General features: G+C 32.1%; 3 protein-coding genes, 1 long non-coding RNA gene and 1 other non-coding gene across 5 annotated transcripts; 1 reads left to right on the top strand and 4 right to left on the bottom strand.

The window, feature by feature from the left end:
- Window positions 1–19564: 19564 nt before the first annotated feature.
- Window positions 19565–24138, bottom strand: LOC107861839 (probable inactive nicotinamidase At3g16190). Its single transcript, XM_016707212.2, has 5 exons — window positions 23970–24138; window positions 23752–23865; window positions 22757–22991; window positions 22538–22654; window positions 19565–19791 (listed from the first exon to the last, which is right to left on the bottom strand). The coding sequence occupies exons 1-5, from the start codon at window positions 24027–24029 to the stop codon at window positions 19724–19726; spliced, it is 594 nt and encodes a 197-aa protein (XP_016562698.1). The 5' UTR covers window positions 24030–24138; the 3' UTR covers window positions 19565–19723.
- A 4083-nt stretch (window positions 24139–28221) lies between these two features.
- LOC107861840 (transcription factor bHLH68) lies at window positions 28222–33246 on the bottom strand. Its single transcript, XM_016707213.2, has 7 exons — window positions 32776–33246; window positions 31769–32153; window positions 31277–31351; window positions 30937–31002; window positions 30131–30196; window positions 29538–29600; window positions 28222–28603 (listed from the first exon to the last, which is right to left on the bottom strand). The coding sequence occupies exons 1-7, from the start codon at window positions 32988–32990 to the stop codon at window positions 28484–28486; spliced, it is 990 nt and encodes a 329-aa protein (XP_016562699.2). The 5' UTR covers window positions 32991–33246; the 3' UTR covers window positions 28222–28483.
- Window positions 33247–36440: 3194 nt separating this feature from the next.
- LOC107865817 lies at window positions 36441–45064 on the bottom strand. The gene is made up of 6 exons (XR_007053990.1): window positions 44788–45064; window positions 43685–43790; window positions 42599–42735; window positions 42073–42173; window positions 40230–40395; window positions 36441–39453 (listed from the first exon to the last, which is right to left on the bottom strand). It is a non-coding gene; the product is annotated as an uncharacterized LOC107865817 (long non-coding RNA).
- Window positions 45065–50658: 5594 nt separating this feature from the next.
- On the top strand, window positions 50659–51581 carry LOC107865818 (protein THYLAKOID ASSEMBLY 8, chloroplastic). Its single transcript, XM_016712011.2, has one exon. The coding sequence runs from the start codon at window positions 50784–50786 to the stop codon at window positions 51462–51464; it is 681 nt and encodes a 226-aa protein (XP_016567497.2). The 5' UTR covers window positions 50659–50783; the 3' UTR covers window positions 51465–51581.
- Window positions 51582–51908: 327 nt separating this feature from the next.
- On the bottom strand, window positions 51909–51990 carry TRNAS-CGA. Its single transcript has one exon. It is a non-coding gene; the product is annotated as a tRNA-Ser (tRNA).
- Between the last annotated feature and the right edge of the window lie 5872 nt (window positions 51991–57862).

Raw genomic sequence — 57862 nt, 5'->3', positions numbered from 1 at the left:
TCAAAATCATAACCAAACCAACTTAGTCGGTTTTTAAATTTCTAAAACTGTAACGCCCCGAGTCTGTACCACGGTGCTCATAATCCCACGGGACCATAAGCTAATGCGTGACTGGTACCTGTTGCAATAACTAAATAATAATATTGTAATTATGCGAAAACTAGGCGGAAACTTGCCATAAGGTTCTAACTGAAAGTAAATACTGAAAACTGAATACTGATACGTCTGTCTGAAATACTATAGTCTGAAAAATCTCTACTGTCTGAACAAGGAGTTGATGGGACAAGTCCCCATCTAACTCTTATTGCTGAAATAAACTGAGTACTGAAATACTGAAATAATAAGTCTATCCTCGAACTATGAGGATTCACCACTAAGTATTCTGCTGATAGATCGGGCTGCTAAGTATGATCGGAAGCTCGTGCGTCTGAACCTATGATATAACACATCATAGCGTAAAAGAAAGGTATGCATCAGTACGTTGAATGTACCAGTATGCTAAGTGAGGTAGGCCGAGAAGCATGGGTTCAACTGAATGACATGAGGATAACTGAATGAGAGTACATGCATGAATACGTAAATTGTAACTGAGATCATGATAACACTGGATACTGAGTTCTGAATTACTAATTTACTGGTATTTGAGTTTACTGATACTGTGTATCTGATAACTGAGTAACTGTATCTGACAGTCCTGATTCTGAAGAGCTGGTCTGAGTTCTATACAGAGCTGAGTGACTGTATCTGACAGTCCTGAATTTGTAGAACTAAATTGAGTTCTATACTGAGATTGAATCTGAAACTAAGATTGTGGGAGGTAATCATCTAACTGATATGCCCCTTTCTGAACTGATCGGGTCCAACCTGTAAACCCAGCTAAAAGGGTGTCAGAACCGTGCTACGGGTAAAGACAAGATGAGTCACCCTCATCTGGCAGGTGCTCTGAATGAGAACAGTGGTACCCTCAACTGGCAGGTTAAAACACCCCATCAACCTTCAACTGGCAGGTCAATGTCTCAACCTACACTGGCTACGTAGTTCTAGAACGCAAGGACTGTTTCCAAGAATCACACCCTCTACTGGAAGGTGAGTCCCCATCCTTGAGTTCACTCGATGCTGAATCCTACTCCCAACTGAATTGACACTTGACTGATTACTAAACTATTCTAGGCTGGACTGAACTGTGACTGATCATGTTAACTGGCTGAATTGAACTGAGTTCACTGGATTCTGAACTGATAACTAATTGAGTTCTAAACTGATTACTGACTGAGTCCTGAACTGATTCATGAACTAATGATCATGATACTACCGAGTCAATTCTATAACTACTATACCTCTAGGCAAATAACTGGATTGTTGGGTATTAAATACCCTGGGACTCGATAGCATAGATTATAAGATATAGTACGATCTTGAAAACATGATAACTAATTACATGGTCCTCAATCATTCATTTGGCATTTTGACAAACACTTAGATGGCATAAACTTGTATACATACTAATATGATATGGTTTCACTATTCAACTCACATGAACAATTCATCAAACACTTGGAGGGCATAGTATATGCACATAATACTAAACAACATGTGAGCATCACAATTTCAACTATCAATTCACAATTTAAAGGTTTTAGCATGAATTCACATGATACTACTCACATAATAAATAATCTCACATGAATTTTGCAACTAATCATAGATTAGGAACCCCATTAACATGATAATCATGAATACATTCAAATCAAATCATGAAATTCATCAAATCCATTTAACTTGTAGTTTCAAAAGGTTTCTTGAACTCCAAGGGTGGAAGGAAACCCTTAGATGAACACTTAACATAGCTTAACAATTAAATTCTGAAAGATTGATGGTAAGTTCTTAAGCCTTGAGTTAAATTTAAAATCTCCTAGGGTTTGTTCTTGAGAGCAACTTGTGAAGAATGAATAGTGTTTGCTCTTAGAAGGGTTTAACTTTGTGTTTTGGGGCTGATAGATGTAGAAAAAAGACCTAAATACCCCTAAGAATGCGACTTTTAAATGACTGAAAACTGACCTAGCAACGTGCAAACCAACGCGTTGCGTCGTTGGCATTGACGCGATGGCCAACACGCCGCGTCGAGTCCGCATCAGTTCACTAGAATTTGCACTGGGAGCTGGAAAAATATAATCATCGACGCGAAGGACGACGTGGCGCATTGAGATCATGTCGATCCACTGGTTTGAGCTTTCAAATGTGTTTCAAACAAAGTCCGAAAAATTCAAAACTTGTCTGGGAATATCCACTGACATTCCTAATTACAATTCAACCTAAAAATCATTACTTTAAGGTCAGAAGGGTCGTGAAATGGAGTTGCCAACCTACGAAGGCTAAAATAACACTAAGTCTGAATACTTAGCTAAAATTTTCTAAATCTGGGACCCCTTAACAAGCTTTAAAGGACTAAGTTATGTCACACCCCTATTTTTTACCACATAGGATCCCGCTAGAGAGTTGGTTTTAGAGAAAAATAAATTTTTCCAATTAAAATGACGTTTTGAAAAGGAATTATTTATTTTACAGAGTCGCCACTTGGAATTGAGTTTGGGTGTTCCAAGTCACCTTATTGAATCTCTGTTCAAAAGAAAATAACTCTATGTTGTTGGTCTGCAAACTAGAAGTCCGGATAAGAAATTCTGTTGACCGAGGTGAAGGTGTGAGACACCCCTCGAGTCCCGTGGTTCTAGTACGGTCGCTTTAATGACTTACGTCTGGCTTAAATTAATCTAAAATATTTGTTAGCCTAAAAGTTACTTACATCCTGCTTTTAATTTATTTTAAATTATTTGATATATTGTCTTGTTATATTAATGTATGGCTTGCAGGTAGCAGTACTTTCCTGCCTCACCACGAGTTTTGGTATATTTCTCATGCCTTTGTGGCATTTATGAATCGTTCCCATTTTTCTCAAGTCTAAGCAAGATTTTAACATGTAAAAAAAAATTATCCATCCCGATTAGATCGGATTTAAAATGATATGTTAATTTTATTATAATGATGGTTGGTAGCAGGGCTTTCCCAACTTTATCGTTAATTTTCACCTAGTATTAAAATTCTACCCTCATCTCGGTTACGAACCTAAACTTATTCTTTTACCAATTATTCTCTCACAAATGATTTCCCCCCTCTTTTCTTTATATCAATAGCAACAAAGTTTGAATATATTCACAACTCGTCTCTTTCTTCCCACATCAGTAAATTTATTAAGTTTTAAGAATATTGGTGTAGATCCAAAATAATACCTAGGAACCAAAATATATAACAAATTATGCGTGATTAACCCATAAATATAAATTTTAAAATATTGTCAATTGAAAAATGATAATAAATCCATGGTTTTTTATTTTCTCTAAGTTCCTTATCCAGATTATCTAATTTACTTTCCTTCACTATTAATACTTGCTTCACACCACACCAGCCAACCTATTTTCCTTAACAACAAGTTCCTTGTTCGCCACTTCCAAGTAGTTTTTTTTTTTCTCCTTTTCTTTGGCATGCATGAATGCATATGAGTCTAAGATTCTAGTTTACAACATAATTATACTAATCGCATGTCAAGCTAATATTACATTCTTTATACTAATTACTTTAAACTATCTCATTTAACGTTTGAAACTAGTCTAGTTAACCTTACTTCGGAATGACAAACTAGTTATAAATAAAGACATAAAGTAAAATAACAAATTACTCATAATAAACAAGATAAAAATCATGAAAAGAACTTTATTCATGCTTCAATTTACAACAAAACTTATCAAAATAAATAATACGGAATCGAATAAAACCTGTATGATGAACTAATTGAAAAAGAAGCACGAACGAAGCTATCGAAACTGAAACGGAAACTCGACTCGATCTTTTACTGCTTTTCTTCCTTTTTCTCTTGTTTTCCCTTCAATATTTTTTTCTTTTTTTTAGAAAATTTTTCTCCTTCTGCTTTTTTGTTTTTTCCTTGGTTTCTTGTTCTTCTTTTCTTTTGGTTGTTTCCTTTTTTTTTTTTTTTTTTGTGTTTCCAGTTTTTATTTTCATTGTTGTTATCTCCCCCCGTCTATGTGTGAGTGTGGTTAATATATAATTTTTTTATTTGTACATGTGTGCAGGTGTGTGAGTTGTGTGTGTGTGTGTGAAAAAAAAATAGGATGTGGGGAAGGTTGAGGGAAATATGGGGGAAAGGTAGTTTAGGACTTTTTTTTAAAAAAAATATATTTTAAATAAAATAAAAATGATAAAATCTATTTAAAACTAATAAAATACAAATAAGTTAATAGATAGTCTTAAATATGATTAAGAAATATTAATATCACTAGATTCTTTATTAAAAGTTAAAAGACGAAGACAAATATAATTCAAAAAAAAATATTTTTTTCTTTTTTTAAAATAAATAAATAATAATAAAAATAAAAGCTTATTTAAAATGTGACTCTATTTTTTGTAGTTTTCAAAACTTTTTAACGAACCTTGTAAAATAAAATAAACTTACAATATCTAATTTAGACCTAAAAATAAATAAAATAAATTGAACACTAAATTGACATAAAAATGTTAGGTTTGATAAAAAATTAGGTGTTAACAGAATGCCCCTCTTTGTTTGAAAATATGGAGAATTTTCAAGTAAAGAAGTAAACATGACTAATTTTTTGGCCCAACCGTTTATTCAAATGTAATACGTATATAAGTAGAAAAGAGGTGTGACCAAGCCCTAACTTTGGACATCCTAAATATCTCGGGATATAAGAGAATCAGGTCATGTGTAGTTCAGATGGGTGTAGAAATGAAAGGAATGAGTTAGAGAATCGAGTTGAGGTCCCGTCGAATTTTTCGTCCGCAGTTCCTTTTATTACAAAAGACAATGAAACTAAAAATGAAATTACAGGATCCTATCTATTCTATTTGTCTTGATTCTGTTGCTTCAGATCTTCCTCTTGGATCTTCTGTTATCGCCTCACCTTCTTCTGGTGGGTACCTTGATCTCAAAATTTGATCTTGAAGTTAAGATTTGAGACTTGAACTTGAGACTTGGATTGAGTCGTTGACACTCTACCAAAGAACAGTTCATAGAATACTTTAGATGCTTGTTCTCCCGATCAGAAGCTAAAAAAATGTCTCTTGAGATGTTGAGCTGCTACGAATGCAAAACTGACTCTAACTATCTTCAAATTGATCATTCTTATGCATTCTGACTGAAGACGGGATTATTATTTCGGTATCAAACCTGTGCTTTGTAGAAAACCCTGCAAGCCATCAAAGAAAATGAAACAGAACGAACAAAATTTTTTGCCCTAGTTTGCACTAGGAACATTTTGTGAGTTATTATAAAAATTATAAAATAATTTTAAAATAAATAAATTAAAATGATAGAATTTAGGCTAGTTACGCAATAAAATAAGATTCTTATTCTCAATAATGCAACCAAATGATGATATGTCTTATGAATGCATGAAGAAGAATTAGGATATTTGCTTCTTAAAATGCAACTAGGTTGTCATACCCTATGAAGACATAAAGAAGAAAAATAGGAAGGTTTATTTCCTAAAATGTCAACTAGGGGATGGTGCCCTATAAAGACGAAATAAAATTTCAATTAGGGAATAGCGCCCTATGAAGACGAATAAGACAAATTAGGAAATGGTGTTTCTTATGATGTCAACTAGGGGATGTCGCCTTACAAAGACGAATAAGATGTCAACTAGGGGATGACACCCTATGAAGACGAAATAAGATATCCACCAGGGGATGACGCCCTATGAAGACGAATAAGATGTCAACTAGGGGATGACGCCCTATGAAGACGAATAAGATGTTAACTAGGGGATGGCGCCCTATGAAGATGAGATAAGATGTCAACTAGGGGATGACGCCCTATGAAGATGAATAAGATGTCAAATAGGGGATGACGCCCTATGAAGACGAGATAAGATGTCAACTAGGGGTGACGCCCTATGAAGACGAATAGATGTCAACTAGGGGATGTCGCCCTATAAAGACGAGATAAGATGTCAACTAGGGGATGACGCCTTATGAAAAATGAATAAGATGTCAAGTAGGGGATGACGCCCTATGAAAAATGAATAAGATGTCAACTAGGGGATGACGCCCTATGAAGACGATATAAGATGTCAACTAGGGAATGACGCCCTATGAAGACGAAATAAGATGTCAACTTGGGGATGACGCCCTATGAAGACAAGTAAGATGTCAACTAGGGGATGACACCCTATGAAGACAAATAAGATGCCAACTAGAGGTTGACGCCCTATGAAGACGAGATAAGATGTTAACTAGGAGATGGCGCCCTATGAAGACCAATAAGATGTCAACTAGGGGATAGCGCCCTATGAAGACGAGATAAGATGTCAACTAGGGAATGACGCCCTATGAAGATGAGATAAGATGTCAACTAGGGGATGACGCCCTATGAAGGCTAATAAGATTTCAACTAGGGGATGACGCCCTATGAAGATGAGATAAGATGTCAACTAGGGATGACGCCCTATGAAGACGAATAGATGTCAACTAGGGGATGTCGTCCTATAAAGATGAGATAAGATTTCAACTAGGGGATGACGCCCTTTGAAGAAGAATAAGATGTAAACTAGGGGATGACGCCCTAAAGACGAGATAAGATATCAACTAGGGGATGACACCCTATATAAGATGTCAACAAGGGGATGACGCCATATGAAGACAAATAAGATGTCAACTAGGGGATAACGCCCTATGAAGACGAAATAAGATGTCCACTAGGGGATGGTGCCTATGAGGACAAAAAGATGTCAACCAGGGGATAGTACCCTATGAGGACAAAAAGATGTCAACTAGGGAATGCTACCCTATGAGGACGAAGAGAATTAGGGAGTTTTGTTCCCTAAGGAGTACTCAGCAGATGTTTTTACCTGTTGAGGTAAGTGAGATTTTTTTATTTTTTATTTATTTATTTTTTTTTATAAAAAATATGCCCCAGTTTTGGATGCGAGGAACTTTGAAATTCTTTTTGAATTTTTTTTTATAGAAAAAAAAGCCTCAGTATTATACCTTTTAGGGATGTAAAAAAAAAAAACTATTCAGCGAGACCGAACCCTATTGTAGGATTTCCTACGTATCTTGCGTAGCAAGAATCGGATCTAACGTAGTTCACAATTTTATTTTATTTTTTTAAAAAATATGTGCTTTGTAAAGATTCGGAGAATGAAAAAAATGAAATCAATTTATTTCTTGACTTCAATTGATACCAATAATTAGTATCATAGTCGAATTATCTCTAATTACTTTCGAGCAAAAATTAAGATCAACATTAGAAGTGATTTCTATAGTTTCAAATGGTACCTCGAATATGCTTAAGTTTCGACATGTTCCATTTATCTTGCCTGAATCAAGGATTTACAATTCTTCTTATCCTCATGTTTCAAGTGCTCTTGCCACAACAAAAATCTTAATTCATTCATATTAAAAAAAATTAAGATTTTAGGAGGTTCAAGAATCACTCACACTCAAAAAGATATTCAACGCATGCAATGAGATATCATAAGTTTGACAATCATATAAGTATCCACTAATGTGAGAACACTCAAAATGAAATCATGTAGGACTTGTCATTGGTTGATATTGTAGGCTTAGGGATAGGTAGGATGATATTTGGGAGTCAAGTGACTAATTCCTCAATGAGCACTGCATTATTTTTGGACTTTTGTCATTTTTTGCGGTTTGACGTTCGATCTTCTTTGTTGTGCTTCGTTACCCCTTATCGTGTATTTGCTTCGACTTTGTATGAATCTTATGCAGGAGCTTTTCCCCTTTTCTTTCCGATAAAAGTATTATTTTTTTAATCAAGATTATCCATCTTTGTTGGAGTTTTTTTTTTTTAAAAAAAAAAATTAGGTTCTTGCACCTTCTTCTTTGAAGAAGTTTTTGTTTTTGTTATTCTGGGGCTATGTGTTCTTTTTCTTTGACGTCTTTGATCTTGAATCTTCATTCGCACCTTGTACGTAGTTAGTGTACTCAATGAAGTAGGCCAACAGAGGGATAGTGCATATAAGCACTCGCAAGATATATACTCATATGTGGTTATCCAAGGAAAAGGTTTCAGGCTCAAAGGGGGAAGTGTTAGGAATTAATGTCATTCGGTGGGTTTTAAAATGCACAATCAGATCAAAGAAGGCATACAATCCTTTCCCAAATCAAGTGTATCTCAAAATTTCACCCCAACAAACATTCAAGCCAAGTTCTAGATCAACAGAGCGATGCCTTTGAATTTTCAACCTAAAACTCACTCCACAATGCACATGAAATAATGAGGTAAGATTTAATTTAAACTTGACTCAGAGAAAGAAAACTTTACAACTACTTTAGTACAATAAGAGATACTATAAGAATCTATAGTTCACAACCAAGTTGGTCCACCCTATCATGTCATATAGTTTAACACTTTTTTTTAATTCATATTTTTAAATATGTTGGTATCAATTACTAAGTCAAGATTTTTTTTTTTAGATGAGACCGAACTCAAAAGAAGAGTTGCCTACGTATCTTGTTAAACAAGAAACAGGTCAGATATAGTTCAGGAAACTTAAAATATGCAGCAAATTTTTATTTTTATTTTTAGGGTGGAAAACCTTTTTTTTTTTATTTAATTTTTTATCTTTTCTATTTTGAATACTTTCTTTTCTTTTCTTTTCTTTTTTTTGAATCTAAGAATTTCTTTTGAAGGAGACTAACACCCTTTTTTTTTAAAAAAAATCAATAACAATTATTTTTTTCAAATTGAATGAAGATCACCAAACCTAAGAAAGGTTGCTTACGTATCTCATTGATATGAGAATCAGGTGAGTGTAGTTCGTGAAGCAGGAGACATAAAGAAATCCACTTTTTATTTGAAAAGAAAATGATTTTATTAAATTTATTACTATTTTTTTTTTAATTTTTTAAAAACGAATTGATTGATTTATTTTTTTAAGGATCACCGAACCCGTGGAGGGCTGCCTGCGTATCTCGCTGAGATGAGAATCAGGTGTGTGTAGTTCGTCCAACTGGGGCAAACTCGATAATTTAAAAAATTAAATATTTTTTTACTGTGAAAGCAAATCCCGCACCTTATTTGAGCTTCAAAAAAGAATAGGTTTTAGAGAGCAATTTTCAACCTCTTTTTACGTTAATAGATTCCAAAGCCGGCCAACATTCGAAACAACCAGATAGTTAATGCAACTAGTAGCACAGAAAATGAATAGTCTTAAAAAAGGGTACTTTTAGACATTCAAGCATTTGTCGAGCCTCCACTAAGTAAAATATGCACGTGATACAAATAAAGTGGGACCTAATAAGGATAACCATATCTAAATTTCAATTCAATAGGTTTAACTTAATGGAGAAAGGTGTCTAGACTGGCTATAAAACGAGCGGACAACTCGAGTAGGGTAGGGACAACTTTACTGATAGCAGGGCTTTTCAGCCTCACTATTGGTCCCTTCCCATCCTAAATCACGAGTGACTATAGAATCCTTCCCAGGAGCGTTGCCACATCTCTGGTGTCTCAAGCTAGGGAAAATATACCGCATCTTCGAATATAAGGTATCTCAGAAGACTCAGATAGGTGCGCGAGAGGAGACAGTTTATATTGTAATTTAAATAATATCAAAGCAATTAAGCATGTAGGCAAAGAGCACATTTAGGCCAACAATATATAATATAAAAATTAAATAAAGCCAATCAAGTCAATATAAAAGCTCGAATTCTGATTATTCTCCAGTAGAGTCACCATCTGTCACACCTCTATTTTTTACCGCATCCAACCCCGCTAGGGAGTTGGTTTTAGAGAAAAATGGGTTTTTTCAATTAAAGTGACGTTTTGAAAAGCGATTATTTATTTTACAGAGTCGCCACTTGGAATTGAGTTTGAGTGTTCCAAGTCACCTTATTGAATCCCTGTTCAAAAGGAAATAACTCTATGTTGTTGGTCTGCGAACTAGAAGTCCGGATAAGGAATTCAGTTGAGCGAGGGAAAGGTGTGAGTGAGGCATCCCTCGAGTCCCGTGGTTCTAGCACGGTCGCTTTAATGACTTACGTCTGCCTTAAATTAATCTAAAACATTTGTTAGCCTAAAAGTTACTTACATCCTGCTTTTAATTTATTTAAAATTATTTGACATATTGTCTTGTTATATTAATGTGTGGCTTGCAGGTAGCAGTACTTTCCTGTCTCACCTCGAGTTTTGGTATATTTCTTGCGTCTTTGTGGCATTTATGAATCATTTTCATTTTCCTCAAGTCTAAGCAAGATTTTAACATGTAAAAAAAAAATTATTCATCCCGATTAGATCGGCTTTAAAATGATATGTTAATTTTATTTTAACGATGAAGTTGAAAAGCCTTGCTACCAACCATTGATAGAAAGGTGTGGAGTACGCGGATTAGGGTAGAGGGTTAGTAGGTAGCAGTACGTTTGTGGTGTATTGGGGATATCTATATTTTTCGACTTTATATTATTTAGTATTACCTTGGGCGTGTCTTGTTTCTGTTATTATCCTATTTGTTATTATAGTATTACTTTGTGGTTGCATGATTTTATGTGTTTGTTTGTTATATTGTTATTTGTTCTGAGCCGGAGATCTATCAGAAACAACCTCTCTACTTCATCTGAGGTAGTGAGATGGACGGCGTGCACTTTATCCTCCTCAGACCCTATTTGATGGAAATATACTGATATGTTGTTGTTGTATTTTAATTTTTTTAAATAATATTTTAATTTCAATAATATTTCATGTGACATGTTTAGGATTAAAAAATAATAATAATAATAATAATATAATTTAATTTTAAAACCATAAAATTTTAAAATCTTTTTCAAATTTTTAACATTTGCTTAAACAGAGGAAGTATATTTTACCACACATTCCGAACAAGAAAATATGAAAAGTGGAGCATTGCACATTCACACTCATTTTACGATTTGACAAGTTGGATTAGGGGCTAATTTTTTAGTCAACGGTTAATGAGTGCTCTGTCAATTGTCATTTATAATGGGTGTATATTTAATAAACATCTTTTAAAAATAAATAAAATATTTTTTGTTAGATAAATTTTTAAAATATAATACTAAGAAAGTAAAAAAAATATTGTTTGTGTAATAAATTTAAATTAAATGTTTTTAATGTAACAAAAAAGTAAAAATATTTATGATAAACTCAATTGGATGATCACTAATAAAATATTTTTCAATTTCACCCTCCACACATATTATAATCGTGAGTTAGATAATTATAATTATTTGTCTAGATAAAATAATATATCCAAGAAGTAGTTATGTATTAAATTCGTACGTAATATTTTACTACGAATTAAAATTTATTTTAGCAAATATTAAAAAGAGTCAAGTCTTAAAGGGAAAATCATATTGTGTCTACTTTGCGATTAAATTTTTTAATCACAAAATCAAATATTAAGTATTATCATAATAATATCTTTGCCAATGCAATTAAATTAGATTTTTAATTATTTGATTTGATTTGATATAATTTTACCGAATCTTACAAGTAACTTTGAAATATTATTTAAATAATATATGTGCTTATAATGTAATCATTTTTAATTAATTATAGCCAAATTTTTTTTTAAGTACTGTATTTAAACTTAAGTTTTAACTTGATCAAGTATTTTGGTAATTATTATTGCACTCAAATATCATTTATTAGAACAATACTTTTATGGTCTATTATAAAATTGAATTAATTAATAATTATTGCAAATGTAATTACTGTTAGTTGAACAAAGATTAATACTAATCGAACATAATTATGACAAAAATGTATTTATAAAATAATTTATATCTAAATAAATAGTTGATTTAATTACTTTTAATCAATTGATCATATCAATTTTTTTTAAATAATTTTCCTAAGTATTACGTTATATTTGTTCGATAATAATATATTTATTGCAATGATGTCAATAGAAGTTAAGTATTTTGCAATGAAACTATGTAAAAAATTATTGTCAAATTTTTGATGAAAAAAAATCTCTTTATAAAGAGAAAATGAATAAATTAAATTTCAGTTCTTTGTTTGACTTAATTATCAATTAGAAGATTTAACTCAGGTAAGATATCAATAATAATAGTTGTTTTAATATCTTAACCATACACATATATTCATGATTAAAATTAGTTGATATTCTTGTCTCACATATAGAGTATCTGAAGTGTTATTTAAGTTGTCAACGATTCGATTTAATTTTATAACTTGTAATTTTTAAAAAATAAGCAATTATATAACTTTAATTAACTAATTATATTAAATTTTAACAAAATTTTAATAAGTATCACACGGGCTTACCCTAATCAAGTGTTATGAGAATTATTATTTAACCAAAGATATTTTTATTTGTCGCAAATCAATTTGACAAAATCTCACTTGTAAATTTTAAATAACTTGAATAAATTTTTAGCCAAGTCTGCTGTAACATACTTTTATCTTCTTAGTAACATATTTGATTATGTATATATTTTATGAAGAGATGAAAATAGAGATAAATCTATGAGAATTTAAAAACAATGAAAATATGAGAATTAATTATTTCTGTTTCATATGAAATTTGAGAACTATTATCATATCTGATCAATTATTTTCGAAGTATTGAAAAAATTATTTAAATTTTAAATTAAAGGATAAAAGTGTTAAAAATTAAACTAATTAATAGAATAAAAAGCATTATTATAATTTTTGGGTCATTGTAAAAAAGTTGTGGCCAATTTTTTTTTCAATATAAAAAGTGGAACGTTACACATTCGCACTCATCTTATAATTTGGCAACAATTATGATCAAAAGAATTTTTTCAATATGTATGAAAAGTGGAACATTACGCATTCACACTCATTTTACGATTTAATAAAAATTGTGGTCAAAAAAAAATTTCCCAATACATATGAAAAGTGGAACATTATACATTCACACTCATCTTACAATTTGGTAAAAATTGTGGCCAATTTTTTTTTTTTTTACCAATATAGTATATGAAAAGTGGAATATTACACATTGGCACTCATTTACAATTTGACAAGTTGGCTGGGGGGTTAATTTTTTGGTCAATGATTAATGAGTGCGCTGTCAATTGTCATATATAATGGTCGCCGATTTTTTCTTAAAAAAACCAAACATAAGGGGCCATATAGTACTGGACAAAATAAAATAAAATAATCATACTCCATGGTAATGAAATGATTTTTTCATTTTTCAAATTTTTATAAGGATGAGTTTGCCAGTCATAAAAAGTGGACGTATAGGTAAACGTCGTGTGAACTCTACTCAGTTGTCTAAGTTGAAATATAAGTACTAGGTAAGCAGTTCAACTGTTTAAATAAATAGTTTATGTACATTTAATTGAACGATTTGACGAAGAAAAATAAGCACTGCTTAAGTAGGCGGTTGACAATAAAAATTGATTTTTTTTAAGATCATTTGGTTTGAGGTATAAGTTTTAATAATCGTAAGATAAAATGTAGAATTATTTGATCTCATGTTTGGTTAGAGATATTAGTTAGTCAAGGAATTATTTATCTCACTATTTATGTTTTAGTGATGAGATAAGTTATCCTATATATATAGTGGGATAATTAATTTTAAAATAATTAATTTTAAAATTAATTATCTTGAAATAACTTGTTCCCAATCAAACGACCCTTTAAAGTTTGAGTTGTATTTGATCATGAAAATAATATAAAGTCTTTTGACTTTTTATACGAGAATTTTTGTTATTACAAATATAATTTTAAATTATATTTAAAAATCTTATGGATAAACATTATAATATTTACTGAAGTGAAATAATTTTTTGAAAAGAAATTTCAAACGGACTCTGAGGAAGCAATATTCTCATTTATATGCATTTTATGATTACCGGAGACAGCATAGTAATCTATCAAGTTTATCTGAATCAATATTTTTAACGTAGAGAATATAATATATAATTATAAATATGAAACCATAACTTCACAAAGCATAATTATGCCAAAACACCCAAGAAATGAACTTCTAAGTTTAAATCCAGGATCCTCTATTGTTATCCTCAACACTACTTCAACTTTTAAAATTCAATAATTGAGCAAACACCAATTTTTCTTTTTTAGAAACAAATAACTTTTCCCTTTCCCTACAAAAAGCATTTTTGAAACAAAAGAAAGGGAAGTCCTAAATAATCATAATTTTTTAATTCAAATTTAATCACAATTGTGAAAAAATTTACATAGCTTTGTGTGTCTTTTCTCAAATAAATTTTTACTTTAGAATAAAAATATCAAAAAGTTATCTAATTTATAGTGTGAACCTAACATTTTTTTATAATTGTCGGCCAGAATTTTTTCAAAAAAAAAAAAAAACGAAAGAAAGAAAAGAAAGGTTATTGCACAAACAATGGTCTCATGTCAAATTCCAAGTTTCGAGACCTGAATTATTACACATTCCAATATTGCATAGTTCTACGTGTGAACTGAACAATTGTTACCTCATCCACTCCAAAATAAATATCATATTTTATCATATTTCAAAAGTCAATTAAATTAGTTTTTAAAATTGAATTAAAATAATTTAATATATTAAAATTAAAATTTTAAAATCTTATAATTATATAGAAATATTAAAACTTATATTTTTTTCATAACAATCTAATAAATGGTACGTCTTTAAATATTTATTTTTTGTTGAAAATATTTAGTAAGTTAGGCCTGCAATTTATCGCTTTGTAGTTCAAATTATTGACCTAGCACAACTAATAATTGTGAAAATAAATGAAATGAAAAAGACAGCAGTGCACGTCGAGCGAATTCATCAATCCAATTCCACGTGGTGCATCATTACCCCTCATGACATGCACGCCTATAATATCTAAATTACATTTTATGTTGGTACTAAATACTTGCCATTTTAAGAAAATAATATAATTAAGTAATTATATTTATTTTCTTAATTATAAATATAAAAAAATAGTAATATATTACAAAATAAAAAACAATCAAGAAAAAAAAGTAAGAGATGTACAAATTAAAATATGACAAGGATTTAAGATTTAGTTCTCGTCATCACTTTATTCATGATATGTTATTCACATAATACATATAAGCATGTTATTTAACTGATTTTTGCTCGCGATCTTTAACTTTGAAAATGCAATGTTATTGACGTAATACACATAAACATATTCTTTAACTGATTTCAGTTCCCGACCTTTTAACTTTGAAAATGCAAAAATAAATATTTAAAATTTCATAAAATTAAATAAGTAGACACACATACTTTGTGTTGTATAATACCATATGAAATGCCATTTAAGCTATGAATTAACCATGCGAATATCTTAGACGCATGTATATATCTATTTATTCTAACTTTATATAAATTTAAGAGCCTTACATTTGCGCACCTAAAATTAAATGGTATAAATACATGGTGAAGCCAAGTACTATATGTTGCCTGATAATTAATGGAAATAATAGTCGCAGTTCATTCGTGTGCTATTCAATTTCCTACAAAAATCTAGTGTTTTGAGGTTAGTTAAAAGAGATTCGTTAAGAAAATATTTGGATTCAACAAAACTTATTCATGTGACACCGTCGAAATCTAGATCAAAGCTAAGGAGGACTATTGTTCAAGAGTCTTTACAATTTGATGTCATGTCATATCAAGTTTTGAGCTAATTCAAAAGACAAGAGAATTGTCCAAATCTTATTCTTTCCATTAGAAACTATATAAATGAAATACTCCTGCTAAATAAGTACCAGTAACCAGTAAGTACTACTACTCCCTCCGTTTTAAAATAAGTAAATTATTGAGGTATTTATTGATGTTTCAAAATAAGTGAATCATTGAATTTTTTTTCAAATTTACCCTCATGATTTGACAACCAATTAACTTTTAAAAAAGTATTACAAGGTCAATTATCACATGACTAAGATAATTGGAGAATGATACTTCCTCCGTTTCATAATAAATGAATTATTGAATTTTGACATACATATTAAGAAAAAAACATTGAAAACATAAATTTAACATAACTTTTTATTTTTACCCTCAAAAAAAAAATTGATAAAAAAAAATTCAATAATTTACTTATTTTGAAACATCGATAAATACCCCAACAATTTACTTATTTCAAAACGGAGGGAGTATTCAAAATCTACCACTGGTTTTTGACTATATATTATGATAAGGACGGAGAAGGGACAGTGGGAAAGTAGAAAGCTTTACCGTGTTGTCGGAGGAAATATATTTAATGATATTGACTCAAATGTGAATGAATCTTTTCAGTAGAAAAAATAAAATAACATACTGTATCATAATTCATACTTTCTCCGTTTTATAATAAATAAATTATTAAATTTTAACATAAAAATTAAGAAAAAAGTATTGAAAACATAAATTTAACATTATTTTTTATTTTTATTCTAAAAAAAGAAAAAATTAACTTTATAATATCTTTTTAAAAGTTAATTAATTATCAAATTATAAAAATAAATTTAAAAAAAATTCAATAAGAGGGAGTAATATATCTTATCCCTATCAAACTACAAGCATGTACTACTTAATTCTCAAGTTTTTTGACTCAAAAATATTGTGGCTCTCTGACTTATTGTGACGTTTCACCAATTATATTTAGAAAACATAGCAGCCTTCGACACTGACGTTTCACTTGATGATCCCTATCACTCTTTAATTTACACATTATTCATGACAACAAAAAATAAAACTGTAAAAAGAATACTTGAATAATGTAGGTCATCATGAGACTTTTCTAATGTACGTTTTATATCTCTCAATCGTTTGAGGTGAGGTTTATGGGTTAAGTAATCACGAGATAAAATGAAGCATTATTTTATTTTATATTATTTGATTAGAGGTATTAGTTAATATTGGAATAACTTATCTCATTATTTACATTATAATGATGGCATAAATTATCCCATATATATGGTGGGATAAGTTATCCTAGGTAATTCCAGAATAACTAATCCCAAGATTTATTATCTTGGGATAACTATCTTCGAACCAAACGACCCCTATAATACTTCCTCCATCTCATTTTACTTGTCCCAAATTGGGATGGCACAACTATTAAGAAAATAATGATTGATAATGTGACTTTACCATTTTGCCCCTTTTAATTGTGTCTTGTTATTAGTTCTAATATTAATGAATGACTAATAAGAAGGAGTAATCAATTACACTAAGAGTACAATGGGAAATTTTTTTTTGTCTTGTCTTGATAAATAAAAAAAGATAAGTAAAATGAGATATTAAATTTGAGACGGATAAAATGGAACGGAGGGAATATGATTTATGAGGTATTTATAGTGACCATATTACTGTTTGGCTGGTGTTTCTAGTTACTGTTTCTGTTCTGGAAGAAAATTTTTAGGTGACATGTTGTGGTCAAAGCAACTATTAACTCACAGGATTAATTAGGAGTTAGCTAAAGTATAATTATTGACAGTCATTTCGGATCAAATTAAGGACAATTATATCGAGACGAAGCAAGAACGTGGTGTGTCTCAACTGTGGATGGAGTATTATTAATTAGGAGTAAAAGTCTGTCCTGTTTCCTTTTATTACTACTTTATTAAACTAACTAAAACTCAGGTAAGACTTATTTCCACTATAAGCTTTCAATCAAAATTCTTAATTAGCTACCGCTTAGTCATAAAAATATTTCCACTATAAGCTTTCAATCAAAATTCTTAATCCTAAAAATATTTATATATAATATTTTTGTGTGTCTTCCCTTCGAAAACGAACTAAAACAACTCTGATTGAATGCAGAATCCCACAAACCATTATTATGAATACCTAGATGCATGAAGAATATAGACATCTATGGGAGGTGTAAGTAGGGTATGGGCATGGGCAGTGGGGATAGGGATTATGAGGTTGAGTGAAAATGAAGTATATTGAATGATAGAGAAAATACAATTAATGTGAAATGCCATTTATAAGACTTTTTATTTTCCTCATCTTTTTCTATAGAGATTAATTTTTCTTCACTTTTAAGAGATATGTCTTTCTAGAAAAAAAATATTTTGAAAATAATTGACAACAAAGTCGAACTCACACTTAAAAGTAAAAGGTATGGAAGGTGTTTGGTGGCATTTATGTGGCTAGAATATTTTTCTGTAAGGTCACAATTTATGGCCATCACCTTGCACAATCACAGCTGCTCTACATCAGCCTTTTTATTTGCATTTATTATCGTTTTTCTTGCAGTCGTTGCTAATGCTGCAATAGTATAATATGAGTATGATGATGATGGCGTACGGCTTTTAGGTCAATGGAGCAGATTCACTGTCTCGAAATGTCTTTAACTTCATTAGAATTCCGCAACAAAAGCGTTGCCTCTAGCTACTGTTGATCATGCATAAGTTTTAGCTTTTATCTATAAGTCGGAAGTTCTGATCAATTAAACAAGTTTTTTGTTGTCTCGATTTCATTTGTATCGATGCAACCACTGGCAGAATTAGCAGGGCCGGCCAAGCATGCACGGGGGCCTCATTCAAGTTTCATCTGTGTCAGTCAAGGAAAATTACTACTCTACTACTATTGCTATAATAAAGTCAAATGATGAATGAATAAATGGCCCCCTGTTGAGAGGCCCCTCTGGTATAATTATGCAAATTTTACTTTCGTAGGCAACTGTTGTGTGTTTGCGTAGATGATACGGAACAATAAGACGCGCACTCAAGAGTGTGGTTTAACAGAAGAACAACGGTATTTGCCTAAATCTTGATGGACAAAGTAGCGATGCTAATGAGAGGTAGCAAATTGCTTGTGGATAAGCTGAGTTACGTGTGAACTGGCCCGGACACTACCAGTAATGTTGTTTGTAGTTTTGCCTTCTCAATCTTTTCTAATACAACTCATCTTAATTACAACAAGGAAAAAAGAAGAGCAGCAAAGTTCAGCGTGCCTAGTTGGAAAGAAATAGTTCATTGCATCTAGTTTCATTTTTTTAAAATTAGAAACTGGGGCAGGTCAGCGGACTAAAGGAACCATATCTAAAAGATACTCCATTCTTCTCAATATCTATCTGATTTTGATTTGACACAACATTTAAGAATATACAGAAACTTTTGAGTCTTGAAATCTTAAATTAGAGATGTGTAAAATGTATACCTAAATGTCTTTTACACACGTGGTCTTAAACATATCACGCGCAAAATTAAAATGGAGGAGTTAAAAGAAAAGAACCAAAACATATTGAAACGGATTATTCTGTGGACCTTTTAGTTGTACTATGTTATCAGTATTTTTCTGACAAAGATTACTTTTTCGCAATAATTTGCTACCAAAAGTACATAGGTGCCCACTTTGTCAATCTGGTCCAGAATTATCTTCTTTTTCTTGCAAAAAATTAAAATAGCTATGGCCTATGAACCAACTTTAATTAAAGTACATTAAAATTTCAACTTGCCCTGTAAATGAAGACTTTTGAGACATGGGGAAGGTAAGAATAGAGAAACATACAGCCTATGTACAAAGGAAAATAAGAAAACAGATTGAATCCAACAGATGAAGATAAACTTTCCAAGCAGAATATAGGAATCACGTCTGAACATGTTACATATTATTTCTATTACATCTAAGTTTTACAACAACAAAATAAATGTGTGAAAGATGTCTGTGCACCTGATTCAGCTTACCACTTCCATTGCTCCTTAAGACTGGCACCATTCTTCTAACGTAGGTGTCGCCACCCCGACATTTTTCATGTCAAATATGTTCGCTGCAATACAAAAAAAATAAAAATCATCGCATGTAACAATAGCTCGAGATGGATTATGAATGATCCAAACATCTATTTTTTGCTTTAAATGAGACGACCAAAAAGAAGCACAGCAGAACACATCCGCCAAATAAACAGATAAGGCTGGATTGCTGCTCTCAAACTAGGAAGAGACAGATAATTGTGCTTCTCAGGTACAAATAGAACTAAAGGAATTGTCACGTAAGACACAGTTTGATGTATGCATTAACTAAGTACATAAAAATATAGAATCGCAAGGAACAAATTCCTTCAAAATAACTACATAAATTTGATGGTCGTCTCAGAGGAAAATTAAGCAACTTCAAAACCAATAGAATCAGCGAAACTTAGTTCAAGTCTTGAAATCGATCTTTCTGTTGTTCACCTCCAATGTAGCTCCCGAAGAAGAAAATGTGAAAAGAAAGTCTCAAGTTGTACCTCACCACCCACATATGAAAAACTGACTCTTATTATTTAGGACTCGCGACCAAAATAAGCCATAAGCCACCTTTTTAGGTTGTAACCAAAATAGGCTACTCGGAGTTTTTTCTTCCGATTTGTGGAATTTAATAAATGGAGCCGTAAACGTGATGAATAGTTTATAAAAAGAGTAAATCGAAATTATTAATTACGTGTTATAAATCGGAACTAAATGTTCCGCCTTACAAATCGGAACTCGTACTTTCGTTTTATGAAAATTAATAAAAATCTGCAGAAGCCCTCAAATCGGAGTTTTTTCTTCCATTTTGTATCTTAAATCTATTTGCATGTTATATACCTGAACTTTTATAACCGAGTTACAAAATGTAACATTTAATTCCGATTTATAGGCTTCTCGGAATACACATAACATTACGAACACGACAAGCAATTCTTGATTTTTTTTTCCACTCAATTTTAGACAATTCATCTCTTTTTTTTTTTTTTTTTTTTTTTTTTTTTAGTTTTCACAAAGTAATCATCAGGTTACGTAATTATTTATCTTTAGAATTCCTCTTTTTCCCTTAATTTTTTTTGCTATATATGCAGTACCTAATGTTATCATTACCGTCCAACTAAATACATTATTAATATTTGCAAAAAAACAAATGCGTAACTACAAAGAATTGTGAACACATGATCCAAAATCAAGAATTTTAGCATTTGATAAATTCCTAGCGATTGCTCCACTTTGGAGCTATTAAGTTATTCAAGAAAAACTGAACCAAAGTATGGATCAATAAAATGCAGTGAGGTGGTTAATTCAAGTAAAGGCAATCTTGTGTACCATGTTAAGGGCACAACGATAGAATGGTGAAGTGCAATATGATGAGAATAAGGGATTTATGCATACAAAAACAAGCCTCATCTTGACAGTGAAATCTTAACGAGCAAGTATGAATGTGGTGAAGTAGGCACCTTTTCTCATTAGTTTTATCGTCTTACCATTAGACTACACCAATATGTATTTAACTGAATATTGATAATATAGGGGTTTAAAATTCTTTATAAAATGGATATAGATCCTTTCGTGGTTCACACATAGTCAAGATTAGTAAGTAAGTTTTGAGAAAAAGGAAAGCATTATAAACATGTTCATATATTATCCTGGCATGCTTCAACAGATAATAATTAAGGGACAAAACGGAAAAAAAAAAAAAATGATTTTAGCGCTCCACCACAATTTTAGTATTTTTTATAAAGCGGAACTTTAACTTCTGATTTGTAAGTCGGAAGTTTGATGTCCAAATTGAAAACAAAACCCGATTTCTACTTTTAAAAACTGTTCATCACAGTTACGGCTCCGTTTAATAAATTACACAAATCGAAATAAAAAATTTCGCAAAGCCTATTTTGGTTCAACATTAAAAAGGTGGCTTCTTTGTGTCACTTTCTACTTATTTTGGTCGCAAATTCCTCTAATTAGTAAATAGAGTTGGATCTGGTTTACAAATAGAACAATACATCCAATCACCAATGACATACTAAAACTGGTATTATTACATACATATATATCTTTTAAGGTAAATGATAACCATCGGCAGTCTCCTATTTCGTACGCTTAGTAATTTGTTCCAAGATCTAGATAGTTCGAAGGCCCGGTATCATATTTGACTTCTCTATGACTTGTGCAACTGGAGGTTACAAAGGGCAAACTGGAGTGACGATTAGTGAAAAACAGCTCGTGTTTGCTGAATTTTATAGTGCGAAACATGAATAAGGTTGAAAGTAAATGTTTGATGTACTTCCAGATTTTTACTGTATTTCCTAATACTTAAGGTTATGGCTTGGTAAGTATGATCCAAAATTAAGATTATGGCTTAGAGAAGTATGGATCCAAATTTCCTTAGAACAGGCTTTCCAAGGAAGAAAATTAAGGACGCCCGTGTGCCTGAACTTTCAAGTATGTGGCAAATTCATCGATGAATCTAAGTGTAAATACTTCACAAGACAAGACAAGGTTAAACACTAAAGCATGTATCGAGGACAAGGAGAAATGTCGACCTCTGTACTCCAAACTTATGATTCGATTAAGTGATCATTAATTGTAATTCGTAACTACTTATAATAAGATATTATATGAAGTTATTTGACAGTTAATACTAATCAACTCGGGCAGTACATAGAATAAAGGACGATAAATAGTCAAAAGCTATTAAAACTAAAAATTCAATACGTAAACAAGCACAAAAGCGAGTGCTTTGAGGAATCTGTAACGCTTGATAAGGAGCTTGGGAATACATACCAATATGTATATCAGGGGTAGCAGCAGCTGTGGCATCTATAATGACCGTCACACGTTGATAGTCCAATGCTACAGCATCAAAGACAGTCTGTCGTATGCAATTTGGAGTTTGAACACCTAAATGACAAAATATCAGACATTTGACAAATACAAACACATCAGTTAATCCAATCCCAAGTCTACAGGTGGAGAAAAACATGTTTATAAGTATTCAGTTACCTATAATGACCAAGTTGGTAACGCCAATGCCCTGAAGATACGAATGAAGGTTTGTGTTAAAGAATGCACTGAAGCGGGTTTTCACCAATTTGTAATCACCATCCTGAATAACAAGCCCATCAACCAGCTCTGCCCCCACACCACCCTTTGATGTCGGTTTTGGTTGGCCATCACCATACAAATGCCTACGAAACAATTCAACATCTCTTCCTAATGGGTCATGCTCGCGGACAACCTACAATAAATTTCCCCGCTGGTATACACAAATGAGTTTAACTTGTATACACAACAGTTATAAACTAACAATCAGGTCACTAAAACATAAACTACACATAACCATCCATAAAAAGTAGGATTGGTAACCTAAGGCAGCTTAGTTTATATATCAGGTTACAATCCATTGCCGTGACAACTACAGGTGTGTTCGGTAAGAAGGATTTCAATTTTCTCACGTTCAGTTGGTCAAATATTTTCTCTAGGAAAATAAATTTCTTAAAATTGAGAAAAATGACTTCCCTAATAAAAGCAGGAAAAGCAAGTCCCACAGATGGCATTCTATATTGATTGTGTCCTCCCCACCCTCCAACACACCTCATCTTCACCCCCACTGCATAGCCCCAATCCCATCCTCCCTTTGCTCACCCCCACCCTCGATAGTATTTGTCTAGATTATTTACATATGTTTTTACTAAGATATTTTTTGCTTACTTGTCCAACACAAAAAAATAAATGAGAATCCACTTATTTCCCTAAAAGAAATATTTACCAAGAAAACATTTTCCGTCCTACCGAACACATCCTACATCTCGGTCCCAAACAAGTTGAAGTCGGCTATATGATTCATTTATCCTCAACTTAAGCTAAAATCCATTAATAGAGAATAAAGCTTCTTTATACTGTCAGTCAGTGTATATAAACTAAAAGATTCAAACTTTACATTTAAAAAAGGCAAAAGACAAAGGGCTTTAACAAAGTTCATAGCAAGATAAGATTACCCAAATAATGGGGATGCCACGGTTTCTTGCAACCTCAACAGTCTTGATAACATTTGGGACAATAGCTTCACCTCCTTTAACTAACATGGGACCACCTGGTACTATAAAATCTTTCTGAAAAATTAAAGTTTCAAACATAGAGATTATTGTCAAATAATTTCAAGAAATGATATGTTGCTAATTACTACTATGCTGAATCAAGAAAGTTAAAAAGATACCTGCATGTCTATGATAACAAGAGCTGTTTTGCTCCATTTATCATCATTTTTTGAGGCCATTTGCTAATTACAAACTGAGAATTTTAGGCTGGGAGATGTAGTATTGGTTTTGGTCGGTCTACAGTTAATCTACCCAGTTTCAGCTAAACAAATGTATATTATTTTTGTTAATATTTGGAGCTTTTAACTATATATATATATTTATTGGGCTTGGGCCTAGTTAATTTTGTAAGTGATTTTTCTGAAATAAATTGGGCCTTGTCTTAGGCCTGGTGGCAAAACTCAGAACTTTTCTGTAATGGGCTTTTGTTGATTGCAGGTGTTCCTTTGACTTACTATATCACTATTAAAGATCGGGAAAAGGACACCCACTGATCACTTTTAAAATAAATGATCAGTATTTGATATTTTGTCAAATAATGGTCAGTCGGCCAAATTATTTCCATTTAATAGCCCTCCCCTTCCTTCTTGGGTCATTTCAGCCCACTTTTTAAAAGATTGCTATTTTTTGGGGGGTTTCGCTTCATTCATCTAAAAACAAAGGCCCATGCTTGAGCTATTGGACATGAAGTTGTCAGTCGGCCTACACTAAATTTCAAAAATGGCCACTCCAGACTGTATTAATATAGTATATGGGTTGTATCAACATGGTATAAAAAGTGTATTAATACGGTATATGGACTGTATCAACATGGTATAAGGATTGTATCAATATTGTATAGGAGTTTTATTAATATGATATATACCATATATAGAATGTACATAGAAACTATATAATAGTTGTACAAAAAACATATACGATGTGTATAGAAATTGTATCATTTCTGTATAAAATATATATATGTGTATAAGATGTGTAAAGAAACTGTATAATTGTCGTATAAAACATGTATCTAAATAATTATTGCCGTTAATGATTGTATAAAATGTGTGTAGAACTATATTATTGTTGTGGAATATATTTTTATGTACAGAATTTGTAGCATTATTGTATAAATTATTTATAAGTTATAAGATGTGTGTCTTTATGTTGTTAAAGAAAGAAATAAAAAAAAATATGTATGTTAAGATAATTATAGTGTTATGTGCTAAAATAATTGACATTAGAAATTAAATAATAAAATAAGAAAAAAGCCAAAAAAAAAAAAAAAAAAAGACAATAACGGCCGACGAAAAAGGAAATGGCTACTTTTAGAAATTGCAAACCAATGTCTATTTTGATGGAATTAGTTTCGATCAAATGATCATTTTTGTTTTTTGCCATTAAAGATTGGACAAACAAATAACAGAACTTGGTTTGTTACATTAATACACGAATATTACCCTTCCTCTGTGTTCCTTTGACTACTATATTGTTGGGTTTGAAATCATCGAAATGTCATGCGAAAGCTATTAGTTGTGGACCAATTAAGGCGTCATGCAGAAGCTATAAGTTGTAAACCAAGGCATAAATATTATTGGATATGGTTTAATCAATTGGCCGATTTACATATTAAAAATATATTAATTCAAAACATATAAAAACTATTTTAGAGAAAAAACTCTCCTAACCAAGACTCTTTTGAGGACTACATTTTGAATACTATTGTGTTACGGAATAAAAAGAAGGATCCTCAATTTATAAAGATATAAAATCTTCCCCCAGAAAAGAGTTTAGCCAAATATGAAATTGTTTTATATTTTTCTTTTTAAAAGAGTAAAAGTAATTATGATATTACTTCTATTTTTCTTAAAAAAAAAAAATAACTTAAATTTGATAAAAAAATCAAGACGAATACCCTAACATATATACTATACGAGACATATATTCAAGGTTGGACTGTATCCTAACTTTGTTAATGTATACACACTGATCATAAGGTAACAATCTACCCAAAAAACCACTAAATTTTTGCATTTTATTAATTAGTTTTGTAAAATTGAGATGTTCTTGTAAAAATAAATACGTATATATCTTGCCATTGATCCTAAATCAACGTGCTAGTATTTTGAATTAACATAATATCGTAGTTTTGAGGGTCAACAATATGTTTTATTGATCAAATTAAACAAGACAAACCACTCATAATTTACACTAAATATATTTTAAAGTAGTGATAAATTAGTAACGAAACTCGGTCCCTACAACTGGTGATAGATTTTTCAAGTAATTTTTGAGAAAAAAACTTAATTTTTGGTCATATAATTTATTATTCGATGACAAATATTTTTTATAAATAATTTAAATTTTTAAATACTAAAAAAAATTTAGTATTTAGTTACTTTTAAAAGTAAAATATATTTTTCGAATATTATGATTAAATATATGGTAAAATCTTATTCAAAAATAACTTATTAAAAATATTTTAAAAGTTATTATCAAACGCTAGCTTAATATATTGATTAATTATAGAAGTGAGCCGCCCATCCATTAGCAAAGAAAAGTTTTTGAGGATGTTAGAGGAAGACACGTAAATAATACAGAAAGTATATTTAAAACTTTGCTTTATGAAAACAAAAAATATTGGTAACGACAGTAGCCACTTGCCATTCCAAGCTGTCACTCTCTTGGTTTGAATTTTTTTTTTTTTCTTTTAATTTTAAGTGTATATTCTAATTAAAACTTTTAAATAATAAAAAGCACAAGTAGACAACATAATGGTACTATATTCTTTCTTTTGATATTCTAGCATGATCATGAATTTATGATTGTTTTGACTTGTGTTTAGCCACATTCATATGAACTTGCATATTTATTTCCATTTCTCCTTTTAGCTCTTTGTTTTTCTATTTTAATTTTTTTTTTTCTAGGAGAATGAAAAATTCGCATTCGTGCTAGAAAATCCTAGTTGAAGGCAGACTACTTCTTGCTAGCAGTAGCACTCAGAGGTGTGGTTTAATAATTAATGAAAAAAATTGAGAATCATAAAGTTTTAAATTTAAATTAGAATAGAGACAAAAAATATTAGGTAGTTATCGATCCCATAATATATATATATATATATATGTTTGTTTGACAATGGACAATATGAACAATAATAGTACAACACCAATAGTCTCATTACTTTTTGGATTAATTCCTCATCTTTTATTAATCAATTTCTCTTTTGGTAGTGGGAAAATGTTAGTGGAATGACATATGCATAAGCATATGATATCCCACATTCAATAGTAGATCCCTCCCCTTTCGTACGACAAATAACATTATTAGGGCTATGCATCTTTCTTTTAAAAAAAAATAAAAAATTCTAAGCAAAAGATTTTTTTTTATTTCATTGTATATTACGTGATAATTACATCATGTACCAAGGATTGCGCTAATTAAACTTGTCATACTTATAATACGAATAGGTTGGAACGAAGAAATACTCACTATGTTCCTTAATTATGTAAGTTTTTCATGTTTGTTTTTTCATTTAGTGTTAGGTACTCGTATTTGTAGTTTGACTAATTCAGATTCACGCTGCGTAGGTCCATTCAAGAAAGCGTCCTTATCAAGAATTTTTTCATATTCAGTGCTTGAAACTGACATCTTTGGTTATAATAAGAAGACCAATCTCATTCACCGTATCACCTCCTTTGACGATTAATTGAAAAAATTAAAAGATATACTTATGAATTTTTTCCACCATAGTTGCACAACTTTATTTGTCACTTAAATCTCACAATTCACAACTCACAACACTATCATGTTGGTAAAAATTGTCACAATAGCTGAAAAATGTAATTTCCGGTAGATTTGTTTTATTTCAACTTTTTAAATAACCATGAAAAGAGAACGAATGGAGATTCACCGATAAGCTATCGGTTAGATTATCTTTCTTTCATCCCTAGTTTTATATATATCAGGATAAATTTTTAAAATTAATAAAATACTTTTCACTATTATTAATAAATATAAGTTAATACAAAGCAAAAATTAATGAGATTTTAATAAGAACATTTGTGAAATAGTTAAAACTCATTAACGTATTTGACTTTCAAACAAGAGAGTTAACTCCCAATGCACATTTTCCTTAAAGCCTTTAAGTACTTACCTTCTCCAAAACAAATAGTATCCAATTATCATTCACAGTTTAATTATGGTAAACGTTAAGTACTGAGCTTCTCTTTAGCTCAAAATATCAAACACAAAAGTATTTAGTCAGTTTTAATGATTACTAAAACCAATCGAACTCTAAATACTATCCGTATATATATATGTCTATTGTTGCTTGAAAAAAGAAAGAGATAGATATAGAGTATCGATCGATATTTAACATTTACAACAATTATCAACTAGGTAGCCTGTTTATATGATTTTTCATGAAATAATTAAAATGGCAATATTGGAGGATACAATAACAATTTTATCCTTGTTCCTTCCTAAATAGAAATGCAAATTATATAGTATATTATATAGCATCAGCAACAGTCAACCCTAGCTAACTTATTGAGAGTGACTGCTTCTGATGTTATATCATCATCATTCATCACCATGATCAACATCATCATCATCAGTATATTATGGAACACTAATTGTTACTACATTATTATTATAAATATCCTCCTCCTAGAGCTGGGGCCCAGTAATCTCCAACACTAGTATTGTTGTCACTTCCAACATGTTGTGTACACGATGTAGAAACCAAACACAACCCTCTGCTCCTCAAATCCTGAAATGTTTTTATTTCCAAAAACCATATATATAACTATACAAATGATGATAAAAATCTGATAAATATGGTGCTGGAAAAAAAAATAAAATTAGACTATTATCTTATCACAATGCTAGTGATTACCAAACACCAAGCAATAACTAAAATGAAAAGAAACTACAATATTCAAAACATAGTAATTTAGAGGCGAAGCTACAGCTCTACTTAAGGATCCTTTCAGCTTAAACCATTCATTTGTATATGAAAAAGAAACTATTTGATTATGATGCAGCGAGCAAAAATTAAAATGAAAAAAGAATTTAAAATAGTGAAACCATAAGATCACCGAGTAACTCAAGGACGGAGCTACAGTTATAACTACGATTCTTTTGGCTTAGACCTTGTATTTGTATACAAAAACTTCATTTTATATGTATAAATAATTTATTGAGAACTCTTAAACTCAAAATTCTAATCCTCAGATTGTTATTATTAATCTGTATGAAAGGAGTCATTTCAAACTACTTTTATTCGTGGGATCATGTAGTTCAAAGCTAAAACTTGAATTATTGTATGCATTCATAAAGTTGACAACTTTTTGTAGCTTAGGACACAACTTCTTTTTTGAATAGTAAATTTGATATATTCTCTGGTCATCTGCTTTACTAATAATAATGCAAAGCTATCCTCGATCTCAAAGCTTGCTTTTTTATTAGGGATCCAATAAAGCCATAATCAAATTATTTGTGGAGTAAAGTAATTAAACAACTTTCTTTAATTTATTTTCTTGAACTCATGGAAGAAATTAATTTGTTATTCATCAGAACTATCAAACCAATATATGATTAGTCACATGCACGTGTATAATGGATTATGGATGTGAAAGAGATCTAAGTAGAGGAATATTGTTGGTGGTTTATTGGAAAATGTGAAGTAAAAGAAGTGCTCTTACAGATTGTTGATGAGTGTGACCCATGCTTCCTGCTACATTGCCCATATATGGAGAGCTCAATGCCTGCAATTTTTAGTGCACCACACAAAATAAATTTCAGCAACAAAAGCTGCTGAAGTAAAAAAAAAGAAAAAACTAATCAAACATATTAACTTATTCTTATCAAGTGCAACACCTCTACGTACCCAAATACGGTACAACATGTCCAATGTGATCCCACAAATTAAATAAGGTCTGGTTCCGGGGCGGAGCCAGTCTTTTACTAGGGGTTCATCCCAACTCCCTCCGGCGGAAAATCATACTATTAATACATGATTAAAATGATTTTTTACGTATATATTTTAGATGTTGAATCCCCTTTAACTAGTTTTGAACCCCTAGGCAAAAATCTTGGCACCGCTTCTGTGACTGTTTCTACCCAAATAAGCGACTACATATTTATATAATCAAACTCCAACGTACACCTAAAAGTATGTTTCAGTACTTGATAAGCTCTGCTGCTATTTAGATAATTTCCTTTCAATTGTCATAAGGAATATTCAGAAATATTGCAGATTGAGGTTGTGGAGATTAGGTAGGTTAGAGAAACTAACCTGAATTTGAGCCTGAAGGAATCTGATGTAGCCAATGGCTTCTGACAAGACGGAGGCTGTGTCAGTCTGCAAAAAGAGAAACATATATATACCCATGCCTATCACTTCTTCTTTTCTTCTCATCACTTTTATAGGCAATCCTTCATGCCTATTTATTAAAGCTAATTAAAGTGCTGTTTCTGAAATCTCCTTTTAAAGGTTTCAATTCAGGTGCGGAGCTAGGTATCAGCAGCAGAAAAATTATACTGTATATATAAGGTTAAAACTATTTTTTATGTGCGTACAATAGATATTGAATTCTCTTCACTTATTCGTACCATGGATGTATATATACATGGACTGCTTTATGTTATCAGTGATCACCACTGCTACCAGCAGCATGGGATAGAGGTTAATTATAAGTAACAAGAATTAAAATACTGTACAAACAAAGGTGTATTCATGATTCGAACTTAATTATCCAATTCTTGTGATTTTTAGCAATAAATTAAATTTATTGTACTTTTGAAATTTTATGTTTAAATTTTGTATTTACTACACTTCTAGTAAGTTTTCACAAATGCATCCAAAATTATGAGTTCAACTTAACACGCTAAGTATAGGCTGCACTTGCCTCTATTGACAAAAACATGTTTGATTTACATGAATTAAGTTATATGCACCGACATCATTTAAAAGATATTTATATATAAGTCTTTTTAAAATATTTACATGTTACAAGTATGTTACTTATTGTAATACGTAAAGATGACCTGACAATATAAAAGTTGGATGTATATATAAAGTTAAAACTCAATTTACTTTACCTTTCCAAATGGAGAAACAAGTTGGTGGAGTGCTGTTATCCTATCCCCCAGCTTCTCTTTTCTCACCTGCACATATAAACAAACTAAATTAATGATGAGAACTTATTATTTTCATTATAATGCATAGTCAATTGATCAGTGATGATTTTACTGTATATACAATTAAACCTCTCTGTAACAATCATTATCTATAAAAATATTTAAGGTCAGGTTTCTTCAAAATCATTTTTCATGATATGTTATGTTATACATTCTCCATAACAACATTTCGTTATAGCAATCAGAAAATATCCAGACAAAATTATAGAGAGAATTTACTGTATATGAAAGAGGGCATTGCCTTAAGAGACGGTTGAGCTGAAGAATGCTGAACTCTTGCCTTCTTAGTTACCCCACCACTGCTTGTGCTGTTACACTTTATTTAATGCAGTAGACAAATTAATTAATCATGGTAAAAAAAAAAAAAAAATATCAGTAAAATAAAATAAGAAAAAAGAACAGGTTAGGCAAAACATGCTAAAATGAAGTAAAAATTTCTCTCACAATCAGATTACTTATCGACAATTAAAAGTAATTCTCTAAATAAATATTAATTGTAACCTAATTAAAATGGGAACTGACCTACTATTCACTGATTTTGTATAAATGTAACTTAAATCCTACTAAAAAGTGATGTGCTTAGCTAGCAAAATGACTTTTACTATATGATTTAAATTCATTAGGCTAATGATGAAGTATTTTGGAACATTACTGATGTACTTATTGACTTTATGAAAGACCACTAGATGAAAAAATAATCCACTTTTTTAAAAAGGTAAATTTGTTTACTTACCTCAGATGAATGGTCTGGATGATGTTGATGCTTGGGTTCAACAACTTTGTTAGTGGTGGTAATTTTATTAGGAGGAGGTGAGAAGTTAAAAATATTACTATGGCCTAAATTAGTGGTAACACAAGAGCTAGCTGGTGATGAAGTTGCTGGCAAATCTTGGTAATTACCGTACAGTAATTGGCCCACCATTTCTGGTTTTACTACATCAACAACAGGAACCCTAAAATTACTTGAACATGGAGTATTATTGTTATTATTATTATTATTATTATTATTATTATGGATGGAATTCAAATTTTGAATTTCTTCCCAGTCCTCCAGCTTCTTGTATTGATGTTGAAATTGACTTATATCAGATTTTTCTTGGTCACAAGATAGTCCAGCCCTGCAATTTTTAATTGATAAAGGAACAAGTAATTAATTAAGATCAGGAGAATGATAAGAAAAATTAAAATTAACACATAATTCATATAACTTCCAATTGATAGAAAGTTTAGAAAAACAAAGGAGCTATATATCTACTAGGTAATCTATAATTCTTAATGGTTAAAGATAACCAATTTATTCTTAGCTGAATTCTATTAATTATGGATTTCTGATCATTGGGGTCGGTTTAAAATCTCTTTCTTCTTCGAGTTCTAATTATAGAAAAAGGTTGAATTAGAAGAAAGTATCAACAACAATTTATTTTATTACGACGCAGCTTATGATGTTCATGTTGATCTATAAGACTCAAAACCAAAAGGCTCATAGCACGAAAGATTATTTTACAAGTAGAAAAGTAATTGAGCCTTTGAAATTTGATAAATGTTAAAGTTCCAATGAGTAAAGTTTGACACAAAAAGAATATTCAAATACAAAAGACTAGTAATGTTTGTGGTTAAATCTTTGAAACCTTTAACTCACTACAAATCTACAGCAAGTCAACAACTATTAGTATGCCTGAGTCTCAAACAAGTTGACTGCATATAACATACAAGAAAGAAGTAGAGAGGAGGAGGTTTTACAGAAGTAGCTGGCTCCATGAGCGAGGTAAATGATCCTGACTCATCAGATTATTATCTGCCAAAAAATTAGAAGATCCATAAAAATGTTGAGTCGTCGTCGTCGAAGAAGAAGAAGATTGCTGATGATGATGATGGTCATGAGAATATTCATGTGGATGCATGCTTGTGTTCATCACCATGTTATTCCACCAGTTATTACTAGGGTTTCCAGCCATGAGAGAGATTATTTTGAACAATACATCATATAATATATAGTATTGTTTCTTCTTTAATTTATAAAGAGCTAGCCACACAATAGAAAGAAGAAAGAAGAAGAAAGAAAAATCCTTTTCAATGATTTTTTTTTTCTTTCTTTCTTTTTAGGTAGCTATAGCTTTGTCTGTCTTCTTTCCTTGTGAGAGCACCAAAACGAAACTTTGTTGAAGCTTTCAGGGCTGTATTTGCTTTTTCTCATAAGAGGCTCAATAAACCAATATGTCCCTTTCAACCAAAGTACTAGCCTTATATTTTACTTGGTAGTGTTTCTTACTTGTGGGGTTGACAATTGCTTTGAGGTTCTTCTTTTTTCATCCCCCTCAGTAACACTCTTATTTTTTTTATTAGTCGGTTCTAAAAAGAATAATACGCATAAATTTAAAATCAATTAATTTTATTGTTGATGAGAAGCTTTTATAATAGCACAAATTATAACAGGATTTTAAGTTTTGGTGGTACTCAATGACAATTCTTTTTGTTCACTAGATTCTTACTATACTTATAAACTTATCGGCTTGGGCCAAAGCTAAATGTTTTTGTCGAACCTGTAACATCTATATATTATGACTTCGCTTCTAAAACAAATGTTATAACATATTTAAGATCACATATTTCAAATGTTTTAACAATCATGCGAATGTTATAGCCTAATTTAGATCATCATAAATTTCAAAAATCTTTCATAATTGAAACAAACTTGGATGAGATTCAAATTATTTGCAACATAAATGGAAAAGAAGGTGAGTATATACTTGTTTGCATTTGAATTACTTGCTTTAGCTTTATTGTAAAGGGGTGGGGTGGGGGCAAGAAAAGGGTAAGTGGGGGAGCGTTTTCAGGCCCAAAAAAAAAACAAATGCTCGTGGGGTTTTAATTCCTTGATTTGGGGTGGTAACTTTGGGATTGCTATTTTTCTCTAACTAGCTATACTTATATCTTCTATATCAACCTGCCTTCATAGATTCTAAACAATAGCCTGCTCCTTTCCCAAGTAATGTAATTAACATAACTTATTGTTGTAGGTTATTTGTTTTATTTTTCTATATACCATATCAGGTTTTATTATAAAGAGTCACTCAATGTTATTGTAAGAAGGGGAAATTTGGCTTAACCGACAAATTAAGGTTGTTGTCATGGGATCAGAAGTTCACGAGTTGAAGTTGGGGAAATCGATTCGTGCAGAAGTGTAGGATATGATTGGATACAGTAGATCCTTGTAGCAATCGACATAGTGGAAACTTTAATGCATTTAGCTGCCGTTTTAACTCTGTGTTATTGTAGGCCATCGTAATTTGTTAAAGTTTTCAAATTCTATACCATTGATTTTAGGTGATAGTAAAGTTTATTAATTGTGTTTATATAAGCTTTACACAATTAAGACAGTTTAACTTTTACACTTTTTATCCATGTAATACTCATTTTGACATCCAATTGTGGGCTCAAAATTAAAACATGATATGTTTGCAAATTGATATGCAAGAGAAACTTAGTGCAGCATATAAATTTAGGAAATTTGAATTAATTAGGCAAAAGCAATTTTGCGCGTGCCTATGCCTTGCTGTATATGTGTGTGCATATGGATGATTAAAAGTATATATCCCTATGGTGGCCATGTCATTTTATGTTCAGTGTCGTTGCCCATTTGGGAATAGGAGCGGGTCTATGTATAACCTATGAATTCACGTGAATTTAGATTTTACTTTACTACATATCTACAAATATTTGATTGTGAACTCAGACATTATCCAAATATTGTTATATATAAACTTAAGATCAACAAGAACTCATAAACTTCAAATTATGAATTTACTAGTTGAATGTTGTCTTGTTTGCAAGCCAGAGGCTTGGTGATAGTTTGGTGCATAGTTTCATACTCCTCGATGTTTACTGTGCTTCAAGCTAAATGCTCCTTTTTTTAATGTTCTTTTAATGGCCCTGGTGTGTATTACACGAATCTGTTGGGTTATTGAGTTTTTTTCCTTCCTATGTGGATAAATGAATCCAATTTGGACCAATCCAATTTTGTCCATAGGCCCATTACTATGGGGCATATATATTGATTTTTTTAGGTCTTATTCACTATCACAAAAAGAGAGTTTTCAGCAGCCAAAGAGAGACAAACAAAGCGGATTTTCGCACCTAAATTCCAGCCACAACTGTCAACTTCAAATTGCGATTCCCGCTTCGTTTCTTGTCTGATTGAGCTGATTTTTGGATTGCTTGTTCCTCTTATCTCAATTTTTGATTAGGAACTGACGGAGCTTGATTTGGTGGCTTGTAGCTCCTGTTCTTCATTCCCGAACAGTTGCTGCATTTTTTGTGCTTTCACTCCTTTATTTCTCTAATGTTTGGTGCTGTGGTTTATGTATCGTTTCTTGTTGTTTGACACTTGTTTTGTGGGAATTTTGGAGAACAATATTGTAACTATTTAGTGATTATAGTGGAGGTTTGATCCCGTGGTTTTTACTCTTCACACCGAAGGGTTTTCCACGTAAATTTGGTGTCTTGTGTGATTGCCTTTATTTTTGCCCTAAAGTATTTGTGTGGTAATTCTTTTGCTGACATATTACTTTATTTTGCTTGGTTTGCTTGTCTTCTCTTAGTTCAAATTAGAAGGGAAAGTTTAGACTTGGGTATTCCGCTGCTACCCTGTCGGGCTCTTTCATAGTGCCCCTGTCTTTCCCAACAGAATCGAGGATCTTTCAGAAATAACCTCTCTATTTCCTTGAGGTAGGGATAATTAACGTACGTTATACAGTTCCGAAACCTCACTTATAGAACTATAATGTTGTAATTGTTTGTCCGAATTTGTGTAAGTTGCAGTACTGATAAACTACTTTGTGCTGTTGTCCTCTTTGGCCTTATCTGGATCGCACTGATGACCCATCCATTTACCAACACCACCAATTTTTATTTCCATTCTGTAACACCCCGCATTTCGGGTTAGAACGTAAATCGTTATTTCTACGCGTAAAGGTTCCAAAAACCATAAATCCTATGCAAATTAGTGTGGGAGTCATGTTGAGCATGAATTGAGATCTTAGACGTCCCTCAACTCAAGATGAAAGTTTTCCTATCGATTGAGTTTCGGTGAGCGTCTAAACTAGGGTCAATTTCCATCGACCATAACTTCTTGTATATATCTAATTAGAGGGACTACTATATATCAAATGAAAGGCCTTTGAGTCCTCTTTCCAACGATACCAGTTTCGCCTAAATCCGATACCCGAGTGAAAATTACAGCCATTTTCGTGAGAGAGGCAGTAGCTGCGCGCGATTAGCGTGCGACGCGCACTCTATCGCACGCTCCTAATTTTCAGGTTCTATTTTTGTGTTTTTAAGGGCAAAAGGGTCCTTTCCTTCACCCTAATCCGTCTATAACATAGAATTTCAGCCCCTAGAAACATCAATTGCCTCTTTTGTTCAATTTCTCTCAAAACTAAAAACCCTAGACACCTCCAAGAACAAGAAATCAAGAACCAATCCTTACGTTCAAGATTTCAAGAAAACAGATCAAGATTCGGGTTCCATCTTTCAAATCTTATAATCTAAGGTATGTGGGACTACTCTAAAAACCACGGGCGTAAGTTTAAACGTTTTATCAAGATTAAAGATCCCCAATTATGTTTCATAATGAATTGTTCGATATTGTTTTCGAAAAATAGGCATCATGGGATTGTTTTGATGAAAAATATATGTTGCCTTGAACCACTTTTTATGAAATTTGAACTATAACTATGTATATCTAATTTCGTATGTTTTGTATAGTTTGAATGAGAGCATGAATGATCAAAACTCCCTTTTTTATCATGATATTGTCGATTTAGATTGTTATGGGTTGTTTAAAGGCATGAACTTTCTAAATGAAAAATTAATGGGTGAATTATTGTTAAATGATCATGATTTGGTACTGTTTATGACATGTTGAGTATATGTTTTCACATGATAAATGCTCATTGTGTCAAATTAACAACTTCCTTGGATTGTAAGAAAATTACAAATATGGGGTGTCCACCTATTGATTCTGCAATTGGGAGGAGAATGTTTTGATGAAGATTTTGAATGAAAGATTTATTGCATAACTCTCTCTCATCTGATGTTTAAAAGTTAGGGTGGTCACTAATATGATAATAAGTGAAAAGGGCTACAGATTGATATGGTGTGATTTGATTGACTTGCAAGTCACGGTATGACGATACCCGGTGATTACATGCCCTTAACAAGATAAGTATCGAATGTTTTGAAAGTATGAACATGTCTACTTTAAAGAACTAAAAGTTGGGCTTAAGAGAGCTAGTAGGTTACCCGAAGAAGGCGCTTGAGTGTAAGGGCTCATCGCTGGAAACCGTAGTTGCCGATGTGGGTCATATGATATTGTATCCTACATGGGAGGATAATAAAATAATTAGGACATCTCACATGGGGGGATTCCTGTGGTATGCTCACATGGGGTATCACCAGCTCCAAATCCTGGCGGCTACTTGGATTGGAGGCTCGGCCGCCGAGTCAAGGGCAGGTTCCACATAGCCCGTGAAATTTCAAATTTGTAGGGTGTACCGACTAGCTCAGAAGAATAACAAAGAGTGAGTCAACGCTGTCAAGAATTGATTTGAAGTTTATTAAATATGCCCATGTATTTCTACTTATATTATGTTCACTGTTATTATGAAATGCTCACATCTATTTTTGTATAAACATGTTATTTTGAATTGTTTCACATACCAATACATCGGTATTGACCCCCCTATATTTCAGGATCTGAGACACAGTCTCGGGGTCCCGTTCAACAGTAGATTTGTAGGTCAGAAGTTGCAGTTGGTGAGCCTTCTCTATTCCGAAAGGCTTGATCATTAAACTTTGTTATTTCTCTTGTTTTACAGTTTGACTGGGGGCCTTGTCCCAGTCTTTAGACAGATGTTGACTTTCACAGTGTTAGAAATTTCACAGACTGGTGTCAAATATTTTGTTGAATGTTTTGAACTCAAGTTTCGTATTATTCCGCTGAACTAAGTGATTTGACCATGTTACCATCTTTATTGCTTACTTCCGCATTTGTTAAAGTATATGAAAGTTGTGTATGATTGCCAGAAAGAAAGGGGCACCCGGGCCTTCATGGTTAGGGATGCTCGTTACGACCAGGGCCTCGGTTCGGGTCGTGACACATTCTCAGTTGGTTGCTCAGGGGTTCATATGAAAGACCACCTAGCTAATACTACAACATAGCCATTTAAATTGATTTATTACAAAAACTAACGACTGATTTAGATATTGGTCCTAGTAACAATAGCATGTAAGACAAATTAAGATCCAATCATGAGTCTTAAAGTACCAATTCAGACTGCAATATATACATATATTCAAGGGCAAGTGTTGTTCTTATTTGAGCTTTTTTGACCTTGTAGACCCAACCAAAAAAAGGAAGAAAAGGGAACTTTAAGCTGAAAGGGAGAGGTCTACCTTCAATGCAATTTATTTGGGTGATTTACAGCCTCGGAAGTAGGCGGTCTTGGACTTTTGACCTTGCTTTCCCGAGGGCAAAACTTCAGGTTTAACAAGTTTGACTTGATCTTGAAGGTTTGCCAATGGGATAAGCGGGGTCAAAAGTTCAAGACCACTCATTATTTTCAAGATCATTAGGCGTAATTCCTACAATTCGTTCACCTATAAAGCCCATGGAAAGAGGAGGCCAAAGAAACAAAAAGATAAGGATTAGTGGAATACAAGTCCCCACGAAATCACAAGTTATGGTGAACTTTTGTTGCTCAAAAACTTCAACGGCTACTAACTTTTGCTACAGTAACAGCAACTGGTAAATTTAGCTACCAATTCTTAAAAAGTATTATAACCTGCACATCACTTGGCAACTCTACATGCAGATTCAATGAAACACAGCACACTAGTTAGCAATGTGAAACAATAAATGAAGGATTGTTCTAACCTTTCTTTTTCACCGTTTCTTCCTACTAGGAAGTTACCCTGAACAAAGCTAAAATAGGGCTGATTGAGCCATCTGATAAAAAAAAAAAAAAATTGAATCAATTATGACCTGTGACTGATCAAACTTTTAAGAGAATCTTTAAAATAAACATATAGATGGGATTATAGAAAAGAAAGGCTACATTAAAAAAGACAAGAAACTTTTACAAATGAATGCACTCAATAAAGCAAACAAGTTGCTTTATCAAGGAATCTTGATTCCTAACTCAATTTCTGTGTTATCTTTGGGCAACTTTTGATCCATAGTTTGACTGAAGCTTTCCCTTCCTGTCATTTCACTTCATCTTTCATGCGAATTATTGTATCTGACTAATGTTGTTGACTGAACCACCATGTCGTTGCATAGCAGCAATCGGTTCGCCACATCAGGGGCAACGAAAGGATGGAGCAGCAGAGCGTCGTGTTTGAAGACAGTAGTAACAGTAGCTGTATAGTGATGAAGATACATAAAACTGACATGAACAACAGTTACTAACACTAAAGCAAGAAATCAACGCATGAATGATGTCATCCCAAATGGATGACAAGATGAACGCATAAGCATGATATCCCTCCCATCTGCAATATCTACATATACAATGCCTTAATAGTCGACTAACTACCATAGATATCCGAGTTACTTTATCTAAACTTGGTTAGTACACAATTACTTAGTTATAGTAGGTAGTTCTTTTAGGTATCTCTTTTAGGTATCAGATCTATTCCAATGTGCCATTTTCCCCCATATTTTGTCCCATTTCTTGGGTAAAGTCCTGACTCTATTTCAAAATGAATTGGTAAGGTAAAGTTCTCTTCTAGTTTCGCTTCTTGAATTAAGAATTTAACTAGCTCTAAAATTTGATACCATGGTTGTCTATAAAACACTAGATGTGAAGTTCATTTTTTAAAAGATACAGGAGGATGCTAGGGTCTGAAAATATAAAATATTTTTCTAGACAGCCCTGAAGTGTTTTATATAGTTTTGATTCTCGAGGCTTCTCTTCTTTGCAATCTACAAAGTTACACCAGTGTACGGCACACGCCTCTATATACCATATGCCTACATAAGCATAAGATTGTCAATTCACTGATTCTTTGAAACTTCAGCCCATACTTCGATTAAGTTTCGATATAATGAAGTTCCTACAAATGCATGAACATTTGAAAGATACACTGTATAGCCATATTTCTACTGCATAATTGTTAGCATGCAAAACATGTACCTGTGTAGACAAGGGATAGCTAAAAATGGAATTGTTGGCTTTCTTTGGTAGATTCGGCACAAAGTGTCATCCACTGAAGAATCTGAAGTTTTGTCCTTTGAGAACGGACGAAGAAAATTCTTGACTAATGATGAATTGAGAAGGGGAAGAAGCAGAGCAACAATTCCTGCATATTAGAACAGTTGATAATGTACTTCCATTCATTTTTAAGAAATACCAAAAATGAATGTACTTCCATCTGCATTGCTTGCTAAACAGATTCACTCGTCAAAGAGATAATACACCAAACAATTAACTATAAGTTTTTTACTGCAGAAGACCAACTTTAAGCTCCACCGCATACCCGCCAACAAAATAAGGGTGACACAAATTGGAAAACAAGATTTGTTGGCCCTCTGGCAGAATTTAAAACAAAACCAAAATATTCTTTATGGGCCCCTTCCCTTTTTTGATAAGGTTAAGGACCTCTTTCCTAACAGATGATTGATAGTAAACTTGCAGACACAGATTCTCAGACAATTTGTCATCAATATTCACCCCTCTTCGGGAATGACCATATAAAATCTGCAACACTCTGCTAATGGATGGAAAATTACCGAGAATTCATTCCACACCAATTGGTGATTCATGTACTCGAAGCTCACGGCTCTGTTCATATTTGGGCTCCCATAAACAAGTCTGGCTCTTAAAGCTCTTTCGATGATATTCCTATACATGCATGTCATTGATACATGTAGAGAAACCAGTAAATCCCAAAATATACAGTAAGTTATATTCTTAATTCCAGTCAATTTGAAGGCCATATGTACAAACACTCATAGCAATCAACCGATGTTTACCAGTTAACCATTTTCAAAATGTCACGTGAACAGTAACCTTACAGCAGTCGATGCACAGGCCATGCTCAACAGAGTGCTGTTACCAACAACGCATCTATATTTTCTACCCTCGACTTAAATATCATGCTTTTGTTTGCGGCAGGGTTCAAAATTGTGATGTGCACAGTGCGCTTAGGCGTTATGCTTTTATCAAAAGAGCAAGTCCCTGGGGACATTTTCTAACTTCGGTATTGTATTCTTAATGCCAGTCAATCTAAAGGTCAAATGTAAGGAACACTAACAGCAGTCAGCACGTGCAGGGAACATGCTCAACGGTTAAACCCTTTTCAAAACATCATATGTTCAGGGCCCTCACAGCAATGAACCTATGCACAGAACCCTTTTACCAAGAATATCACTTAATTATCTAACTTTAAGTCCTATTACCTTTTTTGTTTTGTTTTATTTTCTGTGCTATTTACAGTTTTCTCTGTGAGGTGAAGAATCCTTTGGAACGTCATCATTAACTTATTGTCATCGTGGAATCACCTCAATATTCTGTTTCTCCCTGCTCCTGGACAACAAGGCCATCCCAGCAAAATATTTGATTTCATTGCACAGAGCAATTTCCAAAATTTCCAGCGATAACTTTCAACCAAAGACTTGGCTCGACTAAGTTGGCAGCCAATAGCATAATCCAGCAAACATAGCTCACGCAATGAGCCCCAAACCAATTAGAACTACTCTCCACAGTCGGTTAGCCACTATAAAATGCAATAAGAGATGATCCACTGATTCAAGTAGCACCAGTTCATCTTTTCTTTTTCTTTATTAAATCAGAAATGTGACATAACACAGCTGCTATGGGAGTTCGTATATCCTTCTATTTTCTTTTATTTGGTGTCATGTCATGCATCTTTTCAAGAAATAAGAAAGGCATGTACAACCAGAAAGAAGCGCATACTTTTTCAGAGCATGCTTTCGCAAGAAATATGAAGCAAAAGTATTTACAAATAGAGATGCACCTTCCTGTATAAAAAAACAGAATTAGATTACTGAAAGCTGCTGCTTTATAGATCCCTTCCATCCGTTGTATTAACAACCATGCTCAGTGTGCCAAAGAGCTCTGAAGAAGCCACAAGACTAACAAGTCAATGTTAAATCATACTACAATTGATACTTGAAAGTTACTATTTACCTGTTCAAATTTGTATCATAAAATTACGACTGCAACAATTTGATTATGGATGACCAAATTTGAATAGACAACACATCAACATAAGATTTAAAATTGAACCATCCAAATTTATGTGGCTTTAGAAGCAGGAAAAAGTTAACATTTTTTTATGACATTGATCCTACATGCTTCCTCAATTAGTTCTAAAATGAGCTCTGACTTCCTTCTAAGGGAATTTCTACCAAATTGCACAACATATTACTTCTACTTATTTCGATACACAGCAGCAAAGAGTATACTTACAATTATATACTTGTATCTATCGAACATGCATGCAAACAAACAAGTGGGATAAGTGCGGAAGAGCACTAAACCTGCTCAGAGTCGCCCCATCTTCGAAACGCAGAAAATGATTGAAGACGAGCCAACATATATTGTCCACCAACAGCAGCGACAAAGTACCATATCTTCTGTGCAACAGTAGGACCAGGTCCCTACAATCCTGTTCGAACTAACATATGCCGAAAAGCAAAACTATGGTTGGAACTATGAATGTTGATGCCAGAGGCACAAGATTAAAAGTGAAATTCAATTCGTCAAGCTGTCAACCTTACCAACTTTAAGTAGAAACTAAGACAAGCAAGATTTTCAAGCCAATCTCTCAAGTCCCTCCATATTATACACTTGCTAAATACTACTTGCACTTCTCAAATTACTGAATATTTGATCCTTTGTATAAAAGTAAAAATTTACAGATCTCACATATCTCAAGCTATCTCAAGTAATCGGTGAGAGAGAGTCCATGGATGATAATGAATTTTGGATTTGAATGCTTTCAGATTCATCACACTCAGATGTTTCCAGTAAAAACTCCAAATACACGAAGTTTGTTTGTCAGAGAGAAAAAATCTGCCAACCCCTTTTTCAAAAGACAAAGGAAAGGAATGCCGAGGAGATGAAGGACCAACTTCGTCCAGATTTTAAAAAAGAAAAAAAAACATGGTGGACTGATCATGAAAGAAGAAAATATATTTAAAATGAGGTGGTACCATTATCTGGTAAAACAAAGGGCTGAATGCATGAAATGGAACTCTTTTTAATAAGTAATAAGTAAAGAAAAAAGAAGTTCCAATTCATGCCATCAACCATAACTCAACCTCAAATTGAAGTGAATGCCTGACTGCTAACCTTAAATATACAATTAAGTTTTTCAAAGAACTATTCTCTCCGTGTCTCAATTCCCAAGAACTAGCCACCTTAAATGTCCCAAGATTGAACAATTTCAACAGCAACAGTTGAAGAAAATAATAAAATTAGTGTAAATAACAACATAGTGTCCAGCCGATTAATATAGAAAAGGGATTTTGTAAGAGCAAGTTTTTTTTGTTTGAACAATAAAAGAAGAGCTCGTTAGCCGCAACTTAAACAAACAAATTATTAAGTAAAATATGTTATCTAACCTTTTCCTCTCACTTCAACCGCACGTTCATCTTTATACCTCAGATTCATTAGAGCATTACCCGGTGTAGGCTTATCAACCCAGATAGAAAACCGCCATTGGAATGGCTGACCGTGAAAGGAAGTAAGCAATGGGAAACTTATTAGTTGGAGAGAAAATTCCGTAAATAAGACTTCAATCGTACTCTGTAATTCACCTGACACTCACGCTTCATGGTTCCCAAAAAGGAAAAAGGACAAGGAGAACACTTGAACGTGTTTTTTCAAAACAAAGTACATGTAGATAACAGTATTTTCCATAATACTAACTTAAATGAGCTTTAAAGAAGTACTATACTATTTCCACAAAGAAACACTCACTAAGAAGTCATCTGAAGTTTCTATAAAATGCTCACTCTATTCCCTAATACAATGTGTTACCTTCCCTTTGATTGCTTTTGGAACAATAAGGCTGATTACTGCAGCTACAGGAAACTAGCATGCATTAACATTACACGGAGAACATCAAGGCCACATTCGAGTAACCGATCATCCCCGGTGGTTTAAAAGGCGATTTTGGGGCGAGTACGGGGGCGCATTAGGACGTTGACGGAAGGCGTAGTTCCATTAGGCGCGCGCGCCCAGGAACAAAACGCACCTCTATGTAAAGAATTATCCTCACTCCTCAGACCTCAAGGGTCTGTGCGCTTTATCACTAGTACTACAAGTCTACAAGATATAACAGCTCCCTCTCACTGCTCTTTACACTTGGTTCTTACTACTTGTGGCAAATGAACATTTCAGAAGATTCATATGTTCACTAGTTGATTGACTGAATAAAAATATGTGCTTACTTTATTAACTAGAAACAACGTAGAACTTAATATCTACGGGACTAACATCCGAGAAAATCCATGGGATTTACGCCGGTGCCTTTTAATACAAAAGTGAAAAGGAAGTAACATATAGAACAAACGAAGTGTGTAGGCAGCCTTTAACATTCTCTACACCCACCGCATTGAGCAGAACACATTGGATGTGACTTTCAAAAAAAACCAAGCATACAATGAGCAGAAAAGGAAGATGTATCAAAAAAGAAAAAAAAAAACTAGAGATAGCGATATACATGATGTGAAGGAGCAAGAGATTGCCAGAGAGGAAGCAAATCATTATTATAGGTAGTGACCCAAGCATCTTCTAATAATAACCTGAATTTGAATGGCAAAAAAAATTGAGAAGCTCAGCAGACTGAGCCCAAATTCTGGCGGTTATTTTACTAGAAAAAAATGTCTGTTCGTTCGCGGGGTGGGGGTCAATTTCTTCTCGAAATAATGAAAACGATGAGCCATACATTGCAAAGTCTCTGACGCATCCCCACAATTTTCAGGAGTTTTTCTGATGAAATGACTAAATTGTCTCTTATAAAATTTTTGTGTCTTATGGTTTTAATTTTAATTAATTATTGATCTTCACTCGTTGAGTTTGTTTGTTTGTTTATTAGATCTATTGCCATGTAAGCAATCAAGATTTATAATGAAGTTTTACTACTACCATCAACTGTCAATTTAAGAATTTATTGTAAATGACAATTCGCTAATGCTTTGTTTATATACATCGCTTATTAGCACCATACACCACTCGCCTTAAAATTATAATCAACGAAATCACCTATCCAATTATCAGTGCAGTCAATTGTTACACTACTAGTCATTACTTTTAATCATCATAACCAATCATCTCATAATAGAAATCAAATCTATCATCAATCGTTATAAACAATAATTATTTATCATCATTTATCATTTAGTTATTATAATTATTCAAACACAATTATTGATGGTATCACCAACTATTATTGTCAACAACATATTCCATGTAGCCCCACAAAGCTGGGCTTAACATCACTACTAACTATTTATGTTAGCCATCATCCCTACTAATACAAATTACAATCAACACCATCAGCCTATATCATTCTCAATTGACACCACCACCACCTATGGGTATCAAGTGGGCCGGGCCGACCCGATTCGAATCTCGTAATTAACCCGGCTCGATTTGACCCGGCCCGATAAGCCCTAGGGCTTTAGGGTTTCGGATTCCGGGTCGGTTATTTTTTAAAATGGACCTGGCTAATCCGGTCCAGACCAAGCCCGGTTCAGGCCCGTCGGTTAATCGGCCCGGCCCGGACCGGATAAATTTTTTTAAAAAAAATGAGATTTTGGCTTTTGAGCCAAACTAGCCGTTGGCCCAACGGCTATATAGCCGTTTTTGGTTCCAAACGGCTAGTTTGGGCCCATTTATTAAAAAAAAAAAAAACTTTAAAAAATATTTTTTAATCTAAAAAAAAAATCTATAAATACCCTACAACTTCAAATCATTTTTCACTCTCTCAAATCTCATTCTCTCTCAAATCTCAATTCTCAATTCTCAAATATTCAATATATTTAATTTCTTAAAGTGTTCACTTTAATTTTTTAATTTTTCGTTTACAAAGTACGAGCGGAAGTTTCTAATGTCGCAATCTTCAGATACTTCCAAAATTTGGTATTGTCGTTCCATCTCTTACGTTTAATTTTTATTTATTGTATTAATTGTTTAATATTTAATTTTATTATATTTGTGTATTTTGAATATTTTTAGTTTAATTTAATTTATATTATGGATAAATTAAGAAACCTCGCTACTAAAGGTGTTAAAAATTTTTGTCCCGGAAGCAGTAGTGGTAGTAAAAAGCGAATTACTAGCGTAGAGGTAGTTCAAGTAATAGATATACCCGTGTGCCTTTGCCTCCGGTATCGCTTGGTACACCTTTTGAGAAAGAAATAGGTGTAGGTGCTCACGATATGGATTATGTAGAAGCTCAGAAAAATTACGGTATAGAAGAAGAAAATGAAGTAGATGCGGTTAATTTAGACGAAGATAATGAAAATATTGCTGAGACACCCGCAGTAGGAGATGCTAACGTTAGATCTGAATCAGTTAATCTCCCTTTTCGTCCTCCCAGTGCCCCAAAACCTCGTAAAAGAACTAGTATTGCATGACAATTTTTTGAACGTATATCAGATATTGAGGTGCAATGCAATATTTGTCAACAAATATATAAGCATAGAAGTGGAGACAAGCAAGGGGGTACGGGTACATTAATGAGACATGTAGCTGAAGATCACAAAAGAGAGTTAAATATTGCAAAAGGTGGTGGGGATGTTGGTGGGTCAACGCAAACTAGAATGGACCCAGCAATCGGTCACGTAGCGAAGAAGTATAATAAATTGAGGGACCGGGAAGAAATAGCTAAAATGGTAGTTGTGGGTTGTTTGCCTTTTAATTTTCCTTCTTCTGATGTCTTTATTCGTTATATACAAGCAATTTATAATCTTATGTTTAATGGTATTCCTAGAACTACTTGTCGGTCTGATATTTTTAGACTTCATTCACAATATTGTTTTTATTTATCAACTTTGTTAAAAAATATTCAATGTAGATTGTCCCTAACTTCTGATCTTGGTCGTGCTGTAAATAAAAATGCTTATTTAACCGTTACTTGTTATTGGATGGATAGTAATTTCGTGATGCAAAAACGTATTCTTGTTTTTTTATATGATGAAGATCGTAAACATACTGGACAATTTATTGCTGATTCTATTGTTAAAATTGCCGGATATTATGGTATCGAAAATAAAATTTTATGTATTGCTTTTGATAATGCTTCTAACAACAACACTGCTATAAAAAAAATAAAATCTACGTTATCCCCGCCCTTGCCTGAAATTTTTCATATTAAGTGTGCATGTCATATATATAATTTAATTGTAAAAGATGGTCTTGAGTTTTTTGAGTTTTATATTGAAAAAATTCGCCTTGCTGTTGATTTTATTCAAGGAAATAATCGTAGATCGAAAATTAGAGAATTTAAAGTTAAATGTCAAGAAAATGGACTTACACCGATTTTGATGCCTGAGGAAATTGATACTAGATGGAATTCTATGAATTTTTAAAAACTTGTTATAAATATAGAATTCCTATTACACTAGCTTTTAACCAACATTGCGGTTCATTTATTGATTCTGCTGATTGCATGCTACATAATTTTAATTGGGTTGTAATTAATGATCTTGTTAAGTTTTTAGAAAAAATTTATATAGCTACGGTTGAATTTTCCGGGGCTTATTATCCTACTGTTTGTAATATTTTGGCATATATAGCCGATATTTCTGGTTTGCTCAAAGAATATAAAAATAAAGAAGGTTATAAAGAAGTTGTTGGCGCCATGTTTACGAAATTTAAAAAATATTTTTTCCCGATTCCCCCTATTTACTTGGTTGGTGCTATACTAAATCCGTGCATGAAATATAATAATATGTGTCACTTTAGTACTCTTATTTATACTAACTCAGAAATAAATACTAATCATGATTCTGAACAAGTACAACCTGATTTGTGGACGGCTACGGCTGATGCAAAGGATTGCATAGAAAAATTATATAATCACTATGCTGATTTATTTGATTTAGCCGTACCTACAAATATCACTCCAACTGTCGCTCTTCATCCTCCCGAGGAGCCATCATCTTCTAAAAGGCCGGCACATAGTGGTTTTTCTGATTCGTTTTATGATTTAAATTGTTGGAACAATGTTGATGAGAGAACTTACACATCAACTTATCGGGAAGAGCTGAAATATTATCTTCGTACGGCACCAGAGGATCGCAGACGATGGATCAACACGTTGGATTAGTGGAGGAGTAATGAAACACAATATCCTGTGCTCTCAAGATTAGCTAGAGATATCTTGAATGTTCCAATGTCAACCGTTGCATCAGAGAGCGCCTTTAGTCAGGGACGACAGCAGCTTGGAGACAACCGACACTCATTGGGAAGCAATGCAATGAATGTTCTAGTTTGCCTCAGAGATTGGATTAGAGCGGAAAGAAAAAATCAAGGAATGAAACCGGAGCCGAGTGACGAGCTGAAACTTGATGAAATTATGACTTCACGGGATAACTCAGCAGAATCAAGTCTAATGCATGGTTTTGCCCCCGTTGACTTCGACTATCCTATGCAAGTTCCCATTAATATTAACATGAATGAGTTGGAAAAAATGATGCATAATTTATAGATTTTTCATTCATGTAAATTATAAATTTTGGATCATTTTGCAATCAATAAAATTCCTCAAATTCATTCACTCCTTAGTCCTTGCTTTTTATTTTTTTTCATTTAACGATTTAAAATTTTAAATTGAATTTCTAGTTTTCTATTTTAAATTAAAAACTTACTTCTAATTTATTATTAATTTACTACCAAATATTATTAATTTATTATATTAAGTAGCATATGTTTTGTATATTTGTGCATATATCTTCTATAGAAGTGTATATTTAACGTATACATGTGTATATGTTTTATAAATTAGTATATAAGTATATCTATATATATTGTAATGTATATATAATGTAGTATATTTTATAAGTAGTAGTATATATACATTGAATGGTGCATATACACGTGTACATATCTTCTATAAAAGTGTATATTTAACGTATACATGTGTATATATTTTATAAATTAGTATATAAGTATATCTATATATATTGTAATGTATATATAATGTAGTATATTTTATAAGTAGTAGTATATATACATTGAATGGTGAGTATACACGTGTATATATCTTATATAGATGTATATATTTAACGTATACAGGTGTATATGTTTAATAAATTAGTATAATATAACTATCTATGTATTGTAATCCATGTATATTGTAGTATATATTTTATTTTAAGTAGTACATATACATTGATTGGTGCGTATATATGTGTATATATCTTATATAGATGTATATATTATACGTATACAAGTGTATATGTTTTATAAATTAGTATAATATAACCATCTATACATTGTAATACATATTTATGTATATTGTAGTATATATTTTATTTAAAGTAGTACATATTATTGAATGGTGCGTATATATGTGTATATATCTTCTATAGACGTATATCTTTAACGTATACATGTGTATATGTTCTATAAATTAGTATGTAACTATATATATATATTGTTGTGTATATATATGTATATTGTAGTATATATTTTATTTAAAGCAGTACATATATATTGAATGGTGCGTATATATGTGTATATATCTTCTAAAGTAGTATACATTTAACGTATACAAGTGTATATGTTTTATAAATTAGTATGTAAGTATATATATATATATATATTGTAGTATATACTTTTTTTAAAGTGGTACATATATATTGAATGGTGCGTATATATGTGTATATATCTTCTATAGACATATATCTTTAAAGTATACAAGTGTATATGTTTTATAAATTAGTATATAACTATATATATATATACATATTGTTGTATATATATATAGATATATATATATATGTATATTGTAGTATATACTTTATTTAAAGTAGTACATATATATTGAATGGTGCATATATACGTGTATATATCTTCTAAAGTAGTATATATTTAACGTATACATGTGTATATGTTTTATAAATTAGTATATATATATATATATATTGTAGTGTATATATATATATTATACTATTATAGCATATGTTTTATTTAAAGTAGTACGTATAGTCATATATAATTATATATTGAATGATACGTATATATGTGTAATTGTTTATATATTTTTTTAAAAATATATATTGTATATTGGAGTGTATATAGTGTATATTGAATTTTTTATTAATTTTTTCAATGGGTTTGATCGGTTTTTAACCAGGTTTTGGTGGGTTTGATCGGGTTGGATTAAGTGGGTCGGGTTAGATTAAATGGGTCGGGTTAGGGTGAGTTTTAACTTTTTTACTGTTTGGCCCGGCCCGGCCCGGCTAATGTCAAAACCGACCTTCAACCCGGTTAAAATGAAAGAGCTGATTCCGGGTTGGCCCAGCCCGGCCCGTTTGACACCTATACCACCACCACCACCACCTCTCCACTTGCTTGCCAAAAATTGAGTGCATAAATGTAAGTTGCCAAAACTTAAGGGACCAATCTACAAACAAAATAAAACAAAAAAACCCGGTTTACGAAGACCCGCCTCTTATCTTGTACACAGTGGAGCATAACCCACCATACATGGCGTCCTCTGTACCATCCTTAAACTTCACCTTTCCACCACTAACATCATCAACCACAAACAGTACACGAATTTCAGTGCGATGCGGTCCACGAAGCAACCGTGGACCTCTACTCAAAGGCCGTATACTAAGCATCGAAGCAATCCAAGCAATTCAAGCTCTTAAACGAACTCAAAGAATGGACCCTACCCAAATCCAACCTCATATCTCTAAAACCCTAAATCGCCTCATCAAAGCAGATCTCATTGCCGCTTTCAAAGAGCTTCTACGGCAAGACCTTTGCGAATTAGCCCTCAAAGTATTCCCAGCCGTTCAATTAGAATGCGACGTACCTGATTTAGGGCTTTATGCTGATATGATACTAGCTTTGACCCGAACCGGATTGGATGAAAACATTGATGAATTGATTGACGATTTGGAGAAAGTGGGGGAGATACGATGTGATGATAAGGAGCTGGTGAGGTTAGTGAGGGCGTTGGTTGAAGGTGAACAGGTGGAATCAACTGTTAGGGTTTATGAATTGATGAAGAAGAGTGGATGGGGTACTACATATGGCATTGATGAATATGTAGCTAAGGTTTTAAGGAGGGGGTTTAAGAGATTTGGGAAAGAGCAAATGGCCGATGAAGTTGATCAACAATTACAGAGATCGTCTCAATTAATTCTGGGGAAACATTAAATTCAGAAATTGTTGCATTTGTTCATTGTAGAATTAGTTAGTCATGGTTCAAATAAAAAATGTATCACCGTGTATGTAGCGAAAATATAATGCATCGGATTGTCTTTTTTAAGTATACATTGTTGTTTGCCTTGCCTTCTATTCTACCGAAAAGATTGTCATTCTGTCTGCTAACAATCTTTACCTGTGTATAAAATTAGAGTAGTACAGAAGATGCATATCATAACAGGACAACTACAAATACCCACATCAAAGAAAAAACAAGTTAATCTGTCTTAATATCAGCAGGAATCCAGAAATAGAAAGCATTAGGTACTTACAAGAATCCTTGTCATGAATCTTATACTAAGAGATAATCATAATTCATAAGCACTAACCATGTGTGTACATCCCAACCAAAGAACAGTGGGATTACCCAAAATATAAAGAGAAAGGAAAAGAGAGCGTCGACAGCAGGATTCGAACCTGCGCAGGCAGAGCCCAACAGATTTCGAGTCTGTCTCCTTAACCACTCGGACATATCGACAATCTGTTATTTGCGAGTAGCATATTTTATAGAACTATATCTATATTACATGTCCTAATATATCAAAAAACATTGATTTTATTGTCTATTAAAATGGTGATATAATAGAGTTGTCTGATTATTTATTGTTTTTAAGATGTGCTAAATTAATAATGGACAATTAAAAATAGACGAAGAGAGTAACTTGAATTTAGGTGAACTAATGTAGTCTAAATATTACACTGGCTAAATTTTTGAAATTACAATCAAATTTCATTTCATTTACTTCGAAAGTTACCGCGGTAAGGGAAACGGAAAAGGCATTTGCTTAGATATAAAAAAATATATATATAGTCACTTGCCCAAAGGAAATCAAATCTTTGATTAAATGGGATCATTGTCACTATATGCGCACTCACATAAAGCATGAAATAAAAACACATGATTTGAAGGTTCTCAATTCTCATCCTTGAGACCTCAAAGATAAGCTTGAAGTTTTGTTTAGATGCTTGTCATATGTTAATTGGATTAGAAGTTATTTCAACCTGAAAGCTACTTTGGAGCTCCTAATATTTAGTTCCAATGGTCACTATACAATTACATGACATGACTAGACCTTAATTAATTTAGATCCATATCGATGTTAATATTTATTAGACGTGAAACATTTTCTATTTGCAATTTTCTTTTGATTCACAAAACTCAAATTCTAAATTTTCAATCGAGAATAAAGAAATACTATCCATCTCACTATCATTCAGGACATAGAAATGAAACGTTGCTCGATCATAAATTACATAACGACACATGATAAGTTCGGGTCCAAATTAACGATTAATCATCGGACCATTGGAATTTTCTTGTAATGATGGAGCATCAAATTTTGATGGACCCTTAACTTGTTCTGTAATTGACGAGACAGAGAATAGAAGTAAGTTTGAGTGCTACAAAATTGCACTGCATAGAGACAGGACATGTTAAGGATAAGAGCAAAATTTGAATGGGTAAGTACTGTAACAATGGTAGGCATCCATTAATGAGTGGTACAATTAATCTCTTATCTATTCTGCTCAAGTTCATAGGCATTAAAGCACTCGAGGGTGAGTTGGTAGCTGATTAGATTTATGCGGATATTAGCTAATATAAGGATTGATTATGAGTTAGTTTATATTTCATATAAATTTTTGTTATTCGTGTATTAATTATTTTATCTTTTATTTTGTTTTAAAAAGTAAATCAATTCACTATATAACGTATATATGTTATGATTATGTAGATATCCAAATTACAGATTAAGCACCATATTAGGTGTGTTGAATTTAATACATGGCAAAAGAATGCCATCAAATATGATAGTATTACTTAAAGATTTCATACGTGAATAATTTAGCTGCTAACGAGCTATTAAATGACTCAAATTAATATATAGTTTGTGAACCCATTATCATAAAAGAATAAATTATACAAATGCCTGACACTTTGTAATGAGAAAATATGTATTTATTATAATTATAAAATAGTGAAATTTCTCTATACGAACTCAAAATTAATTGAATATTAAAGTAAATACTTATGAGATTAGAAGGAGAAATGACCCTATCAATGAATAATTTAAGTAAAAACTCATAGAAAGTGATAGATGGATGATTATCCTCTCCGACCAGCATAGCTGTCTGGCACTTTCCCCTTTCATCATTGAAGCTAAACAGAATAAATATACTCCTAAGTAGATTTTTTTTTTTTTTTTTAAATTTTCCATTCGATGTTCGGTATTCATATTGGAACAAAATTAATCCAAATTAGCATCGCGTAGGGTTCATTTGGGGGAAGCGCTCCCTACCAAAAAAATTTTCATATCCAGAGCTCGAACCCGAGATACCTAATTAAGGGAGAAGTAGCATCATCAGCTGCACTACATCCTTTGGTGGTCTAAGCTAACTATTTTTTTTTTTTGATTTCCTAAAGTATCCCCACAGCCAGACTAATCCTCCGTTCTTCTGTCAGCACACTAAGCGGTAGGAAACTGGTCATAGTATTTGCTCAATTCGTCAGAGACGAAGATCGAACCCCCGAACTCTTAGTTAAGGAACATGGCGCTGAACCACTATGCCAACTCTAATGGTTCTAAGCTGACTACTTATTAAGCCCAAACAAATTGAAGTTATTTTCTTCTTTTTTCTTAATACCACAAAAAACATCAAGTGAATAAAAAAGAAAAGGAAAAGAAAAGAGTAGCATGCCTAGAGTAGTTGGACAGTCAACTTAGCAGGTCAATTCTGAACAAAGCACTAACCATTTATTTTAACATAAAATTAATTAATTCGTTTTCAACCGACCGTGGAGAAACCTGCCGGCTACGAGCCAACACAGTACCAGGTTTACCTGTAACCCCAACATGTTATTAATTATCGAGTTTAAGAGTTTACAATCCAATTAAAGAATAAATTATACTCCCTTCGTTTCGTTTTAGTTGATCCTCTTTCTAAAAATATTTATTCCAATTTAGTTGTTTCTTTTGATGAAATCAAGAGTATTTTGTTATGTTCTTCCAATACTATCTTCAACATTAAATGACTAAACAAAGTATATTTACTCAAATTTATATTTTTAAAGCATAATTAATAAGACTAATTTGGTAAAATAAACCCCTAATAAATGTTTTCTTAAAGGGAATGCCAAGTCAAAAATGGTCAACTATTTTAAAACGAAGGGAGTACATTGGATAATTTATTCAATCTATAATTTCATTATATAATGTTCATTGTTAATTTAATTACAGTGAAGATACTCGCAACAATTATCCTTTCCTTATGACTAGCACACATTCACAGTCCACGAAGCACTATTTTCGAACTATCACTACTAGCATTACTAACACTCGTTACTATTACTCTTGCAAATATTTATTTTTAATTTAATTGAAGTACTGGGAGTTGGTCAAGATATCATAATTATTAGAAGGAAAAAAAAGTTAATTGGCTCAGATCACGAAACTATGGAATTTGTAGTAGGCTGTGATTTCTGTTCAGCTTACACTTTTGACATTTTTCTTTTGCCCACATTACTCTGAATAGAACCACTTTGCAGCAAAAAAATGTGTGTTGGTGGCTAGGGCAGCAATATCATGACCAAAGGCTGGGTCAGTAAAGTTGTTAATTTAAGTTGCTGCTCTCTCTATTTACTTTCTGAAATACTAGTATTTGTATAGAGTTTAAGTTGTATCCACCCAGCGTACTGTGATAGTCATATTAGAGTCTTAACTAGCTAAATTTGAATTTGCGTTGGAAAGTTAAGGTAAAACGCTCCCTAACAAAAGCGATTCTGATCCGTACTCAAGAAGATTTGATCGAACCTGAAATATTTATCACTTCACCCCGACCTTTGTTGCTAAGTTTTCTAGCTATATTATTGTAGCACAGTACTAATCTTATTATCAATATTATATTACAAATTTTTCTATTTACCTACATGTATGTATAGTTGACCTGCAAGAATAAAAAGTTCTTTTTTTTTATACTATGTAGCTTAATAAACTCGTTTGAATAAAATTATTGGTGCACGAACAACTCTTAACCTTTTAAGTACACACGCACGCTTTGGTAATTTTGTGGGTTAGGTCAATAATTAAGATCAACACACGCGTGCAGTAAAGAGAAAACCCACAGTAAAAAAGTTATATAGTAATAAAAAATGAAACTAAAAAAAGTGTGTTACAAGGACCAATGAATTATTACTCTCCAGTAAAGAAGAACAACGAAATGACAAAGGTCCTTTGAACAAACAAAAGGAAAAAGAAGTAAAAAAGAGATAATCATAATAGTATATGCTTTATTATTATGACAGTAGGCAGGCAGATTATATTATGTGTGTAAGCAAAAATTGCAACAATTTTTACTGATCAAAAGAAGCACTGTGCCATCCTTTTCCTTTTATATATATATATATATATATGGTGATTGTTCTTACAATTTTTGTGTCAGCTTTCACCAATTCTTATAATTTTCTGTCTTCTTCAATGAAAAATGAAAACCCCTCATTTAATTTTCTTGTTTTATTTCAACAGTTTCCCCTCTGGAAAATGACAGAATTTAGAAATTGACAAATCTGATATATGAAAAATCAAATCATTATTAGTATTATTTGTGGGCCGTTTTGATCTATCGCTTTCTTTATATCTGCTACCAGCGACTTGTATCTCTCTCGTGTGGAGCTACACAGTATTATGTACGTACTGATTCGTATAAATTATTTACTTAAACTTTGTATTTATATTAAGAGATTTAGTGGTATAAAATGTTTAATGGTAAACTCAAAAACCATAACGAGTTAGTATTAATTTTAACAGAACTCACAAACTTTAAATTTCGATTTTATCTATTACTATATTTATTATCTACAAGAGTATTTTTCAAAGTATGTTACTAATATTTATCCTATATGGTTTGGCAGGAGAGTAGGAAAATAAAAAGAAAGCTAATTCAACATAGGAGTTTAATATTTCATGAATATGAATATTCGAGGTATGTTAGTCATATCAAAGAGTATTAAACAAGTATTCTATACGTCTCAATTTATGTAACACAATGTATGAAATGATCGATAGACATATAAATATATAAGATTTGTTTCAGATCACAAATTTTAAAAACCTTCATGTATTTGTTACGTGTTGTACCTAATCAAACAACAACACATTTAATGTAGTCCCACTAAGCGAAATCTGAGGAGGATAAAGTGTACGCAAATCTTATCTCTACCCAAGTGTCAAATAAATTAGGACAAAGGAAGTATTTGCTTAAATTGTTGCATACTCCCTCGGTTTCAATTTATATGAGTTAGTTTGACTCGTCATGCAGTTTAAGAAAGAAAGAAAGAAAAACGTTTGAAACTTATAGTTTAAAATAAGTGACAAATATTTGTGTGATTATAAATCAATTAGTGAATTTGTCCGCGCGAAGTAGATTTCTATTAAAATCATACGTTATTATTTTGAACCAAAATAATTATAAAACTACAATAATCAGAAATTCATATAAAATACAAATAAAGAGAAATCATAGAGAGAACATGCAAAACAAAAAGATGCAACATCATTCTTACGAACTTAATCATTAAAAACATGAAAATATAATAAGCACCGAAAACATAACAATAAAAATGGTAAATGCATTTTTATAATAAATTAACATTTGAAATTGGGAGCTTTTCTTTCAAAAATAATAATAATAATAAAAGAGTTACTCCTTGAATTCAAACCGCAGAAACAATAGAACATGTCTTAATTATCCATCATAAAGAGCAAATTAACATAAGAAAGTAAATGGAACATGTATAAAGAACAAATTAATAGAAAAGGTGAAGAGAAACATTATTCACGAAATTTATGATAAATTAATATTCCTCAAGAATCAAGCTTAATTTTACAAATAAAAATTATATTAGTTATTAGAATCAAACATTCGAAAATTAGAAGAAGGGTCTAATATTCATAATTAGTATTTGATCTATATGAATATTTTTCTTCCGTTTATAAAATTAATATCATCACTAGATTTTTTTTAAAACAATAAAAAAAACATGTATTTAAAATTTTATTATGTATTCTTACAAACTTTCAGCTACTAACATACACAAGAAAAATAAAGTATATTTGTTTATCTTGATAATTGCTTTTAGAGTGATGAAGAAGTACAAATCTTTAAACAAAAAAGTAATATTAGAAGAAAATTACAACCAATATTGACCCAATGCTTAATTCTGAAAAGTGCATTGAGAAATGCTTATTCAAATGTTTAAATTTATAGAACTTATATTTGGAATATCAAAAGGCATGAGAAGATAGAGTAACATTAAGGATATGAATGGATAATAATAATAATAATAATAATAATAA

Source organism: Capsicum annuum, chromosome 3 (assembly GCF_002878395.1).
Source record: "Capsicum annuum cultivar UCD-10X-F1 chromosome 3, UCD10Xv1.1, whole genome shotgun sequence".
Classification (NCBI taxonomy): Eukaryota; Viridiplantae; Streptophyta; class Magnoliopsida; order Solanales; family Solanaceae; genus Capsicum; species Capsicum annuum.
The sequence above is the reverse complement of the archived record's forward strand: the minus strand, read 5'-3'. Positions and strand labels throughout refer to the sequence as shown.

Excerpts from the sequence above, each read along its gene's own strand:
- LOC107861840 (XM_016707213.2), bottom strand. The coding sequence starts at position 32,990 with ATGGCTGGAAACCCTAGTAATAACTGGTGGAATAACATGGTGATGAAC. Across the intron at positions 31,352-31,768 it reads ATCCAGACCATTCATCTGAG|TGTAACAGCACAAGCAGTGG; the intron begins GTAAGTAAACAA and ends CATTAAATAAAG. Across the intron at positions 29,601-30,130 it reads TCCTTCAGGCTCAAATTCAG|GCATTGAGCTCTCCATATAT; the intron begins GTTAGTTTCTCT and ends TAAAAATTGCAG.
- LOC107861839 (XM_016707212.2), bottom strand. The coding sequence starts at position 24,029 with ATGGCCTCAAAAAATGATGATAAATGGAGCAAAACAGCTCTTGTTATC. Across the intron at positions 22,992-23,751 it reads GTGGCATCCCCATTATTTGG|GTTGTCCGCGAGCATGACCC; the intron begins GTAATCTTATCT and ends AATTTATTGTAG. Across the intron at positions 19,792-22,537 it reads TACCCCTGATATACATATTG|CGAACATATTTGACATGAAA; the intron begins GTATGTATTCCC and ends TTTGTATTGCAG.
- LOC107865818 (XM_016712011.2), top strand. The coding sequence starts at position 50,784 with ATGGCGTCCTCTGTACCATCCTTAAACTTCACCTTTCCACCACTAACA.